Genomic DNA, 72,089 nt, shown 5'->3' with positions numbered 1-72,089 from the left:
TCCCTTCTGACCTTAAAGTCTATGATTTTATGATTCTATGAGCTCCACCCTTGCTGTGCACAAGTTTCTCAAAGACTCTGGTACAAGTTACATATTTTCAGCTGAGCACCACATGGAATCACATTCCTCCCAGTGAAAACAGCTAACAGGGATTGTTCCTCACTGGCCAATCCGCAACTGAGTAAAATCACATCAAGCTTACCCCTGTCTGATTTAGGAGTAGAGCCGAGTGAATAATTGGGAATTCGTTTTGAGCGGAAACTGAATTTTTTTTTCCAGATTTTAATTCATAATTACTACCTGGTCATTTTGGCATTTCTGAAATTTTGCTTTCAGCCAAAAACTATTCGCCAAGTTCAACGAATAGTGTCAGTGCTCTGAGAAAAAAAAAATTCCAGCAAATTTACTGTTTGCCAAAACCCCCACCCAGCTCTACTCAGGAGTAAAATCTCAAAAGCGTGCTGAAACCACGCAGTGAAAAAACACAACTAGCCCAGGCAGTGAGCCTAGGGTGTCCAGATAGCAAGAGTGAAAGATCGGGATGGGGGTGGGGGTGATAAGTACCTATATAAGACAAAGCCCCAAGTATCGGGACTGTCCCTATAAAATCAGTGCCATCTGGTCACCATCTGGTCACGTTTCCACTGCCTGTGTTATCATTGACACCTATGCATATGACACCTATGTAAATGTTGCAGCTAGAATTCTCCATTCGCTCACGCTGGCGGCATTTTGCACAGGAGTAAATGATTAAGCCAGGGGGAAATTAGACCCACGGTGTATAACACCACACTGCACCAGCCAGCTGTCAAGGTGAAAGAGCATAGAGGTACTTTAAAGTGTCTTTCCCACCAACTGAGTTTCAGGCCAGCGCCCTATCTCCTGGAGCCCGGAGACATTGTGGCCTCAGGACACCTGGGTTCTGTTCCCAGCTCTGACCTGCTGTTTAATTTTAGACAAGTCACTTCCCTGCTCTGTGCCCATTTTCCCTCCCAATCTTGGTCTGCACTGAGAGACAGCTGAAGGAGACAAGACAATCAGAGGCGTGATTGCAGCTCACATAGGCATAAACTAGCTAAAAACCATCGTGAAGATGCACCAGCACCTGCTGTACAAACCCACCTGGATCCCTGGGTACGTATTCACATTGCTAGCGCCCACTAGGGTACATGCTGCTGCCTCTTCACTGCTATGTGTAGCTGTGCTAGCTATGCCTACCCGAGCCGCAATCACACCGCCAACTGCAGTGTAGACAGACCCTATCTATTTGTACAGCACCTAGCACCACAGGGCTGAGATTGAGGTCAGGGCCTTTAGGTGCAGCTGTAATATAAATCGTAACCATAACAAAGTCGGTGTCACTGCAATATGGTCCCTGAACTTCTTGCACTCCAGGAGCAGGTTGTGTAAGAGCTGCCATACTGGGCCGACCTATGGTCCATCTAGCCTCATATCCTGTCTCCAACAGCGCCCAGTACCAGAGCTTCAGGAAAATTGTACACAACAGGGGTGGCTAGCTTCACCCCTGTCATCCTCTCCCAGCTTCTGACAGTCAGAGGTTTAGGGTTGCCCAGAGCAAGGGGTTGCATCCCTGACCATCTTGGCCAACAGCCATCGATGGATCTGTCCTCCAGGAACTGCTCTAATTCTTTTTTGAACTAATTAAATCCAAATGCGTCAACAGGAGCGGAGTGGAAACAATGGGAATAATTACAAACACGGGAAGGTTTCCTGGGATTTTCCTTTTTTTAAGGAACAGGTTTCTCTTTCAGCACCAGTAACCCGATGGGAATCGGATATGAACATTAGCAAGGGAACCGCTCGCTAACCAATTCTAACGGAATGCAAGGTGCTAAAATGACATGCAAAGCAACAGCATCACAATTAATAAATTAGTTTTAAACTTTTCATAGTATTCCACTGGGTTCTCTACCGCTCACACCCAAGACACAGCGGCTGCACGTGCTTTCAAGGTACATTCGGGATTATGATCATTAAGCCTGCCTGGCGGTTTGTGTGTTTTTACCCCACAGGAAAGAGTGCCATTATTCAGAGAGCAAAATGGCAAATTTCACAGGGTGTCATCGTGAAATGTATCAGTAGCCGATGCCCAAATATCATCTCCATCAACCATAAACCTTTCCCATAACCTAATCTCCTCTTTCAGAGGGATTATAACTGTCCTCTACTTTCGCGAATGAGGGTTGCTTTAGCGTATAGCCACTCTGAAGTCGGAGTCGGTATTTCCAGCTCCGATCGACGTACTCATGCCAATGTTGAGTGAGCTAGCACGCTAAACACCGCATGCCGCGACCCAGCAGCGGAAGGGGTGAGCCACCCTGAGTACGTCCCTAGGGTCTCAGACAGGATTGTGCTCAGGTGGCGAGCCCATCCCACCGGCCACACTGCCGTGGTGGCACTGCTATTTTTAGGACACTCGCTCGAGCAGAGTTAGCACATCTGTGTCCACCTGAGCTAGGGATTTTGCCTCCAGCTGCAGGGTTGACGGACCCTATGTCAGATGCCTTCTAGGCATCAGAGGTCTGAACAGAGTCAACACCCGTTGAGGTCTCCACAAAGCGGTGCCCTTCAGGTTGCAGACATCTGCTAAGATGCTCAAGAAGAGGATGTACCATCACAAGGGGCCAAAGCGCGACCTGGGGCTGCTAATTCATCTCTCATATGAAGGTGCAGCCTGTCCCAGAACGCACGGCTCCCTCTCAAACCAAGCTGGCGTCTGCTTAGCTCAAAATGATGTGTTGCGAGCTGGGATCTGTCCTCTCTGCGTGGTCACGTTAAAGATGGCAGCTGCTCTAATTTATGCCAGATAGGTGTGGCCCTATGTCTCCTAGCCCTTTGCGAGGCTGATTTTGGGGGCTGTCCTGCTGATCTCGTTGTGAGACCCATAACCATGCTGCGGTTCGCAGACTCATGGCAATTAGTGGTAGGTCACATCTTGTCCATCACCCCAGGAGCCAATGCAAGATTTGTCCCTGCTGCATAGTGTGGTCACTACATTGGCTTCAATGGAGTCTCCCCCTTAGAGAAGTTACACCCAGGCCCACGCTAAGATAGAAGCTTTGCAGTTACAAGACAATGGATTCCAAAGCTATTTAAACTGAATTCAAGAAGCCCTTGCAAAGATACTGCCGGAAATTGACCAGGGACCTGCTGTGACAGAGATGGCAAACATGGGTGGCACCAGGAAAGAGCAGAGAGCTCGTTAGATATTTCTAGAGTGCACTACAAATAATTGTGGTTTTTCTTTTAAATCCCTGCTAAAATAGATTCATGGGAGATATTATTTATTCATCCTACTGTTGTGGCAGTGACACTGATTGAATATGAATCTAAAACCCTCACAAAATTTCCTGGACAGTTATTTATAAAGTGATGCACACTAGGGATTTATTTCACACGATAACTCTGATGGGATTCCAGTGGCAGGAGCCCAGCTAGGGAGAGACTGAAACCCTCACCAGCCTCCATCACCCTGGGACTGCAAATAGAAAGGGCCAAATTCAGACTTGATATTAGTAAGGAATTGCAAATGACAGGCAACATGGCCTAGTGGCTAGGCCACTGGGCTGACAGTCAGGACTCCTAGGTTTCACTCCCAGCTCTCCTGGTAACCTTAGACAAGTCACTTGTCATCTTTGTTGTCTTTCTCACCCTGTGTCTGTCTTGTCTATTTACGCTGTCCCCTCTTTGAGCAAGAGACCGTCTCTTGCTATGCGTACGTACAGCACCTAGCACCTTGGTCGGGGCCTCTACATGCTACATCATCCCAATAACCGTTCATGATTGAGCTGCACTTCCTGACACTGGGTCTGAATTTGAAGAGGGAGGAAGATGAAAATGAGCTGACGAGTATAAGCCAGGCCTGCTCGGTGTGGTGTTCTGTCTCCCTCTAGTGGTGGCTAGGCCAACTAGAGCTCAAGGATCCGGCTACGGGCATGGCTAAGAGACAAGGGTCTTTTTGCTCCGGCAGTGGTGGCTCACACATTAAGATCCAGAAGTCTCAGGGTCAATCCCTGCTACTGACAACCCACCCAGGAGCGTCCATGTTACCTGCGTTATAGCAAGCATAACCTGCCGGTTCCAGGGTTTCTACTAAACAGCGTACAACACCCATCACAATGGGAAATCCTCAGTCAACAAAAGAGCTTTCCATGTGGAGGAATTTTCCTTTGGAATAAGGGCGGTTTTCTTTTTTAAAAAAAGGAAAGAAAATTGGAGCTAGGGGAACTGGCTGCCACCAGGGAACTGGGAACCAGCAACACAGCCTCTCGCCTAAGCTTACCAGTCCAAATCCAGCCTACGGCAACCCTGAAAGTTCTTTACTGGCCAATGGCCAAGAGGCATTGCATTTGGTTTTCAGTGAACACCACAAAACCCACCCCTGCAGCTGATATCAACTGACAATCTGAGCTGACACCTCATTACTTGAAAGCTACTAGAAACCTTACCAGCTTTATATGAGATACGGGGACAGCAGTGAAAGGAAGAGATGCCTGTTGATCCTGCACAACATAGGTATTTCTCGAGCCCCTCCCATCCTGCTGGCGCGAGTCACTCCTGGACAGGTCACTGTGCACGTGAGGGGCGGATTTTTATAGCATTTCGCATGGGAGATGGCATTTGTCCCCAAACATCTGAAATGATAAATGCAGAAAGAATAAGGCTGACACCAGGCAATGAGGAATGAGCAACCTTTGAAAAGTTCAACCTGAGGCTCTGGGCCAAATGCAGCAGTGATGTAAGTGGGAGCGTAAGTTACATGCCGGATGTAAATAGCATCGTCGTGTACTTTGCATCAGATCTGGCATTCACCCCGGGTGTTCCAGATGAGTAATTTACCAGCCAAAGAGCAAAATGGGGAGGTTAGCAGAAAAGACTCGAGGTAGCCGCTCAGACACGACTGGACACGTGTGGTGTAAGAATCCAAATAGAATAGAGGGTGTCAAACAGAAGAGTGTAAGGAGAAAGTCTACTCCGCTGCCCGTCGGTTAATTGCTTCTCCTGTTGCCCCTGGGCTAACTGGACACTATAGGGGCACAGGAGTCTAGTTCATTACAGGATTGGACCTTATTTATCCACACCTGCTAAGTTGCAAATTGGTACTAGTCACAGTGCTTTACCACTTATACCCATTTCCCGGCCAACTCATGCCCAATGAGTAATTCACACGCCCAGAGATGTGCTTGAGATGCACCCACTTGCACTACATCTGAATTTGGCCCTTTGTCATCTTCCGGCCATCCTTGGTTTTGCATTCCCAAAATGGTATGGGATAAATTCTGGCATGTCCCTTTGTATCTCCAAACTCTGCAAACTCGCCTGCTGCTACGTAAATGCCGAGAAAAAGGCAAAGAGTTTGTTGCAGGAGTAATGTTTCCTCCTGTAAAAATAATGACTTTATCTCCATTCAACCATATGACGGATATTGATTGAATCATTAGTTTGACTGGGCTTGGCGCTCTGCGGGGACATCTGCTCACTGCATCATCATTGACCTTCTCCGTTTTCACTGGCTACGAGAGCCGTCCAGTCATTCCCTGACAGCCAATCCCAGTACATCTTACCAGTCAGATGAGGGTTCGTAGAAATACCTGGTTTCTGATTGGCTGGACTTGTATACACTTGCTTTAATGAAGATCCTCCTGCCAGCGTTTTGATTGGTGGGTACCGATTCTATTGCATATAACCCAACATGTATGTAATCCCTTCACTCCCTAGAGATTTCATAGAATGTGAAGCTAGAAGGGACCGTTAGATCATCTAGTCTGACTTCCTGTATATCACAGGCCGCTATATTTGACTCAGATATCCCTAGACTAAGCCCAATGATTTTCATTAAACTAACTCTTTTCTGTCCTCAAAACACTATCTGTTGTGTACCACAGGCAAAGAACAGGAGAGACTTAAGTGCCACCAATGCCTGATGCCCCTGCAATAGCAGGGAATTGATTACGTGCAATATGCCTAGATAACCCATGCCCCACGCTGCAGAAGAAGGTGAAAAAAAACCAAGGTCTGTGTCAGTCTGACCTGTGGAAAATTCCTTCATGACCTGAAATCAGAGCATGTGAGCAAGACAACAGCCAGGCATCTAAGAAAGAGGATTTTCTGTACCATCTCAAAGACTGGGCCATCCCACCCAATGTCCTGTCTCCAGTCGTGGGCAAGCACTGATGCTTCCAAGGAAGATGGGGGGGGAAGCTAAAGCACCCAAAATACATCTGGTCAATCATCATGGGCGGTGGGGAGAGGAGAATTCCTTCCTGACCCCTAACAGGTGACCAACTGAAGCCCTGAAACATGAGATTTAATTGAAATCATTTTCCTTATACAAAGTTGAAAGCGGTGTGAGCATTCTGAGGGCAGAGCAGGCAATTCAGTTCTCCCCACAGCCCATGAAGGAAGGGGATGAATAGGGGGAGTCAGATTCCAACGTCAGAAGGGAGAACTTTGACCATCCATCCCAATACCCCATCCACCTCACACACACACACACAGAGAGAGACAGAGGCTGGAGAATTTCTGTATTAAATACTCCTGAGGGGATTCTACACCAAAAACTTAAAAATTCTGCATATTTTATTTGTCAAAACAATGCAATATAATCACACCAGTTTCAATTGTTTTGGTAATTTATTTAAATTACAATACAGAAAAAAGTCTCAATAACTATGCAGCATTTCCCAAACATATGAAAGTTAAGTTAGTTACCAAGTGTTTGTAATACCCTGCATTCCAGTTATGATCCTGAATTTTCATTTAAATTACATTACAGAACACCACACAGCAAAAAAAAGAAAAGAAAAGAAAACTAGAATGTCCTTTTAAACTGCTCAGACTTTCACACATTAAAGTCATACAGTTTTGCTAATCATTGCCCTGGACCTGGCTGGGTACTTTGGGACGTGCTTGGTTCTGATTGTCCTGATATTTTATTGACTGCCTGGTAAATGTTTTATTTGCCCTCAAAGTCTTTTATTTTAAATGGGTAAGTAAACTAAATCATGAGCTGTAATCCAACCCCATTGTGCCACTTTGGCACAGGAAAAAAGTGAGAAAGTGCATAGATTGTCCTAGCTAATTCCCTTACTGCCATTTATAAGGCTTTACAGCAATTAGCTAGGACACTCTGGCAATGTAGGGGCCTTAAAACCTTTACAGGTTTTATGCTCCTAGGGGAATTGACTGAGAATGGGAACAGCTAACTAACAATAGGAACATTAACAATGTTCCTATTGGAATCCAGGAAGCCCGCCCACTGCTAAAGGATCCCCCCACCCCAGCCTAAAGGGGGATCCACAGGCCCTGGAGACCAAAAAATTACGGGGGACAACTAATGAAAGAACAGGGACAGGAGTGTGGTCAAAGGGTCAAAAGAAGGGAACCAGATGGGGACACCAAGCAGAGAACCCCGGACAGCGCCCACTGCTCCTCGAAGGCGTCAAGGGAGCCAGTGGACGCCGCCCAGAGGAACTCTGCCCGGATACGTGAACGGACGGAGGATCGGAAATAGGCCTCACAGTCACAGGCGCCTCCATCTGCCAACCTCCTCTCCCTGGTTTTATAGATGACCATTTTCGCCAGGAGGAGGTTGACCAGGAGGTCCCGTGACTTTGTGGGGCGACGGATAGGAAGTGCGTAAATAAAAAGGTGAGGGGAAAAGTGCGACCAAAATCGTAACAAAATATTCATGAGGAGCCGGAATAGGGGCTGCAGCCTGGCGCACTCCAGGTAAACATGCGCCAGGGTCTCCCTCACGCCGCAGAAGGGGCAAGTGTCTGGGATAGGGGTAAACCACACCAAGTACACGCCCGTGCTCATGGCCCCGTGAAGGAGCCGCCAACTGATGTCCCCGGCGGGCCTCTGGATCAGAGTAGAGTAAAGACTGGAGGTCCCGCCACTTCGTATCGGGGCAGGACGCGACGGTGAGGACATGAAGGACATGGAGCATGAGCGTGTATAGATGTTTCCTTGGCGCGGTTTGGAAACGGACCGGCTGCAAATCGTGCAGCTGGCTCATGGCGAAGGGGTGGGGGGGGCCGGTTGGGTCCACGGGGCAGGAGCCCGATGAAAAAGTCTGGAGGGCTCGGAGTGGAGGGTGGGTAGGGCGTGCCCTCTCGCAGGACCTGGTCGAGATAGACCCGAGCAGCGGGCGGCAAAGCGGCCCTCACCTCCTGAAGTACTCACTGGGGAGTGTGAGGTCTGGAGAGCCCCATGCACCAAGCGAGAGTCAGGGGATCCAGCCAGTCTCCCCGGTCGTAGTCCAGGAGGTCTCCGACTCTGGTGACTTCCGCCAGGACCAAACTCTGGCACACCATGGGGGACTCCGCCACCAGCACACGGAGCTGGGGGTTGTGTAGCAGGGGCTCCACGACGAGATCAGCCCCCCCCCGGTGGCCGCCACGGACCTGGTCACTGAGAACAGTTTCCAGGTCCAGAGGAGGTCCTGGTAGAAGACCGGCAGCCCAGAGAGGTCTCACGGAAGACCTCTTGGATGGAGACAAAGGAGCTGCCGGTCACATCGGAGCCCTCGGAAGCGGCGCAGGAAGGCATGCGCCAATACACTCCACGCCGGACTACCTGCACCATACAGGAGCCTCTGCAGGGCCTGGAGGTGGAAGACATGGACCTGAGTGCGTAGGCACTTCAGGCCCTGCCCTCCCCCCGTCAAGGGGTAGATGGAGAACCCCCGCAGAGACCTAGTGCAGTCCTGACCAAAAGAACTCCAGAATCGATGTCCGGAGGTTGGCCAGGAAACCCGGGGCTGGGACCAGCGTGTTGAGCTGGTACCAGAGCATGGACAGGACTAGTTGATTGAGCACCAGTGCTCTCCCTCGAAGGGAGAGACACCGGAGTAGTCCTGTCCATTTCTGGACCTGCTCCGACACCCTGCCCTCTAAACCTTGCCAATTCTCCGGCGGAGACAGATGCATGGCAGAAAAGTAAACGCCGAGATAGAGTAGTAGACCCGCGCTCCACCGGACGGCCTGAAGTGCGGGTGGGAGGGAGCTCGCCTGGCACCCGTCCCCTACCATCAGGCCAGAGCTCTTGACCCAGTTGACCCGGGCGGAGGAGGCTGCCGAATAGATGGTCTGGCAAGCCTCCACCCGCACCAAGTCACCCGGGTCCTGGACCACGAGGAGCACGTTGTTACTAGGACAATGTTACTTGGCAGGCAGGCTGCTACATTTCTGCCTCAGAGAATATCAATTAACTAGCAGGCAGGCTACTACATTTCTGCCTCGTTGACAGAGCCTGCCTCGTGCATAATAAAAAGCCCTACCCCTCTACACCTAGCAAACCAGAATAGCAAGCAAAAGGGACAGAAGCTCTCTTGCTTGTTGGCCAGCCCCACCCCGATGGTGATTGACGTCTCCCCTGCAGGCACAGACACCCAGTCCTCAGCCCCCTGCAGTGATTTGCATCTCTGAGGTTGCGCCAGGCACGCTGGAACAGACGCACTGCATGGGCTGCTGGGGAAGAGGCGTGTTGCCCCCTGCATATTTCTTTTGCATTTTTCTGCGCAGGGGGCACAGAAATATGTGGACCATATGAATTCTGCACCCCCCACAGGGACGCAGAATTCTGTCAGGAGTAAAAAAGCACATATTTTAGAAAGATCTAGCCTCATTTTAGAGGCACAGGTTCAAATCCCAATATAGTCAACTCAGCCCTTCAGCCTTCCAAGATGGATGAATAATGCTGACTTTGGTATGCACATTTCAGGGGAGGCTTACAGAATGGAAAAGTCCTGTCTCATGTGCATTGACATTAAGGAGTTCGTTGCATTTTTCACAAGCACAGGCCTGTGTGTATAGTGGGCATTTTGGACCAAGACCCACATTGGCAATATACAACGGGCTGCGTGCTAGTGGGCTGCCATCCTCCACCCCAGAGACAGCTGCATTTCAGTTGTATAATGTGAATACACTGTTGTAGGTGAAGTGATTTGGGATTATGCTATAGAAATGCAAGTTAAAGTCCAACAGGCTCGTCAGAATGATTGCATTGTGCGTGTGCTTATATCCACTTGAGACAATTTGTCTGCCAAACATTCGCTCGCCAGCCGGTACAGAAATGATTGACAAGAAGCAATAGCAAATTTCAAGAAGTGGAGCTATATTAGCTAGCCGCACTGTTGAATGCTTCTGAGCACATGGAGGCTTTCCAATTTCCCTGAAATAAGCAGACACCCAATATAACCACCCAGCACTTGTGGGCATCTGTAAAACCCATTTTCCTTTTTGTGTAGGACACATTTCTTTCATTCTTGGATTTCAAAATAATTGACTTGCAATAAAAAAAATACAATGAAATACCATTTGCCATCCACAGAAGAAATCCAAGTGGATCTTCTGATGTAGTATCTTCACAAATACCAGGACAGCTGTCTAATCTAGCCAGGCAATCATACCGCTTTCATCCATCGTTGGACAGTTTTCAGTTTTTATTTTATTAATTTTTTCCTGGGAATGTATCAGTGTTTATTACCACAAAAACAAAAACAGGTGAAATTCAGTGCAAAAAACTACTAATATTTTTTCTGGATAAATATCAAGGTTTATTTTGGCGGATGGAAAGACGGGGGGAATGTATTCTGTAGATTAATGCTTTGAATTCTGTTCATCAATGCGGTTTGCTGCAAAACTAAAACAGAAGTCAAAATACAATGCCACCTCTGAGTTTAAGAAAACAATGAATCTCTAATCCCCAAATAAAACTTTTAATTTGAATAAACAGTTTACGGCTGTAGACTTAGAACTATTAACCTATAAATATTTACATTTAGTAACTGGGCCACACCATTTGCAGCGTGTACGTTCAACTTCATCCTCTTCTCCTGTTTTTGTTTTTATAAACTTTCGAACACTTCCTTATGTTCTGGACCATATTCTGATACAGATTTTCATTTTCTTCCCATGTTAGCATGTCAGATCTTTAAATCGTTACCTGCTAACACCTTGAAATGTGTACGTGGTGGGCGTGAGATTCATCAGCATGTTCATAGGCATAGGCACTTCAGAACTTGCATGCGTGCCTGTTGTTTATTGGGTGTATCTTCTAGAGCAGGGATCGGCAACCTTTGGCACGCAGCCCATCAGGGAAATCCGCTGGCAGGCTGGGACGGTTTATTTACCTGCAGCGTCCGCAGGTTCGGCCGATCGCAGCTCCCAGTGGCCACGGTTCACTGTTCCAGGCCAATGGGGGATGCGTGAAGCAGTGGCCAGCACATCCCTCAGCCCACGCCACTTCCCGCATCCCCCATTGGCCTGGAAGGGAGAATCGCGGCCAGTGGGAGCTGCGATCAGCTGGACCTGCGGGCGCTGCAGGTAAATAAACCATCCCGGCCCGCCAGCGGATTTCCCTGATGGGCCGCATGCCAAAGGCTGCCAATCCCTGTTCTAGAATAATACATACTTCCTTCAACAGGCAGTATACACACAGATTAATGTATTATCTTAATATATATGTATCTCGTGCAATGTATTGTATTTTCCCAATAAAACAAGTTATTTTGTAAATATTTGAATGATACAAAAGTTGGGTGAAAATCAGAAAAAATTGAATACTACTTTTTGGAAAAACTGGGAATTATTTGCCAAAAATCGGTTTAAACTGAAAACGAAGGGGCTTAGTTATAGCATGCCACGGTGGGCACAACTATATTGTAACGCTCCAGCTAAACTGGAATGCACACACAGAACATACTGAAGGTGCTGACCTAGACCTCAATTCAACTACATCTAAACATAGGGTATGTCTTCACTACCGGCCGGATTGGCGGGCAGCGATGGATCCAGCGGGGATCGATTTATCGTGTCTAGTCTAGATGCGATAAATCGCTCCCCGAGCGCTCTCCCGTTGACTCCTGTACTCCAGCTCGGCGAGAGGTGCAGGTGGAGTCAACGGGGGAGCGGCAGCAGTCGACTCACCGCGGTGAAGACACCACGGTAAGTCGATCTAAGTACGTCGACTTCAGCTACGTTTTTTTCACGTAGCTGAAGTTGTGTAATTTAGATTGATTCCCTCCCCCAGTGTAGATCAGGCCCTAGTAAAGATCAAGCTACAAGAGAGACATCCAACCTTGGAGTAGGTGGGGATAATCCACTGTCAAGTCAAGGAGCAACATTCTGACTCCACTGGGGTAAATTTGGAGTAACTCTTCTAGTGAAACCCATATCAGAATCTGGACCACTGTACATTTCATGTTTACCCCAGGGCTAAATTTGGCCCAGGAATTGCATTTAAACTGTATGTGGTTTGTTTGTTTGTTTATTTAATCTGCACATGAGCGCCATCACCTCCCGTGCTTGATATCTTGCCAGGCAACATGTAGCAGCTGTTGAAACTTGGCAGATAAGATGAAGCCCCAGATGTTTTAGGGGTTTTTTGGGGGGGAGGAAATATCACTTTTAAAATAATCTTCTAAAATATAAAATTCTGACATCCAAAAACTGTATTTTCTTTCCCGTTTCAGACATGGGTCCTCCCCCCGACACATGCTACCAGCTTAAAAACAAAACAAAACAAAACAAAACAAAAGCAGCTTTGTTTAAAAAGAAACAAACAAATATTTGCAGTTCCCGAGTCCCTTTGTGCAGATGGATGTCTTCTTGGTATCACAGAGGAAAGGGGGGGGGGAAAATGAAGGAAGACCCAATATGTTCAATGCACCGCTAACATATTCTGACACCCTCGTCTCTTTCCCGCAGCCATAACAGGTGGTCCTCTTGTGACAGTCTCTTTCTGGACAGAGATTTAAAGCAATCATGCCTTCAACTACATGACAGCCCCCAAATGTGAAGCGTTTTTCTCCTTTCCTTAGGTTTTTGATAGCTCTTGTCTCCGAGCGCCCAAGTACAACCATCCCCTTTGGTTTAGTTGTGTCACACTGGCTGGGGTGGCTCACAAGCATGAATGCCAACTTCACAGCAGACTGTCCGGGAACAGGGCACAAACCCCAAACTGGTTGTCTGTTTTATAATTCAATTTCGTCCAGCAAGTAACAAATGTGAACACCTGAAGCACTAGGATAGCCTCCCCATGGAGTCACAGACAGCCCTCTGGAGCACTCCGATCTATCTTACCACCCCAGACAACTGCCTCCGTGATAGATGGTCCCTAAAATCACAATATTCAGGTTACTCACAGTCCCAAAGTATCAGTCACTTGCCCCAGGCTCAATTGTGAGCTAAATCCCCCACCAAAAACAGCGCTTGTAGCCAATCCTGTAATAAACTAACTAAAGGTTGATGAACTAGGAAAAGGAAATAAGTGTTATTTAGAGGTTAAAGCAGGTAAACACACACACACACACGAGTTACAGTCTTAGATTCCAAAACATAATAGAAACTTCTACAATAAGCAGACTTCATATGCCCTTTAGGGCTAACCCAGGCAAAACAGCTAGATTTACACTTAGGCCTAATCCTCAAAGGTATCGAGGCTCCTAAGTGACTAACTTCCATTTAAATCAATGGAAAAGGAGGAGCTGGGTCCTCGCCTCTCTGTGCCTCAGTTTCCCCTGCTGTAAATTGAGGACAACAGCCCTGCTCTACCGTACAAGGGTGTTGTGAGAATTAACACAGAAATGGGTGTGAGTCGTTTACAGGGCCCCCATCACCACAGCCCCTAAAACAGACAGATCACTTGGCAAGTGAGCTTATAATAGGCACACATGCTAGAAATAGGCAACAGTCGTTGGAGAGAGAGCAGGCGTTGATAGTGGTCAGCTTGCTTCATTTGAAGAGGACTGCACGTGTGGTTTGTGGGGTCCCAGAGCAGTCTCTGTCCTCCGGAGAAACCCTTGGAAATACTTGAGATTTGCTGCCTTTTAAAGCAAACAAATTAAAATGAGGTGTTTTAATGAGCCCTAGGGAATGTGTCTCTAGCAGGGACAGGTCAATGGTACCCAGAGAAGGAGGAATGGCCACCATCCACGATGAGCAATCGTCCCGACCCTCATTCCACGCTGACCGGCAAGTATCACCTCTTGAGCGACAAGGAGGCTGCGTCCAAATCCCTAATGTTCTGGCCACGTGGTCAAACAATTTGGAGAAAGACATATGAAATTTGGGGGAGAGGGGTTGTTTAGTTTGGAAAGGAGAAGACAGAGGGGACATGATAGCAGTTTTCAGGTATTTAAAGGGGTGTCATAAGGAGGAGGGAGAAAACTTGTTCACCTTAGCCTCTAATGATAGAACAAGAAGCAATGGGCTTAAACTGCAGCAAGGGAGGTTTAGGTTGGACATTAGGAAAAAGTTCCTGACAGTCAGGGTGGTTAAACATTGGAATAAATTGCCTAGGGAGGTTGTGGAATCTCCATCTCTGGAGATACAAGAGTAGGTTAGATAAATGTCTATCCGGGATGGTCTAGACAGTATTTGGTCCTGCCATGCGGGCAGGTGACTGGACTCGATGACCTCTCGAGGTCCCTTCCAGTCCTAGAATCTATGAATCCACAAGAAGGCAGCACACTCTAATAGAGGGTGGTAACAGTGTGGACACCTGGGCAGCAGGGAATGAGACCCAACCTCCATGATCCTCTATGTAACTGTGACAAGCAGTGCCCCAATCCCAAATGTCCAGTAGGCAGGAGTCTGCACACACACACCCCCCAAATCAGGAGATTGGCTTAAAAACCATAAGGGTTTCTTTTAACGAATACATTTGCAGGATGGGATGTTTTCCTTCTGGTTTCTGAGCCTTTAGGGTGCACTCGGGTGCCATTTTCACTCTTTTCTCCACAACCACAGACTCACAGAAACTGGGCAGCCAAGAGGTCCATCTCCCCACACTGAGGCGGGGCCGAGTAAACCCAGACCAGCCCTGACAGGTGTTTGTCCAACCTGTTCTTCAAACCCCCCAGTGACGGGGATCCCATAGCCTCCCTTGGAAGCCTGTTCCAGAGGTTAACTACCCTCAAGTTAGAAAGTTTTTCCTGCTATCAAACCTCAATCTCCCTTCCTGCATTTAAGCCCATTACGTCTTAACTTACGTTCAGTGGACATGGGGAACGACTGGTCACCATCCATTTTATAACAGCCCTTCAAATATTTGAAGACTTATCAGATCCCCTCTCAATCTTCTTTTCTCAAGACTAAACATGCCCAATTGTTTAACCTCTCCTCATAGAAAACTTGACCTCAATCTTTTATCATTTTTGTTGCTCTCGTCTGGACGACATTTTTGTTGCTCTCGTCTGGCACCACATTGTTGATACATATTCAATTTGTGAGCCACTATCACCCTCAGATTCTTTCCAGAAGTGCTACCCCCTAGCCAGTTATTCCCCATTTCATAGTGAGGTACATTTGACTTTTTCTGTCCTAAGAGCAGTAGTTTCCATTTGTCTTTACTGAATTTCATCTTGTTGAATTCAGACCAATTCCCCAAGGTCATTTTTAACTCCAAGCCTAGCCTCCAAAGTGCTTGTGCCACCCCTCCTAGCTTGGTTTCACCTGCAAGCTTTATAAGCATACTCTCCACTTCATTATCCAAGTCATTCATGAAAATTTCCAGACCCAGGACTGACCTCTGTGGGACCTCACTAGATATATCTTCCCAGTTTGGCAGCAGACCATCAACAGCTACTCTTTGAGTACAGCCTTTCCTAGAATCTCAGGGTTAGAAGGGACCTCAGGAGGTATCTAGTCCAACCCCCTGCTCAAAGCAGGACCAATCCCCAGACAGATTTTTGCCCCTTAAATGGCCCCCTCAAGGATTGAGCTCACAACCCTGGGTTTAGCAGGCCGATGCTCAAACCACTGAGCTATCCCTCCCACAACTAGCTTTGTATCCCCTTTATAGTAATTTCATCTAGACTGTATTTCCCTTGTTTGCCAATGAGAATCTCATGTGGAACTATGTCAAAAGCCTTGCTAAAATCAAGATCCGTCATGTCTACTGCTTCTACCTACCTGCTGGGCCAGTAACCTCGTCAAAGGCTAGAAACTTTTTTTAAAACATAAGAACTGAGATTCTACAGCAAAAATGGACAGGATAAAGGTGCTGCAGCATGGAAGGAGTTAACGAGTCCCTGCTGGTCACATGGCACCTGGGGAGCAGAGTATAAAAGGAAGGAGAAGTTGAGCCAAAGGAGAACGAAGAGGAAAGCCGTGTCCTCCCTTCTGGCTGGCTGAGTGAAGTGGGGAATATTGCCCAGTGGTTTTCAATTGATTTGCTTTCGTCTTGTGGACAGCTGAACAAAGGAGCTTCATTTCCCTTCCCCAGCTGGTAAACCACGCACCAGGTTACAATAAGCAATGATTTATCATTCATTTATTTCCATTTAACCTGGAGCTGTAGCCACCGAAACCACACACGTGTAGAAATAGCCGGTGGGAATGGCGAGAGTATTCCCGGGCTTTCGGTTCCTTGTTTTCCCGGGGTCACTGCCCCAGCTATTTCCCGACAAATCTTCATGTGCCTGCCCGGTGTTGTGTTTTCCTGGAGATGCATCCAGTGATTTAGTGCAAATACTAAGCAAACACCTGTCAAAGCTGGGACGGTACACAATACCAGCGGCATGTAGCCCTGCGGCTACAAGTACTGCGGAATTTTAGCTTTCACTGAAAGTTACTGGCCCTTTGGGGTGTGTCACAAAGTCTTGAGATGCATCCCAGTGCTGTGCTATCTGCAAACAGATGAACAATAGCGAGGTTTGAGCTGCCCCCAACAATCACACGCGAGTGTTAACTCTGAAGACTAATAACTATCTAAATATCAAAATGGCTAATTATCCCAAAGTAGATAGATGTTCCTGCTGCAATAGTCAGCGGTGAAATAGAGGGCAGCGTCTGAATATCGTTACTTCTCTCCGGCCTCCCAGTTGGACCCCTGCACGTAAGTACAGGTCTGTTCGGTAATAAATGCCATGAGGTAATCAGGGCTGGGGTTGAGTTCTAACCCTCGTTAGAATTCCACAAAAGGGGTCAGATGATCCAGAAAACCCAAAATATGCATTTTTTTCTACGCAGAATCAAGGCGCTATGGCTTAGAGGATGCACTGGGACAGGAGATACCCCTTCACGTCAAATGAAATAGATTCTAGTTATGTACTGTTCCCACCAAAGAGTTGTTAATTACCCTCGGTGGGGCTGTCTGCACTGCAGTGTAAGCCCAGGGTTAGTAGCACTCAAGTTAGCAGACCCTGGGTTTGTTTACCCAGGACTTGAGCGTCTACACCAGGAGTAGGCAACCTCTGGCACGTGTGCCAAAGGTGGCACATGAGCTGATTTTCAGTGGCACTCACACTGCCCAGGTCCTGGCCACTGGTCTGGAGGGCTCTGCATTTTAATTTAATTTTAAATGAAGCTTCTTAAACATTTTAAAACCCTTATTTACTTTACATACAACAATAGTTTAGTTATATATTATAGACTTATAGAAAGAGACCTTCTAAAAAGGTTAAAATGTATTACTGGCACGCAAAACCTTAAATTAGAGTGAATAAATGAAGACTCGGCTCTCCACTTCTGAAAGGTTGCCGACCCCTGGTCTACACTCATTTGTGACCCCAGATTAGGAATTGTCAAACTCTGGGTCCCAGCCTGGGGCTCCAGTGTTTACACTGCATTATGCGGGAACGAGTCCAACCATTCATATCCCAGACTTCCTAGCGCCCTCCTGAAATCTAGCCACTCTTGTCCGTGGTGCAGTGTGGAAAACTTGATTGTCCACCAAGCTTGAATGTCTAGAGGACAAAGAAAGTCATCCCAGGGGATTGTGGGATACTTTTGGGGAACTCCCAGAACACAAGTCCAGTGGGGCTGCATCCACAATGGCAAAGCAACAGGGCTTGACTCGGGCTTGGACCCTCCATCCCTATGGGGTCCTGGGACCAAGCCCTGGGTTAGCGCCATTTGTGTCTAGATAGAAGGGTGGGGGGGTCAGGCTTGAGCCAGAGTTCAAATCATGCTTTTACATTGCAGTGTAAACATACCTGATGAGTCCCAAAAATATGACCATGTAGCCTGCATTTTTGATGAACAGAAAATAAGTCAATTATGGCCAGGAAATGGGAAACTGCTAGCAATGCAAATATGTGGCACGCACCGATCACTGGTAGGACAGTTGCACCATAGGAATATCATTCATTCCTTGATACCGTGTAGGAAATTGGTGTTCAGAAGCTAGGGCTGGACATCAGCACAAACCCCTGAGATAGATAAATGCAGTGTCCTTCCCTTGTCACTGTGTCTGCAGCCGCAAGGGAGCATCAGAGGCAAGAAATGTATCTTCCTTTGGATTCCAAATCAAATTTGCCTCCAACTCGGGGTGTCTGACTCCACAAGGACGTCTAGGAACTATCAGAAGCACAAGCTCCATCACTAACACAGACACGCACCTGCAGAGTTAAGAAAACACAGCCTGTATATTACGTTTTTATGAAAGCAAATTTAAAAGCACACACAAAGACAAGCTCTCCCTTCCAAACAGATGGAAGGGTTGGCAACCTCCTCCATGCCTTCCAAATAGGTCAACACTCCAGCAAGGCTCTTTGAATAGAAGTTTCTCGAAGCTCTCTCTCTCTCTCGGATCGTTATCTTTGTGATCTATATTACATTATCTATAGGCTTAGATAGAAAAAAAAAAGGAAAGAACTCAGCTAACCCTTCATTGATTATTTCTTGTTCTCCCTGTCTTGTGATATGACTGGATTTGACTTTGTAATCTCACCACTGTTAATACTGATTAAAAATAAATGATTATATATTGATATCATCCATGAGCGCCTCGCCTTCCTTGTCCTTCAGCATTAGCGAGCGAGGTTCTGAAGCAACTGATGCCCCTGTAAAACTTAGTATGGAGGCGAGTGCGTGAGAGAGCAGATCAGAATTGGTTCTAAATACACTGGCATTTGAGAGAGGAAAGGAGCTTAACGGCTTCTGAATTTATCTGCACCTGTTGCTTATTCCTCACCTGAAGTTATAATCCTTCAGCATCAGCCATCTCCATATCATGTTGATATCGCATACAGAGGATTACAGTAATTAAAAATCCCATGGCACTTTTCACTGGAGTAGGTAACAATGCCCAGTGACACTGCCACGGTCAATGCAGCCTTGAGTGAAGTTATTCCCTGTCTGTAGAAGTAATGTGTCAGGATGAAAGGTGGCTTTGTACATGGAAGGGATTATTATCTCCTACTGCCTGAACCCAGCATAATTTGCTCAAATCCCCTGCTCTCTTCTTATTGCATCCTGAACTATTTGCATTATGGGGCTAGAGAAAAAAATATTCTCAGGCAAAGCAAAAACTATTTTAACTCTAAATCCCCGGTAATAATACAAATGAAGGATTTCAGAGAAGCATCTGAAATCAGAGCCCCATTGTGCTAGGGGCTCTACAAACACAGAGAGAGAGACAGGCGCTGCACTAAAGAGCTTACAATCTAAATGGCAGAGCTGAACAAAAGTCAGAATTGCCATCCTGCAGATGCTCCCATGATGCACCACACAGCTCTATCCAGCACATTGCCTTATGGGAAATGTAGTCCTTCAGGCAGACTGGCCCATCCGAAAGAATGGGGGCTGGAACGACAACTCCCATAGGTGATGCAGTGATAGCTTAATGCAGTTTAATGTTTTGTTGAACTGATTTGGAACAGAATATTTTGGGGCAGTTCAAAAATCAAACTAGTCCATTTTGGGTCCAACTGACCTGAAACGAAATATTTCATTTCAATTCTTCCAATGGGAAATGAAAAGTTTTCAAAAGAAAATCAAAATTTTCCCATTAAAAAATGTCAATTTTGTGGAAACTGCATTTCTGTCAGAATCATGCTCTGAGGGAAAATTCCAGACCAGACAAGATAGACACAGGGTGGGAGGAAAGGAAGTATTACTGTCTCCATTATGTCAAGTATCAAGGGGTAGCTGTGTTAGTCTGTATCCACATAAACAACGAGGAGTCCGGTGGTAAAGAAGTGAGGTTTTTACCCACAAAAGCTTATGCCCAAATAAATCTGTTAGTCTTTAAGGTGCCACCGGACTCCTCGTTATCCCCATTATCAAACCCAAGGTCACACAGGAAGTCACTCAATCCTTCTGTGTCTCAGTTCCCCATCTGTAAAATGAGGATCATTATTAAAGCTGGTTGTAAAACATGGACAATATTTCCCCCCAAAAAATTCAATTTTTTCCCTTTTTCATTGAAAAATCTCACCAATTTCAGAATCAGAACCAGCTCTACTAATTCTTTCTTCCACTCTTTGTCTTGTCTATTTAGGCAATAAGATCTTCAGAGCAAGGTCTGTCTCCTACTACATGTTTATACAGCTCCTAGCAAAATGGGGTCTCAAGGTGTTGCCGTAATGGAAATAATTAGTAATAATTGTTTTTTGTATCCTGTATTAGTTTATGATTTACTTCAATGAAAACAAAATCAACGAGAACGTTTTCTAAAAACAGAAGTCTCAAATTTTAGAAAGCTTGGAAATACCAAGCTAAGGACCCATTTTACAAAAAAATCCAAACATTTGAAAACCAGCAAATGCAGTTAACATAACACAAAGAACCTTAACTCTGCCCCATAGCACTGTCTGCCTCCCACCTCTGTTTCCAAAATGCCAAGAACCTGTGATCATACCCTTTGTGCATGAAGACTTGAAAATGTGAAGCATTGGTTTCATAGCCAATTTAGAAGGTTTGCATGTGTCAATATGCTAGCTGTGTTGCCCAGTGGTGGAAATGCCAGTACATACATAGAAATAAATTGACAGTTCTTGAAGGAAAAGCATCCAGAGAGCAATCATTCCTCACTCTAATTCTGTAGACTGTGTACGGCTGAAAAGAAGGCTGGAGTCTGCCCATCTATACTCCCATTTTTGCAGCTACTGTGAGATGAATGGATGAGGTTGTCTCCTACTTCCTGGCAGTTTTCAAGGTGGCGTTAGCAGGGCAGAGTTAAGGTCATTGGATGAACTGAAGTGCGCATTTACACATTTTCACCAGGCACCGGCGGGCTTCCCAGTGGGCATTGTTTTCAAGGAGCAGTATGATCAGAAGAAACGGCAGTAAAACAGGGAAAGGGTAGGGAAAATTTAATAGGAATGAGAGAGTCTGAAGAGAGTCAACATTATTCATTTCCACCGTCATGCCCACTCCAGACAGAAAACTCTTTCTGACATACGATCTCTGGGCATCTCACTTGGTGGACTTGATAAATAGGTATCTCTGATTCTTAGAAGGGGAAAAAAAACCCTACCCTGGGGTCATGCTACCCATCCAGTTTATGGAAATCATCTATCATTTATCTGATAGCTTAAGCACATCTGCATAATAAGCTATGCACAACCAAAGCAGCTCTCTCTATTCCACAAAACCTTGCCAATGCATTTTTTAATAGAAAACATCAGTCCCAACTAGCCTCAAGGAACAATCCCTCTTTAATCATCCACCACACCGAGGACTAATTTTAGCCAAAGGTTCCATGCTCCAAGTCACCTATGCCATGTAATAAGGCAGCCGATTCTTACATCTGTGGGGAAAAGTTCCATCTCCTTTTCAAAGTTATATTTCAGATCCTGGGTTAATTACTATAGTAAATTGCATCTACAATGAGACTCAGCTAAGTTTTGCATTAAACGCTGTCTGATCTATTTCTGTTCAGCCTTGAACTCTTTGAGGAACATTTGTAAATGTAATGGGTACTCTGTTTCCACCATTGCTCCTGAATAATTCATGCAGTAGCAGGTCCTACACATGCTTGTTCTGAGAATCAAGAGATTTGGAATACTTCCCTTGCTCGCTCGTCATGGTTAATGGATTAAGGTTTGCCCATCGGACAGATTACTGCTGCCAGGAAACCAGCCGACTCACCAACATAAAAGTAGCACAGTGCAAATACTCACAGGTTCAATCTATAAGCATATCTGACTGTATCCAGACTAGAGTTTGTTGGAAAGTGGAGAAAATTTAGATTTCGGGGGGGGGGGGAAATCACCCCGAATTGGGCGGGAAAGCCAAAATTTCAAAATTGTTTCACTACAAAATTAATCAAAGAATAATAATAATTTTGGTTCAATCAAAGCAGTATATTCGGATACATTCAAAATGCTGCTTTTCAATTTGGACCATTTTTGCTTTGTTTCCTACGTGCGAAAAGTCAATTTCTAAATGAAAAGTCATTTCAAAACATCAGTGGGGTTACACGTGGTTAACTATTCTGTGGGTGATTCACAAGGCAGAAGAGAATCCACTGTGCTCTCCCAGAGCTGGCTTGGTTCTGCAGGGATGGCACCAATAAAAACTAGCTAAGCCCTACTTTTTATCAACAAAGTGGATATGACTCAACTGCTTGCCATTTGCATTCAGAGGAAGAGGGGGTCATTTTTACATCGTCATTTTTCTGCCCTTAACGATCGCTCGGGTGGTATTTTTGAGCTACGCAGCAGTTCTGTGTGTTGGTGCCAGATGTTCGGTCTGCCAGGGAATCTCACAACAACAAAAAGGAAATGAGAAAAGCCCAGGATGCTACTGACAAAGCTGTGTTGAGCCAAAGGTGCTCTTCTTGTAAGGTCCTATTTCCCATGCGAACAGTATGTGGCTACCAGGACTGGGGTAGTGGCTGGAATGATCAGAACAGCCTAGTCACAAATTCACACTCTTGAAGGACCATTCCAAGCTACCATCTTGGTTCAAGGTAGATTTCTTACCAATCTTTTTCTTTCCAGCCATGGCTAACTGTCTCTCAGTCAGGACCTTCCACAGAAATACAAGGTGTTGGTTTCCCTTGTGTTCCTAGGTGAAAGATCTTTGCCTTAGCACATTTTTCATGTATTTATTCAGTTCCCAGAGACTTCAACCCCCTTGGCTGAAGGACCCATCTTTCTCAGCTTGCAAGAGCTCCACCTCCTTGTGATTGCCTGTGTACGTACATGAGTACATACTATTACCAAGGGAAGCACGGATGAGCTCTTGGAAAAACTAGACAAGAAGAGGGGCAGGTTTCTTAGACATGAGTCCTCCACCATAGAACCATGTTTCTCCTCTCTCCTTATATCTTCCTAAACTTACTCTTTTGTCCCCAGACTCAGGATGACCTCATGCTGTTCTTCCCCTCCCGTGGACTTCCCCTCGCCCTTCTGATTCATATGTAAATGGGTCTTCCATTGCTTTTGGTCACATTTTGCTGAATTTACGTTAGAGACAAGTAGATAGCTGCCTTCCCTCCTGTCTGGGGGAAAAAACAGTTTCTTCCTGTATCTGATCACAGACTTTAAAGCATCATATCAATGAGTATCCATATTTCCTCAAATAGTCTTACTGCAGGCATTTTACAATGCTATTAATCACCAGTGTGTCATTAGCTTTCATAAAAGACCTTACCAGATACACTTTTATAATACAGTGATATTGCATACGATCAGTTACTTCGTCTCTTGCATGGGTCTGAACCTCAAATGATAAGTAATTGATCTCCCCCACTCGCTAGATTGATGGCGCTGTTTACCTTTTATGTAGATGTATCTTCATTGTCTCTGCCTGACAACCAGGCTGGTCAAACAAATACACATTCCTTCGTCCAACGCCGACTAGGTTCATGCATTGCTTGCCAAACACATTCTACCACAAACTGAATTCCATTCTGCCTCACACGTTAGGATAACTACCAGCTTGGTGCAGAGCCCAGGAGCGCGCAAACGGGAGCTTAGACGGCAGGACTGCTCATTATTTACCCAGACAGGAAGTTCTGGGAAATGAAACGCATGAACGCGGGCAATGGGCTGTAAGAGCGGGAGCTGTGTTGATCATGACCACTGGGAAGGAAGCTCCTTCGCTGACCAGGGTCAGAGAAGAACTAGCTGAAGGGCACCAGAGTTCCTGAGGCCTCCGTCACACGCCCTCTTGGAAGGATAAAACGAGCTTTGGGGGATTTTGCCCTGCACAAAGGGGACCCGAAGTTGGCTATGTACACAGGCACAGCGCGAGACCATCCCTGCCCTGAAGAGCTCACAGCCGAAATAGATCAACCCAACAAAGGCGGGAGGAGAAACTGAGGCACAGAGCAGGGACGTGACTTGCCCAAGGTCACCCAGCAAGCGAGCGACAGAGCCAGCAATAGAACCCAGCTCTCCTGAGTCCACTGGACCATGCTGTCTTGGAGCTCAGTCCATCGGGGTCTGTATGGAAGTCCAGCTTCCGGGATGGAAGGCTCCCGAGACCATTGTCTTCACGGTCAGTGGTGCTATGCAAACCAGATCGCGCGTCGCTTGGCTGCAGCCTACCAGCTTGAGCTTCTGCAGGGCTGGCCGACAGATAAACCTTGCTTCTGACTTGAGGAAGACGACAAACTGGCAGTGGAAGTCACTAAGGGAGGATAAATCTGCCACGCCAAGATGTCGGCATAGAGTGGGGGGGGTGAAGCCTTGTCAGGGGGAGGGAGAGAGGGGAGCTCTATCCATGCTTCAGAGCAGAGGCCTCCTTCATTCCAAGCTCTCCCCCCCCCCCCCCATAAAAACCTGACTTTCCTCTCCTGCTTCGCTGCAGGCTGGCATTGCCAGCTGGCGCTGCAGAGACAAATCTAATAAAATACGTCCTCCCACAAAGACAGTGAGGATAATAAATCACCTCAGAAGGGTCTTCTCTTTCCATCCTCTGCCCCCACCAAGCCCTTGTCCCATTGCCTCCTCCGTCTGCTTTGCCCCGCTACAAAGAAATGACACACACTGCTCCTGCTCGCCCCGCCATACCCTTTGGGCCATTGACCGACCACGAGGCTGCTCGGCTGGCGAGCAATGACTCAGGGCATGTCCACACAGAAAGCTAATGCAGTGGTTCTCAAACTTGGGCTGCAGCTTGTACAGGGAAAGCCCCTGGTGGGCCGGGCCGGTTTGTTTACCTGCCGCATCCGCAGGTTCGGCCGATCGTGGCTCCCACTGGTTCACCACTCCAGGCCAATGAGGGCTGCAGGAAGTGGCGTGGGCCGAGGGACGTGCTGGCTGCCGCTTCCCACCGCCCCCATTGGCCTGGAGCGGCAATCCAGTGGGAGCCGCAGTCGGCCAGACCTGCAGACGCGGCAGGTAAACAAACCGGCCCGGCTCGCCAGGGGCTTTCCCTGAACAAGCGGAGGCCCTAGTTTGAGAACCACTGAGCTAGTGCACGCAGGCCAGATCACTGGAAATTTATCCCCAGCACGTGGGCCACTAAATGACCACATAGACAAGCCCTGTGTTCTATCTTGCTCCTCGGGGAAAGGGTCACATTAGCAGGAATCAGAGGTAGTCGGAAAACAGAATTTCTCTCTCCCTGGATTTTCCAACTTTTCTAAACATCTGTTTTCCTTCGGCAGCGGAACAAAAAGCGGTCGTTTCAAACTTTCTCCCAAAAGTTTTCATTTGGAAACCTCGAAAGAACATTTCCTTTGGGTAAGGTCAAGGTATACGCTAAAAATATTAATAGCAGAGTCAAGGCAATCGGAAATGAAATGAAAGTCAAAAGGAAAGGTTTCGCCAGCCTCAAAAAAAAAAAAATGAAAAAGTCAACATGATTCATTGATACTTTTCTGGTGACAGTTTTGCTGGAATAGGCTCGTTCCTGCTAAACTTTTCAAATTTGATGAAACTGCTTTTTCGGATGGAAAAAAGGTTCCAACAGAATAAATTGGACCAACTCTAGCAGGGTAAAGATGCACATTGTGCAATTATGGTCTTAATGAGCCGTCAGCCAGCTAAAATCCTAGAAATGCGTCAGCCTATGCTATGGCTGGCCCACTGGTCGGGCAGACCTTCCAGTGCTGGATCCTCCAGCCAAGACTTCTGGACTTGGTTTGCTTTGTTCAAATTCCCTTTTCATTCCAATTACAGTGCCCGCCTCCTCTCTCTCTTACTAACATGCCACCCTGCTAACTTAAGCCTGTGGTTCCTCACCTTTATTGGTAGAGCGCCCCCTGCTGATAGCAAGATAGACAGGTGTAGTCTTATCCCTTCATGCCAACACTTCTCTCCTCACCATCTCTCCTCTCATTTTTATTCCCTCTTTTGCTCTGTTTTTATCCATTTTTGCATCTTCTCACTTGCCTGGAGGACTCACGCTGCAAGGGGAGTCCATTGCGGGTCGGTGGGTCTTCTCAGCCCAGGTAGCAGGGCTCAAGGTAGTGTGCTAAAAAGAGCAGTGTGGACATTGTGGTGCAGGGTCTCAAGCCGGCTACTATTTTTAGCATACTAGCTCAAGTGCCACTAGTGCAAGTCTGTTTATTCCGGGCTGGGGGCCTTGCACCCAGCTCCAATGTAGATGTACCTTCTAGGGCTAGGATGCAGACTCTCACAGCTCAGCTAGGGAGAACACAGACACCAAGCTTGGGTTAATGAACTGCTCCCTGAGCCTGCAGCCCCATACATGTATGGTGCACCTGGAGGCGCCTCATTGGGGAGGAGGAAGGGGGGGTTCCCCAAGTCACCACTGGGAAGTAGAGCTGTCCAAGAATTTTTTTACTACACTTTTTTCCATCGGAAAGTGCTGATTCGTCGACCCAAAACCTTTTTGCGGCAAAGAGGCTGTTTGGACACAATTTTCAACTTGAGAAACTTTGGAAAAAGGTTTCAAGGTTGTGGACGTGTTCCCTTTTGACGTTTTCGACATGAAAATCTCCAGTTCAGAACGACTTTGGATTTACCACAATGAACTTAGGTTTCTAAACAAAACTTTTTGATTGAACCAGTAGTATTTCCTTTTATTTATTTTAGATTTTCAGTTTGTGAAACTTTTTTTTTGAGATGTTGGACTTTTTGAAAGAGGGGGGGAAAAAAGTGAAATCTCTAAAATGTTCTCAGGATGCAAAAACTGCCCAGCTCTGGTGGGGATCCCACATAGATCCATGATCTCACAGCTTTCCCCGCCCCCGCTGCTCCTCACCCTTGCATTCCACCTGCTCCCCTCTGCACTAGTCTGACACCCCTAAAGGCAGGCATGTTGACCCAGGCCATATGTACTGGCTGGTTTCCCAGAAAACCAATAGCCCGGCATTATTTATTTGGCGTATGCAATCCGGTCAAGCCACGCCACAGCATTCTTATCAACAATGTTCAAGGCACGAAGACCTCCAGGAAGTTGAAGTTTGCATGATACCCTACAACCGGAGAGTGAGGTTTCCTGACTGAGACCCAGCCTGCGGAGGGGGCAGGCAGGAGGCGTTTGGGTTAATGACAGTGCTTTGCACTGCTACAGTCCCTTCATCAGAGGGGCGCGCCCACCTTTGCAAAATGCTTTGTTTTCATTGTGGTCGGGCTGGATCCCCAGTGCGGTTTAGCACTGGTCACTCCAATAGACAGCAGCGGGAGAGGCGAGTGCCCAGGATTGGGCCCCATTGTCAGTCAAACAGAATACGTACTGCACAGCGGCCCTGTGCTTTGCCCAAGGCTGCAGCAACGCTTGGCGTGCTGTGCCCGTGTTTACCAGTCTGGGCATGTTGCAAACAGCATTTCGACACATTCAGATATTCCTAAGGATGCCGGTTTAGTCAGTCGCCTGCTTGGTGATCAGGCACAACGATAGCCCAAGAGCATAGCACAGAGGTGGGCAAACTACGGCCCGCGGGACCGTCCTGCCTGGCCCCCGAGCTCCTGGCCCGGGAGGCTAGCCCGGCCCCGACCCTGCTGTCCCCTCTCCACCGCAGTCTCAGCTCGCTCGCGCTGCCACCGGCGCAATGCTCTGGGCGGCGGGGCTGTGAGCCCCTGGGGCAGTGCAGCTGCAGAGCCCGGCCTGACCCGGTTTCTGTGCTGCGTGGTGGTGGCAGCGTGGCCTGGCTCCAGCTGAGCGGCGCGGCTGTAGCGCCACCAGCCACCGGTGCTCCAGGCAGCACAGTAAGGGGGCAGGAGGGGTTGATAGAGGGCAGGTGAGTTCGGGGTGCTGGTCAGGGGGTGGGGGTGTGAATAGGGGTCAGAGCAGTCAGGGGGGGAACAGGGGGTTGAATGGGGGCAGGGGTCCCGGGGGGGCAGTCAGGAATGAGGGGGGGTTGGATGGGGGGGCAGTCAGGGGCGGGGGTTCCGGGGGCAGTCAGGGGGCAGGGAGAAGGGTTGGTTGGATGGGGCAGGGATCCCAGGGGGGCTGTCAGGAATAAGAGGAGGGGTTGGATGGGGTGGCGGGGGTCCGGGGGCAGTCGGGGACTGGGGGGGTGGATGGGGCAGGGGTCGTGGGGGGGGGGCATCAGGGAACGGGGGTTTGGGGGGGCAGGAGTCCTGAGGGGGGGCAGATAGGAGGTGGGGGCCTGGCCATGACCTCCTCCCCTAACTGGCCCTCCATACAATTTACAAAACCCGATGCGGCCCTCAGGTCAAAAACTTTGCCCGCCCCTGGCCTAGCGTGACCTATCGGGGGGTGTTACCTATTCCCCCATGGTGCTGATTCCTAGAGGATACAAGCTGTTACAGCCGCTTGGTGCTGTAGCACCTGCTTTTAGCGCTGGAGGTTACCAGTTCAATCCCCAGTGTGAGGGTCTACACGGGTGGCCTTGAGAATAGCATATAGTCCATGTTGTACAGCAAACAATTCGTGGCCCTGGGATACCACACGGGACTCGGGGAAAAAGGGAGCAGGGCACATACAAGCCCGAGCCAAAGGGCTCCTATTTCTACCTTGTCTCGAGTTTCAGAACAATCGGTAGAGGGGTAAACTCATGTGCCACATGAGATGGTTAGGGCAGGGCTCAGGGGTTCAGGACTCAGAGTCAGTGGCAGAGGAAGGAACAGGATGCCTGACTTTAGACAAGTCACTTGCGCGCTCTCTGCCTCAGTTTCTCCATCTGTAAAATGGGCACAAGGATCCTAACCAAACTTTTGCAAAGTGCTCGAACAACCACACCCTGCACTTCAATTGCACATCTGTGCGATCTGCTGCAGGGTTAGTTTAAGCTTCTCAGGTCAAAGTTAGATCTATTGGCAAAATATTCTACCTTGCGTCCGCTGCACCCGCTTTTTGGGCTAGCGTGAGCATGCCCCACCCACGCAGACTTAAGATATGTCGGCACGTCAGTTGGAGATACAGGCAGAGGCACCGACCCCTGTTCCCCCCCCCGAAGGGCCCACCCCATTCCACCTCTTCCCACCCCTGCTCCACCTCTGCCCCGCCTTTTCCCTGAACAGCTGATCCTCGGCGGGCGGGAGGCGCTGAGGGGAGGAGAGGGGAGAGGAGAGGAGCTGATGGGTGGGGTCTGCCAGTGATTGCTGAGCACCCACTATTTTTTCCCCATGGGTGCTCCAGCCCCAGAGCACCCACAGAGTCGGCACCTCTGCCTACAGGGGCCAGAGTGGGGATGAGAATATCGCCTGGCTCGCTAAGAACCTGAGTTTTTGAATTGTGGAGGGAGCGGCTCGGCAAAGCAAGCCCTGTGTCTCAGGGGGAGTTTTTCAGACAGCGGTTCTCTCGTCCACCTGCCCAAGCCACTTTTACAGTAACTCTCCTCCTGAGGGGCCCCGAAGCATGGCCACTGTCCCCACACAGCACCGCCAGCCACCTCTGAAAAGGTGGAGAGGGGGGAGCGGCAGCCACCAACACTTCACAAAAAGAGGCAGGAGCAAGATCTATCGCCGACTACTGCGCTTACAAAACAGCCTCTTGGGAAACTAATGTCCACGCAGCACAGATAGGGGCTCCATTTATAAGGTCTCGCCTGCATGACCCCCACGTAAAGCCGCAGACGACTCCGTTTATTGATCTCAGCAGAACAAAGGGCCCAGCTGACCCTTCGGGGACTTGAACCTGCCTTTCCTACTGTGTCTAGTTATTTCAGCTCGGCTGCTTAGAACTCAAAGCTATCGTCCCTGGCTTTATGCTCCTTTCTGGGAGACTGTTGTTTAAAAGGCCTGCTTTTTCTAAAAGGCAACGGCAGATCTAGCATCCTCACTGCCACTTACCACAGTCAAGCGCTCAGCCTGGGGACTGTTGAGTACAAGGATCCATGTGCCGACAGGGCGATCGGCACGTGCAGTGCCCCCATTTACGCACACAACGGTGGAAGCTGCAGATTCAAGCGGTTTTGGAAACCCGCCGCCCTCAATGCTGTGTAGGGTACAGGGACTTCCACGCAGCTCCTCAGGGCACTTTAGAATTCACGCTACGTGGCATTCCTGGGCCCTGTTAAACAGCAGCTGGGTTCCACCCCAAAAGCAGCTGCATTTCCATGGTAGAGAAAGTGATTCCCCCCCGTAAATAGTCTGAAGCATTCTGGGATCCTTCCATGTGAAAACGCTCGTGGAGAAAGATTCTGCTGGACTTTGGGAGGGAAGGTCTTTGAGCTGCTCTGAAATTGTCCTCACCACTGGACACACCTAAGAAGAGCAGGGCTATGAGGCCCCCATCCCTGGCTGGAGCCTCTTGGGCTACCCCAATACAAATAATTAATGATAACAATCCTCCTGGTTTTCCAAACAGGGCCAGGTTCTCAGAGGAGCGGCATGAGGCACAGTCTAGTGGTTAGGGCATGGAAGTAGAAGTCAGACGACCTGGGTTCTGCTGTTCCTGGCTCTCCCACTGATCTGTTCTGAGACCGTAGGCAAATCATTTCCCCTCTCTCTGCCCGCTTAGATTGCGAGCACTTCAGGCCAGGCACTGTCTCTGTACATACAGCGCCTAGCGCACTGGGCTCTGATTTTGGTTGGGACCCCTGAGGCCTTATTCAAACAACAAGCAGAACAGCTCCTCAAGCATAGATTAGGCAAACCTCTCTCCTCCCAGGTAGTGACCCTTCCAAAATCTGCAGTCCTTGGGGGAAGGGAGAGAATCCCCCAAACTTGATGGCAGTCAGAAAGCATGGGAAAAGTCAGCATGGTGCATTGTTCAACGGCTTATCCGTTCATGACGGCACTTCTAGAGGAGTTCACCAGTATCGCCGGCTGGCTGGCCATTAGCTAGCTTGGTATTTATACCTCGTTCACAGGATCCTTTCAACCAGACAGGAGCCCCATTCTGCCCAACCGATGCGGTTTAAAGAGTTCCAGGGCAGGCACGCGCCTACGTATAAAGTCAGTAGGCCATCACAAGGTAGCGTGGCCGAGACAGGAGTGAAGACATTTAATACAGCTTTCCCCAATAAGGCTCCGAGAGATGAAAACGCTGCCACAAGGCCTTTCTGAAGGCTCAAAAATTGCTCTGTGAAATCAGCCGCAATTGGTAGTTAAATGGGAACCTTGGGGGTGTTCTGAAGTCTCTCATAGCTCAGCGCAAGAGAACTGATCTTTAAACTAAATGGATTTGTACCTTCCCCCCCGCCCTCTCTATTCCCACGGGTCCTTGCTACTGGAGCGGCTAGGCAGGGAGCTTGCTTGCACAGGCTTCTCTCAGCATAAGGAAAACCCCAGGGGCCAAGAGATGATGGTGAAGGCGGAACCCACTAATGCTAGCTGAGGGAATGGCTGTCCCCATCTATCCAGCACCACATGCAGGTGGGCTTAGAACAGTGTTTTCTGGGAGGTGCACAGACAGCTTCGAAGGGAGCAGGAGTCCAATTCCCCTTCAGCAGGATGCAGGGTTCCATGTCCACCACAGGCCACCTGACCCCTGTAAGCCCCAGGCCAAGTGTTTGACCTATTTGCAAATATCTCCTGTATCTGCTACAGCTGACAGGCACCAGTTTGGGGGTAAGTCTCAATAACCAGGCCAGATATCTCACTCTGCCCAAATACATTCATATGCCCCTGATGTGCCCAGTCCACCTGGGCACATACTCCCCTCCTTCGCTAAGACACCCTAAAGGACAGCAAATGCCAAGGCTGAAAAAAGTGTGAGTCATTCAATCGGTGAGGGGTCTCCTCTTGGTTAGAGGCAGGGGAAGAAGTTCCCAATCTTCCAGTTCTGGTTTTTGATCCAATTACGATTGGTTTTCGTTTCACCAACTGCTTAACGCTGTGGCTGCGAGAGGAGCAGGTGGGGTAGAGATTTATGGGCCTCTGAGGTAGGGTCAATAACCACGTATGACTGCAAAGGGAAGGAAGGCTGAGAACAAAGGAGGGAAGATGGTCTTGTGGCTAAGATCAGGCCTCGGGAGATCTGGATTTGATGCCCAGCTCTGTCACTATGACCTCGAGCAAATCACTTACATCTGCCTGTGCCCCAGTTCCCAGCTGTAAAATGGGGCTAGTGATTCTTCTCTCCCTGTATAAATTCATCGTAGTTTAGTGTGCTCCTCTTATGGTGATGGGGATCACCTGTAGAGATGGTGAAGAGACCGTCTTAGGTCACAATTCCACCGACATGTACATTTCTCCCGCTACAAGGCAACCTCCATCCCCAGTGCAGAAGTCATTCCCACCCTCTCGGATGAATCGCTCTCCTTTAGCAGATGTGACTTTTATGCTTAAAGAACAATGGTGATGTCCCAACGCCAGCAGTAGGACCAGGGACAGGCCAGGGCAGCCAACTCCGACAGATCGATCTCCGCTGACAGAAGAATCAAAGACCAAAACAAGCCCCTGAAGTACATTTTTAATTGGCAGTGCAATAAAAAAAAAAAAAAGCATTAAATTCCAGCAGAGTACGAAGGAGGTAGCCAGAAATAGCCACCACTGGGATATATCAGCAACCACATAAATAGCAGCAACTCAAATGTGGGGGAGGGGCGGGTAAAAAGATTTCTTGAAAGTGCTAGATTAGAGCCTTCTAGAGGCTTTGACACAGCCTGGGTCCAGCAGCTGCCACATCATCACTCCTTGCAGCACAGACTACATTGGTGAACCATCCTGCGGTGCAGAAAAGCCCATCATCTCTGGCGTTCAGGGAAGGAGTGGAATCGCGCCCCCCACCCCCCCCAGAACACAGTCACAAGCTGCCAAAAGTTGCATCCTTGGCTTTGCATTCATTACGCATTAGTGCTGCATGCTTTTGCCAGAGCGTTTGGCTGGCTGTGCAGACTCCCGCAGACGGATGCGCACGGGGATCTGTCCTCCAGCGGGCACGAGAGCGCACACCTTTGAATACAGGTAGGTGACGTGCCCAGGAGATCAGCACTGAGGTGGCACCCTGGATTTTATTAAGGGCCAGATTCTGCTGCCCCTCGCTCCTGCTGTGTAGTCCTGTACCCCACAAATAATTCCAGTGGAACGACTCACAAAGTAAGCGACTATGTGACATGAGGAAAAGTGAGTGTCGGGTCCCACAGTAGGGAGAAGAGGAGGCCAATGATTGGAGGACATCAGGAGTGACTGGCAACAGAATGGAAAGCCAGGCGGCCAACTGGTTAGTGAGGGAGATGAGGGAACTGGGATCGTTTAGTCTGCAAAAGAGAAGAACGAGGGGGGATTTGATAGCTGCTTTCAGCTATCTGAAAGGGGGTTCCAAAGAGGATGGATCTAGATTGTTCAGTGGTACCAGATGAGAGATCAAGGAGTAATGGTCTCAAGTTGCAGTGGGGAGGTCTAGGTTGGATATTAGGAAGCACTGTTTCACTAGGAGGGTGGTGAAGCACTGGAATGGGTTGCCTAGGGAGGTGGTGGAATCTCCTTCCTTAGAGGTTTATAAGGTCAGGCTTGACAAAGGCTGGGATGATTTAGTTGGGGATTGGTCCTGCTTTGAGCAGGGGGTTGGACTAGATGACCTCCTAAGATCCCTTCCAACCCTGAGATTCTATGAGATGGCTGATGATGGATAGGACAGGGGCTGGTGGGGGGGGACTTCATCATTGGTTGACACCGGATGGGTTGCGCAGGCAAATGTGGTTATCACTGGCTAGAAATGAACAGGAATACAGGCGTAGTGGGGCAGTTACAAGTAAATCCTATATATTTATGAGACCAAGTCTTCTGGGCCCAGAGCCTCAAAGGATAGGTAGGTACCTAACTCCCATTGGAACCCATGGGAATTAGGCGCCTAAATACCTTTGAGGCTCTAGGCCACAGCGATTCCTGTTACAATGGACACAGAGACAGCAGGTTACTAAACTCTGGGGCAGGTATGTTCTAAGAGTAGGTTATAGCCTTTGGAATCACTTCCTATCCCAGGAGGTCGAGTTGACCACATGGGACTTCCGCAGGGGGTATTAAAAAGCCCAGCGTAACCCTGCCAGGGCAAGGAGTCAAAGCAGCTGCAAGAGAAACCTGCTGGTGTTGGAGATGCCACCCGGGTACTGAAATATCCCGGCCCACTGGCTTCTCTGCTCTAATAGTTTCGCCCCTATATATAATTTTCTAATAATCACCCACTTAACAATGTTCCATTTGCCACACAATTCAGGATATTAATCCTATTAGTCGGTGCTAATCCTGTGCAAAACAAATAGAAATATCCAGTCTCTCATTTACTCTGGCTAGAAAAAAAAGGGGGAGGGGGAATGGGAGAGAGAGACAAAAACATTTTGGAGGGCTGCAGGTTTGTATATTAATATAATGGCAGTGGGCTTCTGCGGCTTCCATGTAGAATTCTATTATCACGTAACAGGGAATCACGCAGCCCGGTGATCAGAGGCAATTTGTCAGATTAAGCACTAACTATCGTGTTTAGAAACCATACATTTTTCAACCCATTCGGGCATCACAAAACAATATCCTATTTTTTTCCTGCTCTTCTTCACTGAAGCATGTATCTTGGGCCATCCAGCCCTCCGTCCCCCTACCTCATTAATAAGTCTTGCTGAGTAGGTAAAAATAAAATAAGTAAAAGAGCAAAGAAGGGGGAGGGAAGACAAATGAAAAGCTATAGACAAGAACTTCATTTTCCAGCATGTTCATTTCTCTTACTTCTGTTAAGAGTTGCTAGATCCTTTGGTCGCCTTCTTCCCAGCACTTTGCATGGCAAGACTGCCCCCTAGAGGAGGCCTCGGGGAAACACAGGGAGAGAAAACCTTTGCAAAGCCGCTTTGTGTTATGGTTTAATATGAACTTTATTCCTCCCCTCCCCTTTGTCAGATAGATAAACAGCTCTGCAGATGCCGTGGTATTGCCTCGAGAAGCATGCAACGCCCAAGGCGCTGACTTAAGCTCGATTATAAAGGTGTTGGGCTCAGTGCAAAGAAAAAAGGCCATTTTGATTTAATTGGAGGCACTGTTGCATCACATAAAAAGAGACCCATTTTATTTGTGTCAACCAGCAAGGGGTGAGCTGCTAAAGAGCTGGTTCTGAGAAGGTTTTCGGGGCCAATGGAGCATTCTTCTTCTAAGTCGGTCATTGAAGAAAGAAGAGCAGACACACAATCAACTCCCTGGGTAAATACCGATCTCTAAGATACCTAGCTGGCCTCCATGACTACAGTGTCTGGGCACTTCGCATTTTTTAGTGCATTTACCCTCAGCACCCCTGTGAGGTAGTACTTCCTATTATCCACACGGTAAGGAGAAGGAACAAAGGGCTAAGGCCCAGATTTTCAAACTTATTTAGGCTCATAACTTCCATTGAAATCAATGTTGAGGATTGAGGTGCAAGCAACTTGCCCAAGGTCGCACAAGAAGTCTGTAGCAGAGCAAGGTACTTGGAGCCAGGTTGCCCGAGTCCTAGGCTCCTGTTGTAACCAGCGGATTCGTTCTTCTCACAGAGCTTCTCCTCCATCTCACCAGCCAGGCTCGACTTTGTATCTTTCCGCCGTCTGCTCCCTGTCACACAAACTACGGGCCTTCTCTTTCTCTGCTCCACTCCTCTGCTTCCCCCTCTGTTCCTGTGACCCAGGAACCCCTCACCATGTGCAGCTATTCTGAGTACATCGTCAGATCTCAACGAGACCTTGGCCAACTGCTGCTGGTCTTCAGCCCTTTCGTGAGTTCCTGGGAGAGGGGCAGCCAGAACGCACTGCAATCCACGCCCCCAGGGGAGCTGAAGAACGCAGGGTAGGATTTTCTAAAGCATCCGGTGGTGGCTTCCCTCACCATGGATTTCAGTGGGAGCTGGGCCAGGCCACTTTTGAAATGAAAATCCTGCCCTGCCCCAGCCTGCCCAAGATCCCTGCCTCCGTGGGAGCATCACACCCAGCAAAAAGGCTCAACGGCTTCCGAATGACAGAAAAACTGGAGCCACATGGGGAAGTGAGAGAAGCAGAGGGGGAAGGGAAGGGCGAAAGAGAGCGACAGTCCAAGTTGGGAGACAGGATCAACATCAGCCAGGAGACAGAGAGAGGGTTTCGAGGCACAAAGCAGAGCTGCAGGTTGGGAGCATCTCACATTCTGGGACCCACTTCTTGCTAGGGGTAGGACTGATGTTTGCAAAGTTCTCGCTCCATCTGCACTAGCTTGCTCCTCGCTAATAGTCCCCAGATATTCCACTGACCCAAACACATGCATAATTCATTGCTGTAGACGCTGTTCTCCCCTAACACAATACCAGACGCCTCCTGATTAGCAAGTCTAATTCTCTCCGCTCTAACCTCCTTCTTAGGGGACTCTGCATCTCAAACAAGGGGCAAGTCTGTTGAACCAGAGGCGTGCCACAGACCTGTCGCTGGTGCCAAACTGATGGGGTCAAACAGAAGGAGCTGACTGGTGTCCCCGGGCTGGTGTTCATTGACTGATCCTCTCTCCTTACTAGCAACACACACACACACACACACACACACACCAAAGTCACCACCTGGTAAATGCAAAGTGTTACCTACCATAATTGCTAAGTGCTGTCCAAACATTAGCTAATTAACTCACACAACACCCCAAGAACAACATTTGTAGTCCTGCATACTAAGAGAGATAATAAGATCCCACACTGTACGGCACCAATTAAATGCAAGTTAGGAAGGAATCACACACACACACACACAGGCAAAATAAGCTAGCTGTGCTCAGGTGTGAGGATGAGGGGAGGTTCCACTTCCAACAAAGGTGCCAGAATTTACCACTGCCCCAGGCAGGATATCGGATAACAAGCAATGGTCTCATGCCACATGGAGAAAACGGGTTTTCTGTTACACCGGTGCAAATCCAGACTAGTACCATTGGCACCCAGGGAGTTACTCTGGATTTAAACCGCTGTAACCACAATGCAATATACACAGCGGCCCTGATTCTCTTCTCACATTGAGGTGACTCCAGTTGTTTCTGTGACGTTACTCCTGATTCCCACCAGTGTGAGGGAGAGCAGAATCAAGCTCCCAGGGGGCTTGTTAGTAAATAAGGGTCAGCCACCAGCTAGCTCCCTGTCTGGAAGCAATCCATAGAGGCGGAGGATTCTCAGTTTGGAATTAAAGCAAATTAATGGCTGGACTCTGAGTTGCTATCGGCTGGTTCCGTTCAGGCTTCTCTAGATTAACAGTCAACAGACACAGCAGGATGGCCATGAAAAGGGGTGTTGCCCTACTTCTCTGAGGGAGGGCCTCCCACACAATTTGGGTCAGAGATGGACATCATCAATGTAAGTGTGTTGGGGTGGCTGAAGCAAACTGGGCATGCCGCAGTAGCTTTTCCACCACCACCATGCCCGTGGAGAGAGAATAGGAAAATAGGTTTAAAACTGCAGGGGGGGAGCCAGATATATTTGTTTGCTTGCGGCAGTATTCTTCTTCTCCAGCCTCAAAGCATAGGTGTGTTGGAGTGTGTGTGTGTCTAGGCCAGGGGTAGGCAACCTGCAGCACGCAAGCTGATTGGCAGTGGCACTCACACTCCCCAGGTCCTGGCCACCAGTCCAGGGGGGCTCTGCCTTTAAATTTAATTTTAAATGAAGCTTCTTAAACATTTTAAAAACCTTATTTACTTTACATACAACAATAGTTTAGTGATATATTATAGAAAGAGACCTTCTAAAAACGTTAAAATGTATGACTGGCAAGCGAAAGCTTAAATTAGAGTGAATAAATGAAGACTCGGCACACCACTTCTGAAAGGTTGCCGACCCCTGGTCGAGGCTATGTAATCCTTTAACTCCTCCTAAAGTCTTGTAGATTGTCTTGCCTGCCAAGGCGCATCTTCCGGCAACTCTACACTAAAACTTTTAGAGGGACTCGGATAGTTAAACTTTACTGATGCTTCTAAGAAAGAACTGCACCACAGCTAGTAATACAGTATTTCCTTTAAGATCTAACCGCCTGTACATTCAGTTAAAGACAACTTGCGAACCATCTGTAAAGGCACCATCTAGGTGACTCATAATATTACTGGCCATGTATTCCTTCTTTATCCTTGAAAGAAGGAGAGTGAGCACAAGTTACATGAGGATGAGTTTGCAGGGTAAATACATCAAAGGGCTGCCCCAAGGTAGGCTGCTCTGGACCGGGGGAGACAGTGAAACACCTTTTACTCACCTGCCCTTTTAATCTCAATGTTTAGCTTTTCTGGTTGCGGGAGACTCCGAAACCACCTCTATGTAGCTCTGGCCATGCCAGTTGTCTTGCCAACAAATCCCAAAGCTAGAGTCTTGCAGAAGTGGATGTACAACCCTCCTGAGAGACTTGCCGTAAGTTGCCAATGCTATGATTCTGCACTGTCAGTGGCGGAGTCACCGTTCAGCCAGCTTTCAGATGCAAAAAGAGCCAGCCACCGCACTAGTTCGGACAGTCACTGCTAGGAAGCGGCGACTGGCCTGAGAAAGCGGTACGGGATGGCTTGAGGACAGGTGAGGGGCGTGGGGTGTTACTCTGAATGTAATTCGGTTATTGCTTTGAGTTATAATTGAATCAATATTGAGCGAAAGAGAGAGACATAGGAACACGGTTCACATAGAACGAGATGGTGAAATTCCCGGGCGCTTTCCAGAGCAAATGAAATACACGGGGGAATTCTGGCAGATGAGGGAGTGTTTCGAGGTGAAGGTATGGCCCAAGGGATAGATATATGCATTGTATTCCCAGTGCACTCTATTAGTGTACCTCGTCTCAGAGCTGGAACGGTGCTAGCAGAATAGCTAGAGCTGGAGGAGGTTTGCAATGAGAACATCTCCCGTAGTGGTGGAAGCAGGAAAACCCCACTGTGAAATGCAGCTCGATTGGGAATGCACATACAACTCAGAATGCTCCAAGTAACGCACGGTGAACTATGAACAGTGCTGAATGCCTGTTGTCCATTGTGTTTTGATGTGGCAGGAGCACCCTCTGGTGGCTTTAAAAATACCTTCTTTTGTTAATACATGCAGGACTGTTAGCCCCCAGAAAATACATTAAGCAAGAGCGCACATGCAACAGCCAGGAGACTGGCTCTCAAGCTAATGAAGAAGAAAGAGAAAACGAGACAAATAATGGCTGGGTGATAATTAGGTTCTACACCTGTTATTTCCCAGCAGTTTTATTTGTAGGGTCCACGTGATCCTTTATTAGAAGTGAATCTGGGACCAGTTTGGGGCAGGAGGGACTAAGGGAGATGCTTCATGTGCTGCAGCCGGAATATAAACTCATTAATTAGCCACATCTCCAGCTTCTCTGGTCCCTTCTGTGTGCTTTGCGGGTAGCACCAGACTGAAGAAAGAAAGATCAGCCAAGAAACCCCCCCGACAGCAACAGAGCTCATTGGCTGGAGAGAGGGAAGGGTGTCAACTAGGAAGGCGAGCAGTTACCCCTCTCCAAAATGTTCTGGCTTCTTGGGGGGGCGGATGGCAGTAGCTGAGTGACCCCACTGAGCTCAGCTTTGTTTGGCGTGGAGTCTATGGAAGGAAGTCTGGGAAAACTACCCACAGCTCACCCAATGAAAGAGCTGTACAACAAATCTGTGGCAACAGCCACCTAGACATCCCAAATGGCCACTGAACTGGTCACACGACATGGAGACCAGAACAAGCGCTGCAAAAATAAATAAAGAGCTTCCCCTCGTGACCTGTGGAAGAATCTTGATAAATCTAGATTGATCCCTAGGTCTCAATCTGCAGTCGCTTGTGCATAGCTCTTTCCAAGTTTCAGTTAGGGCACGTAAGTAATCCTGAGTCTGGGATACGAATTGCCCTGTAAACACATCTAAACTCACTGTTTCACATGGCTTCCAACCACAGCCTTCTCTTCCTGGGTTCATTGGAAGTCAACCTGTATTCATGACAAGTTTTAGGTCTTGAATGGAACCTCGGGTCTCCAGCTTCTAAGGTTGAGAAGAATGGTCACAAGAGAACCTAAGTGGAGAATACGACTAAAGGGTAAGAAGAAAAACACCTGAGCGCGTCAGATTCCATCCAGCAAACGCAACAGCCAATGCACGTCATTCAAACACCTAAAGGAAAACTTTCAAACTGAGGAAATACTGAAAACAAGACTCGTCCAACTGTTTCATCTTTGCTTGTGGACGAGAATACTCTGCTACTCGGGAAAAGTGAGCAGGAGCTGGTGTGCTGAACATAAAGGATGCTGCCTATCGTACCCAGGTGAGATCGATTGTACGCTATTGGAACAGGTCACTAGAGAGAGCCAGACACTACAGTGACAGGTGCAGTATCAGAACCTCAATAGAGCGGAATTAGGTAGGGCCCTGGGGATCATTCTATTTCAAAAGCCTATCAATGCTGCTGGTTATTTATAGTCCGTCATCCACTACTGAAATGCAGCCATCTCTGGGGAGAAATCAGTGGCTTTGGAGATCTCTAACCCCTCTCATTTGGGGGCAGATAATTTAAAAGGCACAAGAGAGCCGAGATTCTCCTTTATATTTCAGTCTCTAGCTCTTTTCCCTGCGACGATAGCCTTGGAAAGGGAAACCCCTCAGTAAAGCGATGGCGAAGGCTTGAAGGAACAAGGAGCTGGGCTCCACTTCTGCGGCTGCAGGCAGGTAAGGAAACCTAAAGATCTCCCCGAGCACACCCACCTTTAAATGAGATGAGCCGTTTAGATCGAGGGGCGTCCCCACTGACTTGTCCTAAAGACCCTAGGGCAGCGCTGTGCAGAGTGGCACCATCGGGGTAAACCAGAAAGTGATTCTGATTGATAAGGAGGATGGTTTGCAGGCAGGTCCCGGAATGGTATGGCAGGCACTGAGCAGAGCACAGCAGCAGACTAGGATTATTATAGGGCATCTACCCTGGTAACTAGGGGCACCACGGAGATTACCAGGAACAATACACATTATTTTAGGATGGGAGATAACTATGTTCTCCGTACCAAGATCCTCCTCGCTCTAGTTACTACCACAGTAATTGGGCCATGACACCAATGTTAACATCTCTGCTCTCTTCCAAAACATGTCAGGAGACCTTTACTCTCCGTTTCCAGGCTTGTCTAAGAGGGGACATCTCCAGCTCCCCATCACCTAGAGGGAGCATTGCTTCAGCACTGACCCAAAAAGGAAAGACCACCGAGTGGCTTGTTAATACCCCTTTCCGAAGCATCTGGTGACGCCTTGGCTATTTCCCATCCGAGTGTGGCCCAGGCCTCACGTTGCTGGCCTGTAGTACAAAGGGCCAGATTCAGATTGCTCACGTATTCTCGTCTCGTCTAAGGAATACACAAGGAGCAAGTTACTACTCACCAGAGTAAGCATAGCAGAGTCTGGCCCAAGGCAATTTGGCTGCAGGATTAGGATTGCCAACTTCCTGATTGCAGAAAACCAAACGCTCTTGCCCCGCCCCCTACCCCTGTCCCATCCCTTCTCCGAGGCCCCGCCCCCTGCTCACTCTGTCCCTCCTCTCCCCCCCCCCCCCCCCATCACTCATTTTCACCGGGCTGGGGCAGGGGGTTGGGTTGTGGGAGGGGTTACGGGCTCTGGGAGGGGGTTTCGAGCTGGGGCAGGGCCAAGGATGAGGGGTTCAGAGTGCAGGAGGGGGTTCCAGGCTGGGGCAGAGGGTTGAGGTGTGGGCTCTGGGAGGGAATTTGGGTGCCGGAGGGGGCTCAGGACTGGGGCCAAGGGGTTTGGAGTGGGAGGGGGCTCAGGGCTGAGGCAGAGGGTTGAGGTGTGGGCTCTGGGAGGGGGTTGGGGTGCGGGAGGAGGGTCAAGGCTGGGGTAGGGTGTTGGGGTGCAGGAGGGGGTGTGGGCTCTGGAAGGGAGTTGGGGTGCGGGAGGGGGTGAGGGGTGTGGGCTCCGGCCGGACGGCGTTTACCTCTGGCAACTCCCAGAACCGGCCAGTGTGTCCCTCTGGCTCCTAGCGGAGGGGCCAGGGGGCTCTGCACGCTGCCCACGCCCTCAGACGCCACCCCCACAGCTCAGGGCAGGGGCAGCGTGTGGAGCGTCCCGGGCTGCAGGGACATGTCACCACTTCCGGGAGCCTGCCTTAGCTCCACTGCGCCACCCACCAGACTTTTAATGGCCCGGTCAGCAGTGCTCACCGGAGCCCCCAGGGTCCCTTTTCGACTGGATATTCCGGTCGAAAACCACACACCTGGCAACCCTATGCAGGATTTGATCCGAGCTGTTCAGTTAGCTGTAGATTTCCTCGGCCCCAGGCTGAATGAATGGCTTTCGTTCCCGGAAGTGCAGAAGTAGGATATTTTTGAGCAGAAGACCGACTTCCATTCACTAGGCTGCATAGGCGGTTGCAGTGACAGACACTTGCGTACGTACATGAGTACGCATCATTGCAAAGGGAGGCACGGAGGAACTCTTGGGAAAACTAGACAAGGAGAGAGGGGCAGATTTCTTAGACAGGAGCCCTCCACCGCAGAACCAGGCACAAGCCTGGAGAAATAAAAAGTTTATTAAGATTAATGCTTTTTGGCTTTCCATCTCCCTGCAGCATGGCTCCTCCATTTCCATAAACCCATTATCCTCACTGCTGTTTCACTTAATTGGAAAATGTCTATTGCAGCCTAGCATGTTCCAACACAAACCTTGGATGTACATAACAGGCACTTAAAAGCTTTCAAATATTTCAAGTTTGCTCAACACAATTATGTGAACAGAAACCCTGTGGGACTTTTTAAAAAAAACACACACACAATAGTCATAAAGCATGTGTTCACAGGGCTAGAAATGCCGTTACATTTATCCTGATTAGAATTCTCTACGCTTTTATGGGCTCACGCAGCTATTGGCAGAGGGGGAGAGGGGAATGACAGTAAATTATTTGGCTGGTGAAGGTCAAGGGAATGGAGATGCTTGTCCCAGAATGCCTGTTTCAGTGCAGGCCCAAGGAACGCTCCGTTACTACTCTAACTAGTGAGCAGGTGGCGCAGGTCTGTTTGTCCAGTGATTTGCTCTTTATGCCCCATCTACAGGTAGATCCAAGCAACAACGTATCTGGAGCTAAACAAGAGTAATAGCAACTCGCGCTTCGGGGCTCGAACTATCCACTTGCACGGATCAGGAATTAAATCCACTGGCCCTTGTACAACATTGTATAACTGACCAGGTGCATTATGGATAAGGGCAGGGCTCCATTTTGCCCCAGATCATCAGGTCACAAGCAGGAAGGCAGATGAGAGACACAGAAGAGGAACAGGCAGGATCCTGGAACTGATGGGTCAATAGTCTGAACCGATCCAGCAACAGGCATGATACAGGTCTTGCTGGACCTGTGTGGGCCATTATCGGGAGTAACAGGGAAGGAAGGAAAGAGGTAGGCAGATGCCAGTCCATACAAGGGCCCTGCTGCCCCTTCTCCCCGCCCCTGAGCTGAGGGCACATATCACAGGGATAGTAGACTTTTTGCTACATTCACTGCCATTGCAGGAGTGCTTCATATGGAAACAGGGCAATAAACCTTGCGCAGTGTCATACTGTACATTGTAGGCACTTCTGAGGCCCCCTCCTCCCCCCCCACACACACACACACCAGCCATCACCATGGCATCTGAGCTCCTCACACACAGGGCATTTATTCCCCCCTACCCTCCCCCCACCTCGAGATAAGGAAGGATTATCCCCGATGGGGAGCTGAGAGACTGACTCCCCCAAAGCTCTACAGAAAGCTTGCGTCAGGGCTGAGAATAGCACCAGACGAACACTTGGGTTTCCCTAACCTCAAGGCCATTTTTCCTCTACCTTCTGACTTATAGAACCAGAGGGCTAGAAGGGACCTCAAGGGTCTAGTCTAACCCTCGCCAAGATGCAGGATTCCTCTACAATGGGGTAGAGCGAAGCAAACAAACAGAGGAGGGGTGGCTCTTCCCCCATTTCCCCAGTGGATGGGAGGAGAAGGCTCATTTTATTCGGGTGCCGGAGCAGGTAGCTGGGTGAAGAGATTAGCGATGTTCTCCAGAAAGGCAGCGGCTGGCGGTGAAATATTTGCATGTTCCTCAGTAAGAGTTCATGCATTTTGGCGTTTAATGCCTCTCCGCTGGTTGTTATTACACCCTGCTTCGGAGGATCTGGCTAGGACACAGCAGTATAGGGGGACAGGCTACCAGGCATCTCAGGGAGAGGGGCATCAGGCTTATTGCGCTCTTTCATATATTCTCTTCTGCACAGTTTTTTTGGTCCCGCTTCTCTGAAACATTGGAAGGGATGGAATGCAGCTAACAGCAGGGTTGCTGTGGGAGTCTGTAAGCAGGAGTTGGGGGAGAAGAGGTTTTTTGGATGGGGTTCCCCTTCCTTTTCCTAGGTATGGCGTCTAGGAAGAGAAGACCATGATGGCTACTGAGGCAACATTAGAAATCACTCAAGGAGGAGAGGAGAGAAAGAAGTTGTACATCCTACAGCTTCTGCACCCAACTATCATCGGATGGATGCTACTTATGCATTAATTGCCACCTGATAGTGCTCCTAGCACAGAAGACTCAAGGATGAGAGATGCAGCTGGAGACAATGATGGAATTCAGATGGGGATCTGAAGGTATGTTGAAGGAGAGGAGATGATCTAGGCAACTCGAGATTTGCAGACATCTGCTAAACAAAAGGGAGGGCGAGGCATGGAAGAATGTGACCATGAGGACAAGGCAGAGGCAGAGATGAGCTAATGGTGGTGAAATCAAGTTGAGTAACAGGTTTGCGGCACTGGGGAGTAGGGAGGAGAAACAGGCAGAAGAGTGGGTGCAGTGAAGAAGAAAAGAAGGAAAGTCAGGCCCCAGAAGAGAGGAAAAGATGATGGAGATAGCCAGAGACTGGAGTCTACAGAAAAATGCGGATGATGTAGAGGGGACTGCAGAAGAGAATATACAACAGATTCACACCAATACCAGGAAGAGAATTGCTAGAAATCAATCTGCATTAGCTCTTGACAAGGAAATTATATCACTGTGAAAACCTCTTATTTATTTTTAACAAAAAGAGAAAAGGAGGGATGAGGTCCTTGCTCACATGCTCAGGGTCTAACCGATTGCTGTAGGTAGGGTCAGGAAAGTATTTTCCCCCAGGTTAGATTAGCAGTGGCCTTGGCGGGGTTGTCGCCTTCCTTGCAGCGAGTGGGTGCAGGTCACTTGCCAGGATTAATATCTAGGTCGCCCTCACTTAATTTCCTGCCACCGCAGGGGTCCTCGGGCACTGGTGCAACTTGGTCTGTCCTGTTCTCTGCCTGTAGCACATAGTCTAGTCTCCTGTGGGCTGTAATACTTTGGTCTCAGTTCAGCTGTTGGGTTTCGTATGCGGGTGCTGGTGGGGGTGGTGGCCGGTGATATACATGGGGTCAAGACTAGCTCCTCTGGTGATCTCTTCTGACCTTAAACAATATGATTCAGTGTCCTGTTCCTGTAATATGGGGGATGGGTTATGTAGGATTTTGGGGAAGACAGGGATTTTCATGGCATGACCCCTCAGGAAGGTTTCTCTTAACCGTCCTTTTGTGCCTATGAAAATCTCTCCCCCCAAACCCACTCCCTGCTGGTTGTGAGATGAGCATTACCTTGTGATGAATGTAATCTCTGGATGGGGTCTGGAGATAGACTGCTCCCAAAGGTACAGCAGGAAGAAGGATACCTGGAGGCTGGAGCAGCTCTCAGAGCAGTGCGTAATCTGGCAGAACAAGTTGGCTGTAGGGCACTCAGTACAAAAACACATTCTTTGCATTTTCAGATGAATAAAATATCTTCAAGCGCCACTTCACCTGGGTGAATCATTTTGAGTGCACACCACATTTAATAGACAGGTTGAGGACATTGTCTGAAGATCAGTTGGCTATTAAAAATTCTAGTTATTGAGGCTTTTTGATTTTATAGGCTGCTATAATACAGGCCCCATGGAAATACTTTGTGCCACTCTACAAGCCCAGACCTTGGTCACTTGGCCTCTTTTCTTGGAAATAAGCTATCTTCGGCGGGCCAAACAACAGCCCATAAGAGGCTGCATCTTTGTTCAAATCCCTTCTCTTTGAAGGGGCTAATGCTAAGGGGTTTAAAAGCCAAATGAAAGTGAAAAGCTGAATTTCCAGGACAGCTCAGCAACCACAGACAGGGCCAGGTTAAGCACCATAATGAGTGGGCAGATTTTCAGGGGTTTAGTACGTTGGGCGCGGAAGTCTTTGTTACTCACAGTGAGGGACATGCTCTTCAAAGCCTTGAAAATCTCGCCTACAAGGCTTCTGTTGGGAGGAGGAGTAGGTGGAATGAGCAAGATTAAACTTTGAGTGTCTCTAATAAACCCAAAATTTATGGTGCACTAGGAGAGGAATTTAGAACATTTTTACTACCGAGCGTAATTTGATCCAGAGGCTAATGTCAATTCAGTTTCTATTTCCTCCTCCCTAACGAAAAGACATTGAACTTAATGCGAAACTGCTATTTCACGAATGATGTAATGCTAGCGTTAGCTGTCAGCCGCCGGTGACACAGAAGTTCATGAGGTGCTCCTGGCTTAGCAAGACTCAGGGCTGCTCTTCAGTGACTCATTTCCTTCACTACTACGCATTCGCAGAGGTGGGGTTGGGTGTCATAAAGTAGTCTCTCTTCTGGTTCAGCGTTTACGGGGCTATCAGAAGGGCTAGGGAGGAGGCATGAGCAGTGGTACCTTCCGCATACTAATGACATCCAACCCAACGTCCCCATCTCATCTGACCTAGCAAAAGTTGTCAAATTCCTTACTTGGGTCTTGGTTACGTTTAGGGCACATGTGAAGGAGGATGAGCTGCGAACTGTGAGATCCCTGAATCCAGAGTGGCAGAGGCAGATGCCACAAGGCGTCCAGTGTGGCAATTGGTCCCAGAGAAGTTCTCTTTTCTTTGTGAAGGGCAGGGTGCCCTGTTGTGGGTATGTGCTGAGAAAGGGACCCAACCCTTGTAGAGAATTAGCCAGAACAAGGGAGCGAGAGATGGCCACTGACCATGCGACTGTAGCTTGTATTTCTACTCCTGGATATATTTTGGAAGTACCTCCTCCTTGAGTGAATATAAAAGCACTGAAATCTCGTGTAATTGACAGATTTCGATTATTGCATATTTGTGAATTCAATGGGCAGATCTCTTCCAACAATCCCCAGCCAAGAGCAGCTGTCTGGACTTTCCCACACAGTCTTCAACTTCTTGCAATGATTTAAGAATAAAATCCAGATTTTTAGCATGCTGGCTGTTGAATCCATTTCAAAACTACATCCAATCGTAATACTAAAAGAATTAATTTTGCTATTTAGGAGTACAGCTCGGGGGGGGGGGGAAGAGGGGGAGAAACAGGCACAGATTTTATCAAACTCTTTTTGAGACAGCCCAAAAGGTGGCTTGGGAGACTCACAAAATATTTGGAATGATCTGGCTCTTCCATTGAATCTATAAAAGAAGTGGAAAAATATTTGGAGATCTTAGATTCTCCAGGTTATGGTACAATAGCAGGTTGGCCCCCCAGCAGTTGTCTACGCTGATAAATGCCTCATTAATAAGAGCTGTAATTAGTGGATGTAGCTAGGGAAGCCCTAGAAGCAGTCGACAAAAGTAGCACGCCTTGCCTAGATGTGGTGAAAGTTAATTATCTTTGGGGGATTTTTATCTACAGCTTATAACAATTTAAGATTCTAACAACCTAAGATTATAACAAGAATTTTCAACATCTGCTTCCAACTGTTACAGATTCCTGACCACCTTGGAGTTAATAGAACCATCCATTACTTCTCGAGCAATCTGGCTATCATGATCCATGCTTTGGTCACCTCAAGATCATACCATTAAAAACACACCGTGGGGCTACACCTTCACATCAGCCTGGAAACTGATGCTGGCACAGAATGCAAAGCTCCCGATGAAACAGCATATCCTACTGGTTGCACATGACATCAGCACTATGGGATCTACACTGACTGTCGATTGGTCTTTGCTGCAGCTACCCTCTCCTGTAGGCAGGTCTCAAGTCATCTAGGGCTTTAGAGATCAATGTGGCATGGGAAGATCACCTCCACCGTCAGTTTAAAAAAAAAAGGAATGCAGCTAGCATGGGTTTGAAACTCACCCCTTTCCCTTCGGTCTGAAATTGCCAAGTTTCTTGACCTTCAAGGTAAGCTGCCAGGCCCTTCTTGTTATCCAGCAGGAAAAACTATGTCAGGTGGTTCTGGGTGAGTATAGTTAGGCAGAGTGGCCTCCCTCCTCCGGGGTGAGCGAGGGTCCACTACCCTTCCCTTGGAGGGTAGAGCCTATGTAGCCCCACCCTCCTCGCCGGAAGTACAGGGACATGGCCGGAACTATAAAAGGCTGGCCCATAAGCCCAGTGGGGGCAGAACCTGCAAGGAGAAGGACACGCCGCCTAATCTGCAGCAGCCCAGAGGGGACCCTACGCCTGGCTGTGCCCAAGCCCCGGACACTAACGAGGACTGGCCTGGAGTGCCCACCGCCGAGTACCCTGAGGAGCCAGATGAGGCCTGGAAGCCAGAGGTACCAACCCCTGGGGAGGCAGGAAGTAGCCCAAGTGCAATATCTTCAAAGCCAGGTGCGGCAGAGTCGGCATGTTGCAGCTGGATCCCCACCAACGCAGGGGAAGCCAACCCTGCCCCTGCTAGGGCCCTGGGCTGGGACGCGGTGGAGTAGGGTGGGCCCGCGTCCCCCTGCACCACCCCGGTGGATGGGCCAACTCCTGCCTGGCACTGGGAAGCTCCTGCTATGGAGTAGGCACCTCCCTCCCCAGGCACCCACCTAAGACCGCACTGTTTGCTGGCTGCCTGAGCCCCTTCAAGCTCAGGCCCTAGCCTACCTATAGGCTGCTTGCTGGCTGCCTGAGCCCTGCCCAGGCTAAAGCCAGCCCTGAAACTGTTTGGTTCTGGACTGCCTGAGCCACCTCAAGCCCAGGCCCCAGCCCACTTGTAACCTCGGTTTAAGCGACGACAATTTTAGTCGCCCAGATCGGGCTAACCCCTGACGGGGACTGTGTGTCACCCAGCTGCACTGGGGGCTCTAGACTGTCCTGTGGACTCTGATTCTGGCTCAACAGGACTGGACCAAGTGGCCACCCTCCTCCGGGGTGAGCGAGAGTCCACTCCAGTGAGGCAGAGATTGTTAGGGCTTGATTTTACTTCTGGTTGGGTTATTGCCTGGTTTGGGGGTGCATGGATGCTGTTGCCTTTATAGCTTGTGTGTCTCATTTTAATCCATATCCTATGACTCGAGAGACTAGGATAAGGGTCTTTTCATAGGGGGACGCTGACCCTTTAAGAGTGAAGAGCCCAGTGCCCCGGTAACTCCTCAGCTGACACCCCAATTGGGCTAAAAGTGTCTGGAAGGGGCAGGTAAGTGCTGCTGGAGAAGCAAATATGTGACCTGTTGGTGAACTTTTTGGAACAAACACATGAAAACCTTGGCACCCACCTGACTTCAGCGAAAGAAACAGACATCTCACTCCCTTCCCTACCTTCCCCACCAACCATGCCAGTCTCTCCAATGGCTACATGCTCTTCCTTTCCCAGGAGCCTCTTGTTTCCCCTCATCCCTCCCAAGGGCAGACACACACATGGCTGCTGCAACAGAGGTCAACAGCAGATGGAATCTATTTCTCCTGACCTCTCAATGAGGTGGAGCCACCAACCCTTTCAGATGAGCTGCTGGGCTCCCAAAAATGGAGCGCTAGGTAAAGGCATGAGGTGCTGAAGAAGAGAGCTCCTTCTCACAGGAACCCCTTGACCGCTAACCCGGCTGGGCAGATGCAGGAGGGAACTAATGACACTGGGTAAACCAGCTGCATTTTAATCGCTCAGAGTTGTGCTTCTTCTGAGACCTTCTCCCTTCCTTGCTCTGAAGGTACCACCCATTATGCTGAAATGGCAGCATCCTGACACCCATTGTCCTAACACAGCTCCTTCCCCCGCCCTTACCCCTCTAGTTCTGAAGGGCGCTGTTTGTTTTATTCCCCTCCCCCCGCAGAGTCTCTGCACTTTGATCACTTCCACACACACACCACCGCGCCAGCATCATTACTAAGAAGTGCCCAAGTGCTGCTGACAGTCCATTCCCCCTAATCATGGAGCTGCTTCATCCAGCACACTCCCCATTAGAGAGGAAAAGCCGACACCAGCTGGGCCATTCGTCTCCCTGAGCACCTGCAAAGGGCACTTGCTCACAGCAGGGACACTTTATTAAGGAAGAAAATTTGGATTCACAGAGCAGGGTGGGACAATGTCCATCCCACTCAGATGCTAACGGGAGGGGGAAGGAATGCCCTTTGTTTAGTTTTCTATTGCTGGTAACAGACATTGGCAGAGGCCAGTGCTGTCATTATTGGGCTGAGAGCTCGCACAGGCCACCGTGCTACTGGATAGAACAACTTCCCGCAAATTGCCAAGCGAGGTTGAGTCTTGGAGGTAGAATACTCTCTTTCGCCAACCTCCAAGCCATCCAGTCCTCCAGTCCACACCCGGACGTTGTAATGGGCAACTCTCTCTGGACGACTGCTCTTTGCTTCAGAGTAACCGAGGCGAGAGCGCTGCTCAGAAGTTGGAACTATAAGCCTCAGGATCCCTACTTCAACAGGCGCAACCTGAACCTACCAGGAGCAAGAGGGAGCTTTGTGCGGAGGCTGGACTTCCATCTACCTGCAGAGTAAGGAAAGCGACTGAATGGAGCAAGCCGGGGCTAGGATTTGTCTTAGTCAGGCAAAAGCCGCTCACCGGGTTTCCACAGTGACATTGGGCGCTCTCGGTCTCTGCCTCTTCCTCTACGCTCTGGGTGATGCTCTGAGGGACAGCCAGCTGTGTCTCTTCCCCTCCGTCAGCTCCTGTTTCATGCGTCCACCTTCCAGTTCTCCTCAGAGCAAGTCGTCTCCTCAGCTGGCAGCTCTTCCATCTCCTGCTTCTTTTCCAGCAGGAAGACTGCAGCTGATAGGCCAACTTCACAGATCACCCAGCTCTTGCTGCCACTGGGACGTTAGTCTTGGCTCCGGCGGCTCTGCTTCGGCACTGGCCTTCTGCTTTTCTGAGGCTGCAACGTCACCTCAGCCCAGAGCTTAGCCAGTGCCGCCTTCAGCAACAGCCGCTGCTACTTCCCATTCTCCATAGATGAGCCAGGCACCTACCCCCCGTGCTTGCAGAAGGGAGTGCTCTCACCGCCCGGATGCACGCCACTGGAGGAGAGCTCAGGCTAGCTTTCGGAAGGTCCGTGTTACAAGGGAAGCCAGCACATGGGAATCCTTCCAAGAGTCGGATATACTATAATAAAGGCAATTGTGCTGCATTACTAATGAAGAGAGTACAAAGAGGGGGCGGTCTCTGAAGAACGAATGAGAGGGAACCCCTTCCTTAATGATCCTGGGGAATCTAGCCTGAGGCTGTAGATCAGCGTTTCCCAAACTTGGGATGCCGCTTGTTCAGGGAAAGCCCTTGGCGAGCCGGGCCAGTTTGTATACCTGCTGCGTCTGCAGGTCCGGCCGATCGCGGCTCCCACTGGCCGCCGTTCGCCGCTCCAGGCCAATGGGAGTTGCTGGAAGCAGCGCGGGCCGAGGAACATACTGGCCGCCGCTTCCAGCAGCTCCCATTGGCCTGGAGCAGCGAACCATGGCCAGTGGGAGCTGTGATCAGCCAGATCTGCGGACGTGGAAGGTAAACAAACCAGCCCGGTCCACCAGGGGCTTTCCCTACACAAGCGGTGTCCCAAGTTTGGGAAACACTACTGTAGATGATTGTGTTTATATGGCTGGTTGGTTTGTGTTGCCAGCCCAGAGCCATTAGGCAGGACGCTCCATCCTGACACCTTTGTTTTGAGGCTCTCTCGACATAATAAATGAGACTTCTCCAAAGAGGTTTTCCTTTTATTGAAGAGCCTCCGGTCATGGGTGGAATGGTGCCACCCCAAGATTTCCAGAGAACCGTACCTGCAAATGAAGGATGGTCTTGTGGTTAAAGCACTGGACTGGGACTCAGGAGATGTAGGTTAAGTTACCAGTTCTGACTTGTGCAACCTAGGGCAAGTCCGTTCACCTCTCTAGGCCTGTGAGAATTGCGAGGATAAACTAATGTAGAATAACCAATGAGGACATTAATGAATGTCCGAGATGCTCAGAGACAATGGGACTGTCTATAGAACGGGAGAAGCACTGCCCAGACTCAGGAAATGGGAATTTACATATCCCATCAGGGTGACTCTTTTCTAGCTACGGCATTAGTGACCCTAGGAAGAAGCCATCAGCATGGCCACCCCGGTGCTAGAGACCCAGCCATTACAAGTGACCTAGCCCAGGTGTGCACCCTACTGCGAAGGAAATGCTGTCCTAGGCTTTTATAGTGCTGCTCACTACCATAGCATGAGTGCACATCAGGGCAGAAGCAGACGCCGTTTAAAAAAAGATTGAAGTCTCTAGGATTACTCAAAGCCAGGCTGAAATATACATGTTCTGCAGGTTTAAGTTCCTGGAGTGTCAAATTCAGCTTTCAGTCTCTCCTCTGAATTAGGAGCAATTCCCCTGAAATCACTGGAGTTCCTGCCGATTTACACTTGTGTAGCCGAGAGCAGAGCTTAATCGGATGGTAATCCCATTATTAGCATACAAATATATCTGCCAGCAACACCTGCATGACTACTGTACAACAGGCAACTAAGGGGAAGGGCGTGTAGCAGGCAGAGCTGCAATGAGGCTGTTGAAATATCTTCAGATGTTCTCTTCACTGCTGACACAACGGCTCAGATGAAGAGATTAAACATTTGTCTTTTTAGACTGTACCTTCTTTGGGGGCAAGGAGCGTCTCCCCCTCTTTGGAAAGTGCCTATCACAAGATGATGCCACAAGGTAAATAATGAATGAAAGCTATTAACATAAAGTATCAGAGGGGTAGCCGTGTTAGTCTGAATCTGTAAAAAGCAACAGAGGGTCCTGTGGCACCTTTGAGACTAACAGAAGTACTGGGAGCATAAGCTTTCGTGGGTAAGAACCTCACTTCTTCAGATGCAAGTGAAGAAGTGAGGTTCTTACCCACGAAAGCTTATGCTCCCAGTACTTCTGTTAGTCTCAAAGGTGCCACAGGACCCTCTGTTGCTATTAACATAAAGTTTGTATTAAAATGGATGGAGCAGGGGTGCCAGAACAGGGGGACCAAGTGGCCATGCCCCCCACACACACTTTTAAAAGGGCATAGCCCTCCCACTTTTTACCAGCTGTAAGGGCATGCAGGGGGCGGGGCTTGGGGAGAAGCGGGTGGGGCCACCGTTCAAGCGCCTGTGGTCCCCCCCCCCCCCACACACACACACTTTTAGGGTGCTTCCGCTGCTCCTGGGATGGAGCAAATGAAACTGACATCCACTCCAGGGTTAGGACATCCTGCACTGCAGAATGGCAATGCTTGTATTCCAGGAGAAGTATCTGAGCCATCATGCCATCAATAACACAGTGAAGCACCGAAAGAGTTTCTTACTCACTTATGTTTTCCATTTACACAGGGATAAAGAAGTGACAGTTCTCCCAGCAGCAAGTCATAGGAACGGCTCTGCCTTTTCTAAAGAGAACCTGAGGAAGCACAGAAAGCAAACAGGCCAGCACTTTTTGTATTGTCCCCATTCTTACCTTGAAGTGCACTCACTTTACTGCACTTCAGGAGAACATTGGCTGTTAGTACTTCAGAGAATGAATCAAAGCGTACAGCATTTATCAGGGGAAAAGGGGTCAACTGGATTGAGACTTCTGCCATGTTTCTCTAATATTTTTCAGGTATGAAGAGACAGGCAGGCTGTCTTGCGATATATTTAATTTTACTCTTACATATAGCACTTTTCATAGGGATCAAAGTGCTCTAAAAATAAGGCTGGAAGCTGCAGCAGCCCCATTTTACAGATGGGAGGGAGAATGAGAAGGATATTGGGAGCCTGCCAGGATAATGGGGACTCAGGGTTCTCAGCCCTGCCATGGGATGATCGTCCTCAATCTGAGGGCATGATAGTCCTCCCACCGCTGCTCCTGGAACGACAATCTTTTGGAAAGAGGGCAAAGGGGCAGCACTGAGAACTGGTGGGCCTGCGGCTCCCTCTTAAGCTATGGGACAGATCACAGGTCGCTGGGTGGTCTTGCTGGGACAGAGGGTGTCGTCGTCCGCTAGGATTCCTGGCTTCCCCAAAAGCAGCACACCAGCTTCACCCTTTTTGAGCATCCATAGTTGTAGGGCAAGTCTCCATTAGCGCCAAGCTCTCGCCCTACTTCGGCCTGGTGAGTAGGCCAGAAGTTGTAAGCTTGCTACAGCCTTGGCCAAAGACAGCTGGGTCTGTTCACTCAAGGAGTAGAGACTGAGGTTGCAGGTTCAGTCCCTGGAGCTGCTGACTCACCCAGGGATGTGGTGTAATAGTCACTACTGGAAAAGGTGGAAAGATGGTACCGGTCATAGAATCTCAGGGTTGGAAGGGACCTCAGGAGGTCATCTAGTCCAACCCCCTGCTCAAAGCAGGACCAAACCCCTGAACACTGTGCTTGACAGCATGGTTATTTTAAGTCTGCATGAGATCTCCCCAGTAGATATTGTTACTTGACAGCACCGAATAAATATCTGCACATCTCTGGGGAAAAGCAACTAAGCAAATTGATTTTAAAAGCCAGCAGCACTATCCATTGTGCCATCTATCAAGTGGACGGGGAAGCGGAATTGACACTCTGCAAGTCAAAGCAACCATTTCTAAAATGCGATGTTAGAGCCATTACAAGCATTGTGCATGCAACCAAGCACATTATTGGCTTTTTATTTTCCTCCCTGTTTGCTTGAGAATTTTGATTAAAATTATCAAGTATTTCAAGAGCAGCCATGTTGCGCTTAAACCGTTAGGTACGTCCAGGAAAGATATTTGTTTTTAGGGAAAAAGGGAAAGTGAATAATTGGTCATTTGTCTTTAACTTAGGAATCAAGCAATTGCTTCATGGATTCTGGCTCTAAGCGCTCTGCCATTTATGAGAAAGGCATTTAAACAGCCTGCAAGAAACCACATGTTCTCTCATTACGATGCAGAGGAAGAGGAACAGTGCTACACATTGACTGTGGTTTGCATGAAAAACATCAGAAACCTATGCATTCTGAAGCCACTTTGGGGTAATTTGGCCTCTTCCTCCAGAGGCGTTCTAATGAACTCCTGCCTAGGTGCTAAGACTGACCCTTTAAGCTGGGCAAAGTTTGGACATCTAGACGGCCTCATTTCTGAAGCTGAGAGCCAAACCTAATCTGCAGAATAAGATTGCATCTATGCTCCTCTTTCACAGGACAATGCAGCCCATTGACATCACAGGTGATTCCGCTTTTCAGACCTTCATTAAGGTGCAGGCAGCCACAGATCACATCAGACTACATTTTATATCCAATCCAGGTCAAGTGTAGAGCTGGGCAAATGCTGCCAATAATTTGTCAATCTTCATTCACATGTGCAAGCCTATTCACGGAGCCGGTTTACTTTCTACAAGTGCTCTAGCCCCTGGGGTTATCAGCAGGAAATGTTTCCTTGAAAGTTAATGCCTGGAAATAAGGAATATTCCTGGAAAGCAAGTTTCAGCTTTATAAAAATGGGTATTTATTACATCAGGCAAAGTGCTCATGATAGGACTAATCAGAGCATTATGGGATGGAGCCAAGCTCAGGTCCACTCCTCCCTTACTTCCTGCTTTACAAATGGGAGCTTGCACGCATCCATACCGTTGTGAGGCAGTTGAATAAAGTAGCAAGTTCCCAACCTGCAGTCCTATGAATAAAAAGTATTTTTGTTAAACTGAGTGGTCCCCTTACAAAAACACTCAAAATGTGATTAATGCTCAGCTGATGTACCCTATGGGTCCAATCAAATTTCATATTAAGAACCACCACATGGGCACAGTCTTATTTCTTATTGACTTGTATCTGCTTGTTTGCAAAAGAAAACCCTTGCATTTTATTTCCGTTCATGAAGATAAATCTATTGTGTATTGTATTTTCTAATGAACCTCTTTCTAAATCTGCAATCTGTACCATCTTGCAGCAATAAAAATTAGAGATGCAGTGAGCCATGTATTTTAAGACATACCATAATGGGAATAGATTTAACTACCATTTTAGATTTTGGCTAGATTTTTTTCACGCTACGTGATCTTCCTCGGTAGTTAACGCAATGTCAGCACTTATATTGATGTGCTTTTAGTGCAGACTGCTGATGATAAATGTGCCGGAGTATGTTACACACACACAGCAGAGTGGAGTTTATTCACTATTCAGCTCATCTTTTAGGTGAGCCACGCATGTATAACAGGGGGGTGAACTACAGGAATCAGGAGGGCTTGTTTTGCATCAACTTCTGGGGCCTCTTTTAGCTTGGGCGCCTTCAACACTAGGGGCCACGAAGCAAACGTATGTACTGTATACGATCAATCCTTCCTTTTCATATGCTTAATTTCAGTCTCCCTTAGTATCTTTCTTCTGCAGAGTTCCTTCCTCCCCATAACTAGCTCTATTCCAGGGTATGAATTTTGAATAGCTAAGAAGTTTGAGAAAATAAAATACAGCTTATGAACAGAAAGAAGCAATTTATACAAAAAAACCCCTCAGTGCAATTGTTTCCCCAGCTCTAAGGAAGACACTAATATACTCTTCTATGGAGAGGGTGGGAGGAAGGGAAGTGAAGCTAAATTAGACTGGGGTTTCAACTATGGGGAAGGATGGCAGAGTCCCACTTGCTTCATGGAGAGCTTTGGGAAATATTGCCTTACTTGATTTACCATGCACCATGTTCCTTGCTTGAGTTAAGCAGAACCTGAGTGAATGGAAGGCAGACTCATTTGTGTCTGATGTGCTTTATCAGAGGCAGGCACCTGCCAGGCCTTCTGGGAAATCTGGGAGAGTCCCAGTTACTGTGCCTCTCTAACAGATTGGTGTTTTAATACTGAGCTCCCAGCAGCCCAGAGTTCATTCTCTGCCATGGACTGGAAGCTCTTTAGGGCAAAAACACCAGTCGTCTATTAGCCTGTGATAGGGCAACCTCTAGCCTACTAAGCGTATCTAGTCCTTCAGTGAGCCCTACACGATGAGGCATGAGGGGAAAAGAAAGTCTAATGGGGATATCTTCAGCGCAAGGCAGTAATTTTAAGCCATCTAGCAAAGCAAAACGTGCTGTGTTTTTAGGAGAGGAAATCCCTAATTGGACACACAGTTGTCTCGTAAGATAGGCTCGAAGAGCAACAGCTACTTTGATTTATGTGGTGTTTTATCAAGCCAAATGTTCCCTGAGAGCTTTGCAAGATGAGATACTAACACAGCCTATAAAACTAGCCATCTACAATAGGGGATGGGGGAAAGGAAATAAAAGGCCTTTTAGCATTTGAATTACAAGAGAGAAGTGGGAATGTGCCAATCTTCTGATAATCCCTAGGCAAGGAAGCTCAGAGGAGGGTTGTAGTGGTTTCGATATGCAGATACGCATTGCAGGGAAACATGCAGAACAGGGCTGCAGCCAGCCATCTATGAAGTCAGGGACGTTAGTTAATGGGGACAGGTTCTCGTGGGACTAGTTCTAGGGGAGTTACTAGCAACGGAAGAGAGGAGCACTGGGGTCCATTCCCCAGCAATCAGGAACACTGGAGAATCTCACATTCCATAGGATGTAGACCACTCAGACGAGTTCAAGACTGTGAAATGAAGTCCTGCAGTAATATAGAACCTCACCTCGTTTAGTCCCCAGGTGAAGCTACTCTTCAACCTGGCCTTCGGACAACAGGCATCATACAGCAAAGGATAATTGCACAAATTCAGTTTTTCCCTGAGTAGAGGGAAAAAGAACCCCATTACAACAGACTCTAGCCACATCCCACAAGGCACTTCAGAAGGTGCACAGATAGCACGGTGATGAGCATGCTGTAAGAAACCTGAAGAGGAGTGTTGATCCATTAGCACATACACGTTCCTGAAAATTACACTCTGCCCCCTTTGGTTTTTATCTTGGCCCTGGATCTCAGCGGTAATATGCAGGTCAAAGGGTAAGGCACATTAGGAACTGTGCTGTATCGTTTGGCATTTTGCAGCACTCTTGCTGCATGACCTAAAGAACTGGGGGAAGAGGCCATGAGACAGAACATGTTACATTGCAGTTCTTGGAGGGAATTCTTGGTTGAGTGTTCCAGAAGACCTGTGAGCGGTACACACTTGTTTTATGGAATTGCACAGAGTTTTTAAAATGCATAACTCATGTCTGAATTTGTCACCTCCCTATACTCCAATGTTCCTCACAACGATGGCATTATTGTCTGCCTCAAATACCTACAAAATAATGAATGATGCTCAGAAATCCACCCCAAACAAAACCAAATGATCAGCTTCAGCAATGGAACCCTATGTAGAGGACTATATACAAGAAACCTACAGATCACCACATTTACCTCCACGAACCCAGCAACTACCCCAGACACACCAAGCAATCAGTTATCTACAGCCAGGCCCTCAGATACCACAGAATGTGCTCCAAAGAGCAAGTCTGGGATACACAACTAAACACGAATGCAGCAAATAAACCAGGAAGAATAAGCAGCAACGTGATATCAAGGGATTTAACATGCTTTGGTGATGGGGCTTCCATCCACGGTGCTCCAAGCCAGGCATCCTACTTTTGCCGTCGTTATACTAACATACTGAGCATATTATACCGTAATGCCCTAAAAGCACGACCACACCAGAATCACCACACAATGTGCCCTTTTTCCAGACTCTACATTCATCACCATACATCTGAAGCATAGAAGAGGCCACCTTGTAGGTTACAGAGCATAATGGGAGCCTAAAAGTCACCTTTGACAATATTGCAGGTGTGGGCCCAGAATCAGAGCATCTCCTTTGCTTTGCAGTTCGGCTTCAAAGGGGCTTTAAATGGATTTCAACCATCTCTGGTCTCAGCTGGGCTAAGCCATGTTGTTCACCTCTGCTGATATTTAGCCACCAATTGCCAGGAGGCAGCTGACAGACTAATGAAATTCCAGTAGCCACACAGACAAGTAGATTTGTTGCATTGTCTCAAGGCCTTCTTAATCATTATTAAGTCAGTCTTCCCTGTGATATCCATTATTCTGTGTATTAACGGCCCTTCAAAAAAAGGGATTTAAACAGCTTGCAGATTCCTTGATCGTATAAATGAAAGTTTGCAAATTGATCGTTCAATTATAAAAGTGCTTCATGGTCAATTGATTTTAAATTCAGGAACCACAGCGGTGGACAAAGACAGGCTGTTTCTCTCTCAGCTTGGCTTTAAAGAGCCAAGCAAGAGGAGCAATGGGGCTTCCTTTTTGAGACCTCTTTCATGTCTCCCATCAGAGGCACAATTAAGAAAAGCTTTTGTCTTTTAGCACAGTTTTCTCCTTTGGTTAAGTTAATGCCATCGGTGCTAGAAATGCTCCAACAGAATGGAGTGAGTTACCTAGCCTGGGTCTCTAAATGTTGAAGACACTAGGAGCTAAAGAATCTCTACTAGTACCAGCCCAACTCTGGTAGAGACACTAGTTCCTGTGACCACCTATGTCAGCTCAAACATACCCTGATCATCCTTGTTCCCCCGTCACAAGCCTACCAGCTGTTTGGATGGAAATGTTCCATCCATTTATGGAAACAGAGAAAGGGGGCATCAAATATTCCATTTGCCAGAAGTGGAGCCTCCAGGCAAATCACATTGAACAATCTGTCGTGATATGCTGCATGAACACACAGCTTGATTTTTTCCCCCAGCACCAGTGAAAGCAGAGCCCAGTTTTTGCTACCTTCTGGGAATGGAGCAAGAACTCTTTTCTTCAGCTTTTTCCTATGAGAGATGACTATTGGCCCCAGAAATACCTGGATTTGTTTGCTTTTGAAGAATATAGCATGGAGTACATTCCTCTTCTACAGGTAGGGCCCTACCAAATTCACGGTCAATTTTGATGAATTCACGACCAGAGGTTTTTTTAATTGGTCAGTTTCAAGTTTTCAGCTGTTTTAATCTGAAATTTCATGGTGTTGTAACCGTATGGATCGTAGGGGTCCCAACCCAAAAGGTACATGGAAGTGGGTCTGATCTCCTCCCCCTCCCCGAGCTGCCATGCAAGGGAAGGACAAGCCTGTCCCTCCCCAGCCCAGCAGGGAGTCAGCTGACAGAGGGAGTTTGTCTGGGGAGAGTCCACTGAGGCTTTCATCTTACAGGCTTCGCTGACTAGTAACTGCAACAGCTAAGGAAGCTCTTAGAAGGAAGGTGATATGGATGGTGAGCAATCAGCTGTTGTGACCTGCACAGGATGTGCCATGTTTGTACAGACAAAATCGCTTCTGTCCTATGGAAGAAAGACAAAGTGCAAGCTGGTCTCCATATTGGAAGAGAAGGTTCAAGGTCTGGAGAAACAAGTATCAACCCTGCATTGCATAAGAGAAAATGAAGATTTCCTGGACAGACGTCAGGATATGCTTCTGCGGGCACAAAGTTCTGAAGAATCAGAGCAGGCTGCGCAGCGGGGACAGAAGGACGATGAAGAAAATTGGCAGCATGTGATCTCCAGAAGAAGAAAGAGGAGCGTCTATGAACCAGCAATGCAGATACAGGTGAGCAACCGTTTTCATGTTCTCTCCACGGGTACTACTGCGGAGAGTGAACTAGATGATACGTCTGAGGGAAGGGAGCAGAAGGAGATTCCACCGATTGGAAGGCATGAGATGCACTGTCCTAGGGATGGGGGTTCCACAGCCACCACTCCCAAGAGAAGGAGGTGGGTGCTGGTGGTCGGGGACCCCCTCCTAAGGGGGATTGAGTCATCTGCCGTCCAACCAGGAAATTTTTATTTATATTTATTTTTATAGAGAGCTGGAATGGACCTCGAAAGGTCATCGAATCCAGCCCCCTGCCTTCACTAGCAGGACCAAGTACTGATTTTTGCCCCAGATTCCTAGGTGGCCTCCTCAAGGATTGAACTCACAACCCTGGGTTTAGCAGGCCAATGCTCAAACTACTGAGCTATCCCTCCCCCCGAGAAGTGTACTGCTTCCCAGGAGCTAGGGTTCACGATGTGACGGAGAGACTGCCGAGACTCATCAAGCCTTCAGATCACTACCCCTTCCTGCTTCTCCACGTGGGCACCAATGATACTGCCAAGAATGACCTAGAGCGGATCACTGCAGACTACGTGGCTCTGGGAAGAAGGATAAAGGAGTTTGAGGCACAAGTGGTGTTCTCATCCATCCTCCCTGTGGAAGGAAAAGGCCCAGGTAGGGACTGTCGAATCGTGGAAGTCAACGAATGGCTACACAGGTTGTGTTGGAGAGAAGGCTTTGGATTCTTCGACCATGGAATGGTGTTCCAAGAAGAAGAATTACTAGGCAGAGACAGGCTCCACCTAACAAAGAGAGGGAAGAACATCTTCGCAAGCAGGCTAGCTAACCTAGTGAGGAGGGCTTTAAACTAGGTTCACCGGGGGAAGGAGACCAAAGCCCTGAGGTAAGTGGGATACCAGGAGGAAGCACAAGCAGGAGAGCACAAGAGGGGAGGACTCCTGCCTCATACTGAGAAAGCAGGACGATCACCGAGTTATCTTAATTGCCTATACACAAATGCAAGAAGTCTGGGAAACAAGCAGGGAGATCTGGAAGTCCTGGCACAGTCAAGGAATTATGATGTGATTGGAATAACAGTACTCCAGTCATGTGAGTTATCCCACCAAGTCTGTCATGGATGGATATAAACTGTTCAGGAAGGACAGGCAGGGCAGAAAAGGTGGGGGAGTTGCATTATATGTAAGAGAGCAGTATGACTGCTCAGCACTCCAGTATGAAACTGCAGAAAAACCTGAGAGTCTCTGGATTAAGTTTAGAAGTGTGAGCAACAAGGGTGTTGTTGTGGTGGGAGACCAGGGGGATAAGGTGGACAAGGCTTTCTTCCAGCAACTAACAGGAGTTACTAGATCACAGGCCCTGATTCTCATGGGAGACTTCAATCACCCTGATATCTGCTGGGAGAGCAATACAGCGGAGCACAGACAATCAGGAAGTTTTTGGAAAGTGTAGGGGACAATTTCCTGGTGCAAGTGCTGGAGGAACCAACTAGGGGCAGAGCTCTTCTTGACCTGCTGCTCACAAACAGGGAAGAATTAGTAGGGGAAGCAAAAGTGGATGGGAACCTGGGAGGCAGTGACCATGAGATGGTCGAGTTCAGGATCCTGACACAAGGAAGAAAGGAGAGCAGCAGAATACAGACCCTAGACTTCAGAAAAGCAGACTTTGACTCCCTCAGGGAACTGAGGGGCAGGATCCCCTGGGAGAATAACATGAGGGGGAAAGGAGTCCAGGAGAGCTGGCTGTATTTTAAAGAATCCTTATTGAGGTTGCAGGAACAAGCCATTCCAATGTATAGAAAGAATAGTAAAACCAAGCTGGTCGCCTGCCATATTAACAGTGAAATCCTTGCTGATCTTAAACACAAAAAAGAAGCTTACAAGAAGTGGAAGATTGGACAAATGACCAGGAAGGAGTATAAAAATATTGCTCAGGCAGGCAGGAGTGAAATCAGGAAGGCCAAATCACAATTGGAGTCACAACTAACAAGGGATGTTAAGAGTAACAAGAAGGGTTTCTACAGGTATGTTAGCAACAAGAAGGTGGTCAGGGAAAGTGTGGGCCCCTTACTGAATGGGGGAGGCAACTTAATGACAGAGGATGTGGAAAAAGCTAATGTACTCAATGCTTTTTTTTGCCTCTGTCTTCACGAACAAGATCAGCTCCCAGACTACTACACTGGGCAGCACAGTATGGGGAGGAGGTGACCAGCCCTGTGTGGAGAAAAAAGTGGTTCAGGACTATTTAGAAAAGCTGGACAAGCACAAGTCCATGGGGCTGGATGCGCTGCATCCGACGGTGCTAAAGGGGTTGGCAGATGTGATTGCAGAGCCATTGGCCATTATCTTTGAAAACTCATGGTGATCAGGAGAGGTCCCAGATGACTGGAAAAAGGCTAATATAGTGCCCATCTTTAAAAAAGGAAAGAAGGAGGATCCGGGGAACTACAGATCAGTCAGCCTCACCTCAGTCCCTGGACAAATCATGGAGCAGGTCCTCACAGAATCAATTTTGAAGCACTTCAAGGAGAGGAAAGTGATCAGGAACAGTCAGCATGGCTTCACCAAGGGCAAGTCATGCCTGACTAACTTAATTGCCTTCTATGATGAGATTACTGGCTTTGTGGATGAGGGGAAAGCAGTGGATGTGTTATTCCTTGACTTTAGCAAAGCTTTTGATACGGTCTCCCACAGTATTCTTGCCAGCAAGTTAAAGTAGTATGGGCTGGATGAATGAACTATAAGGTGGATAGAAAGCTGGCTAGATCGCCGGGCTCAACAGATAGTGATCAACGGCTCCATGTCTAGTTGGCAGCCGGTATCAAGTAGAGTGCCCCAAGGGTCTGTCCTGGGGCCGATTTTGTTCAATATCTTCATTAATGATCTGGAGGATGGCGTGGACTGCACCCTCAGCAAGTTTGCAGATGACACTAAACTGGGAGGAGTGGTAGATACACTGGAGAGTAGGGATAGGATACAGAGGGACCTAGACAAATTAGAGGATTGGGCCAAAAGAAATCTGATGAGTTTCAACAAGGACAAGTGCAGAGTCCTGCATTTAGGATGGAATAATCCCATGCACTGCTATAGACTAGGGACCGAAGGGCTAGACAGTGTCAAAGTTAGACTCAGGACTCATAGTTTGTCAGACCACTCTGTTTTATTAGCACAGCGCTCTGCTAATACATTCAGATAATGTGAGCCTCCATGCAAGATTCAAACGGTCTTATTTATACAGATAAAAGGGTGCGAACTAAACAAAGGGACAGAGAGAGCAAAATTGTAAAATATGCATGGAGCATAATATGCATATCCTGCTTCCTTGTTAACTCTTATCGATCTAAGACTAATGCTTCACCAATTGCCCTTAAGTGGCAAGTTAAGCAGTTAATGTCTGCTTTCCTGCCCCCCTGGCTTGCAGCTTTTCTCATTTCTACTTAAAGGTACATACAGCATTCTTTAATTCATTCTATTTCTTTAATATAATTCATTTCACTTTCACAATCCCTCCTTTTGGTCAAGCTTACGCAAAGACCAACAATTACTGGGTTCCACATATTAATAGTTCTTTATCTCTTCGTTCATCAGTGATATTTAACATCATCATATTAGCACTCTGTTTTGGGGTAGTCACCTGGGTGGCATACCTTACACAATTCTGGATACAACAGGAGATTAACTGAAAACATACAAAAATCATTAGGATTCCAAACAGGATAGTCAGGGCTCCCTGAAACAACCAGTTTCCTGTGCCAGAGAAATTGAATAGGTTACTTAGCCACTTCCATAAAGAACTTGGCTCTTCATGGGGAAGATATGCAATTTGTTCTAAGTGACTAGCGCGATCTATTACCTCATTGGTGTCGTCAGGTATGAACACACAACATTCTTTCCAATGAGAGCACAGGTCCCTCCTTTGGCCGCCAGCACTATGTCCAATGCCTGACGGTTTTGGAGGGCCATCTGTCGGATCACCCCTGTTTCTTTGGCCAGGGTCTTTAAACTCTCTCCGGTTTCTTTTGCCATTATTTCAACTACTGCTTAAAACCTTAGGAGCCTTTTTGCATGGTGTATTACTCCCCCAAGTGGGATAAGGGAACCGCCAATGACCTCTTCCCAGGTCAAGGGGCTTATGTTATTTACATACCATTGGGCATCTGATAAGTCCCTTCTTCTTCGCCTGAAATTACGGAGGCGTTCTCGTGGGAAGGACCCTAGCACTCGGAATTGTGGGAAGAGTCGGGCGGGATAACAGATACCTGACCAGTTAGCTGGTAACACAGTATAAGCTTTGGTTCCACAAACCCAATGATGGCCTATTAAGGCTGGGAAGGGTCGGTTGCACCCATTTGTCACATAGGTGCCTACAAAGGAGGAGTAATATCCTCCGAAGGGCACAGGGTAATTCTCCTTACGAGGAGTGGTGTTATTTGCATGGCATTGAAAGATTGTATTGTTTTCACTAAGGTTACTGTAGGGGGAACATGAGCTTGATTTTTCTGTTTGATCCCAGGTTGAGAAAAAAATTCATATCCCCATACCCGGCCCACCACTCTTTAGTTTTGTTTGAATAATCCCATACACCATTGACCACAATATGCTGAAGGCAATGACTTTTTCCCAGATCCAGCCCTGTCCCATTACACACCCGACACCAATGACCTTTTCCCTCCACCACACTTATCCATTTAGATACATTTATTCCCACTGCTTCCCAAGTGTCATTATTGTTCCATGTTCTGTTAAACGGACGAGGTCCTCCAGTGAGGTCTGGGGAATTGAGTGGGATTGCCAGGACAGGAACACCAGCTTGAGAGTGGGCTGGGATGTGGCTGCAGACCCAGCAATTAGAAATATTAAGAGTCTGAGCTATCCACACTTGCTGCTGGATAAAAGAATTGTCATTGTGGACTCCCCAGACCTTAAGACACCAGCAGCTGAGGAACAGGCGCCACCAGAGGCACATGTTGGAGGCAAGGCCCTTCCGGTTCTGACAACCTCAACTGAGGGAACCGCAGTCACGGTTTTACATCCACCAGGCAGCAGGCGCTAGGCTCACTACTGCTTCTTTTTGGGCTTTGCTTTAGGTCCTCGTCTGCTTCTGGCAACCCTTACGAGAGCGTAGATGGTAAGGTATTGCAGGCTGTTCCTCTACGTCTTTTTCTGGAGTCAAAATTGACTCTGCGTGGTCCTGAGGTGATTGGTTTGCTGGGGGGTGCCTTCTTACACTGCGAAGCATGTATGCACACTGTGATGCCATGCACGCTGTGATGCCAGACAGTTTAACAGCCATCTGGGTAGTAAGCAGTACCTGATGATTTTTTTGATGTCCTTTAAGTCTCTTTACTCCTTCTTCCTTGACTCTGGCTATAACAATGGCCTTCACACCTTATCTTTTCCTGATGCATACATTCCTTATTCACACAGATTGAGAATACAAACAGTAGTATTTTATATGGAGCAAAAAAGGCATTGCAAATTAAACCTTGTTAAGTTTTACAATCAATAACCAAGACAATTTACATTGAGACCCAGGCCTTCAATGTTCCTCTAATCTACTTAACATAGACACAAAGTAGGCCTCTAATTAAATATACATATTGTAATACATATAGGAAACCATAGTAGACATTATAACTTATTCTAAAACAAAAGGGTGACCATAATCAGTCATAAGGATTGTTCTGGTCTGTCATTCCTTTCTGCTATTCAAAAAGGGTGGCTGACAGGGATGAAATCAAATCATACATTAATCCCTATGGGACATTATAAGATCCTGCTCCTACATATCCCCCTTTTGACACCAAGATTATTAATCGCCAGTGTCACTTCTTATTTAGTCCACGTAATAGAAAATACTGGGAGGTGATTTGGGCCTGTGGCTCTAGCTTTGCATACATTTGTTTTATCCAACAGCACATTTTAAACGTTACAATTAAACACATACAATTTAAAATCAAAACCAATTAGGGTTAGTAACATTAGTACGCCAGTAGTTGTGGGAGACCATTCAGAAAATACATTATACCAATGGTAAGCTGTTATGTCTTTCTGCAGTGGCAATTCTTAACATGCTGCCATTTGCATGTATAATATGAATGGTTCAGTTTCCCACATTGCCCTTTTGTTTGTTTTTAGGAACTATATTACCTTTTTATCTTTTGTAAACACAGGACTTACATTACATTTACATTTGTCTATTGGAAGGTTGCTAACACTTCCATTCTTTTAAAACACTTTTCCCCCCAAGAATTAACACATACACATAGCCCACTATACAGTACTTTGGTCTCATTATTCATTTTATCCCACATACAGGATCCTAGTGAGATGTCTTTACTACAGGGCTTTGGAGCAACAGGCATGGATAAGCATACCCACTTTTATTTGTTTCTTATTAGGTTGTCCTGTAGCTGATATTAGCTTTTCCTGAAAGACAAAAATAATATTTTTCTACCCCTTTTGGGGTGGCATTCATTATTGCTTAAAATATTCCTTTCTTTTACAAATACCCTTGCTGATTGCAGGCAAAAGAAGAGGAATTACCTCCATATTTTCCTGTGTTTTTGTTCTATAGGCAGGCCAGGTTTTAATGGCTTCTATCTTTTAAGAGTTATGGGGAAATTATCCCACTGTTCAGTCATTAAATCCATGAGGTGATGTACCTCAGTTTTCCCTTTACAGCAGACCAAGGTTACAATGTCTTTCCTGCTGTATTAAGCTTTAAGTTTGTTCACAGGTAACAGCTGAAAAGCATCATTACCATAAAGGATTTTTTTTTCTTCGAAAATCATACACACTATACATTGTTACAGGGGTACGTAGTAACATTAAATTTATTTTAATTAAAAGGTATCTTGTTATACCGTGCCTTTTATTTAGACCATTTGTTTGCTGACCAGGTATGTTCTTTATCTGCAACTTCTTTGTGCTGGCAGTTCTCTCACTTCCTTTATCAGTTAGATAATTTGCATCCACACAGGCTTGGCTTTTGGATTCAAAACCATTAGCAGAGCTCAGAGACTCTGTCTTAAAAGGAACACAATTAACTTTTACCAGAGTTTTGATTACTTTTAACTCTTGCTTCCAAAACACACATAGAGCTGAAAAAGAAAACACAGTCTATTGTGGCTCCTTTGGAGCCCAAATAGGATTTTAATTAAGTAGCATGTTTCGTTTGCATTTCTTTTACCCCCTCTATAATATACACTGCACATGTCTGCACATTCCTTCTATACTTTAACTTTTAAAACATTAGCCATATTAATTTTTACATAAGTGTAACTGTTTCTTTTGTTCTTACAGAGTTTTATTTACCCTTATCAAAGTGACAGTCTGATTACACAGAGCCATTTTAAGGCTCAGTGTTTCTAACATTTCTTCTTTTTGTTTTGTGCACCTCACCCCTGCTGTTGCTTCAGAGGGCCACTGATTTTATTCTTTTCCTACAGCTTTCATTTGCTATTTTGTTACAAAAACAAACAGAATCCAGAATCTCTCCCTATTTTTCTGATTTTGACTATCCTGCTGCAGTCATGACTTGGTCTTTATTTGACAACATTTAAATTTTGTAAAGAATCAAGTTACCCCTTAAGGGTTAAATACCAAATCTCAAAGTCAACCAACACTGATTACCTGTGTCTGGCAAAAAGGTCTGTCAGTTTTGCAGCTTTGAATTAAAGAGTCAAATGGATTTTTAGTGGCATTATAAACAAAACAAAACCAATTTATCTTAAACTTACAAAACAGGAGTTTTACAAACCTCACATATTCCCACAGACAGACAGATACATACACATTTTCTCTCCCTTAACATCCCTCTTACACTGCTTTGTTTTTACATAGCTGTACATAGATTACATTACCTTTATACATTTGGGGCAGTTAAGTTCCAATAGAACCCCCCCTATGTTCTTTTAGCAAATTTGACTTAATTGTCCATAGTCAAATTATTTTAATTAGATAGTCTCTTTACCTGGATTATTTACAGACATTCCTCTGGAAAAGGGCCCATTTTTCCTTTAGAATGGCTGCAAAGAAACCAAGAATTCTTTTAACAAGATCCTTTTTAACATTTTCACAAAGTTTAACTGTTTAATTCTCTCTAGTCTCTGTAGAGTTAACTTTTCACTCTCTTTCCTTAAATCACTTGTTTATTTCCCAAAATGACACCTTTATCAACTCAGATTTCACCATTTTAAGTATTGTTCCAGGGATTCATACTTGCACTTACTCCTGACACTATGCCCTTAGGGCTTCCAACCTGGGTTTTTTTTTTAGTTTCTTTATCTGTTGCTTGCCTGCTTGTCTGGGCCCAATCCTGCTTTTTCCAATGAACCATTTTTGTGAGTGATATTGTGGTCATTTCACAATTTTGAAAGAAATGCTTAAGGAAAGGGCCCAGGAAGGGTGGGGGCTAGTTGAGGAGCCCACCCTCCTTGCTGAATTGGTAATGGAACACTAAAGAATCAGTTTCTGAGGCAGACAACGAAGGGGAACAGAACAAGGGGCATTTTATCCTTTTTACAATGAGAGGGGAGTATGAAGGGAGTTGGGATCGATCCGGGGTTGTTGGTTTTTTTTTTTTTTTTTTTTTTTTTGTCAGAGAACAGGGTGAAGGGGAGCGCTCAGTCTGGTGGTGGGAGAGGAGGCTTTTAATAAAGCTTTTAATTTATTATTTGAATATTTGAGAGAGGTGAGTTTTGATTTTGTCCACCTACGATTTGCCTCTTCCCACCACTGCATGAAACAATTAACCTCTCCTTTAGCCAATTTAGTTTTAGGCTGACCGAGTTTGTTTTTTTTAAGATGTCCACTCAGTCCTTGTTCCAAGGTTTTAACAGTGGCCACTGAGTTTTGGGATCTCCCTGAGTTAGCCTAGACCATTTTCCCAGAAATTTACAGGAGTCCGGACCCTTCCTAAAACTGAGCCGGCGTTCCTTTAGGGAACTGTCCCGACTTAGACGTCTGGTTACCAATACAGGAGGACTTTACACACACCAATCACACAAGAAGGAAATTCGGGTTCGTCAGAGCGATGCCCGGTGCAACACACAAAAGGAGCCCACAGGCTACTGACTCAATCGCCCTTGCTTTCACACCAAGGGTTTTACCCAAGGTGCGGTGCGGCTGCGATTGTGCAGATTTCACTCACTCAGACCGTGGGGACAGGAACCCCTTGGTCGACCGATCCCCGGACGGAGACGGCACCCAGACTCAAACACTCCACAGGAGGACGGATAGACACAGAGACAGAACAGTCCTCAGTCCGGACAAAACACAGAAATAATTACCTGACCAGATTCCTGATGTCAGATCCCGGGATCCCTACCAGAACAGAGTGGGAACCAACAGGTTCGATGGCGTAGACCTCACTGTGGTCGTGCACCCTTCCGTTCAGGAGGAGGACCGCTCGGGCCAAATGCCCAGGTGCCGGCTACCACGGTCGTCCTACAAAAACGGTCAGGAATCACACAGCCCCAGTGAAGACGGTTGCCATCTCGGTGGAACCTCCAAATTGTCAAAGTTAGACTCAGGACTCATAGTTTGTCAGACCACTCTGTTTTATTAGCACAGCGCTCTGCTAATACATTCAGATAATGTGAGCCTCCATGCAAGATTCAAACAGTCTTATTTATACAGATAAAAGGGTGCGAACTAAACAAAGGGACAGAGAGCAAAATTGTAAAATATGCATGGAGCATAATATGCATATCCTGCTTCCTTGTTAACTCTTATCGATCTAAGACTAATGCTTCACCAATTGCCCTTAAGTGGCAAGTTAAGCAGTTAATGTCTGCTTTCCTGCCCCCCTGGCTTGCAGCTTTTCTCATTTCTACTTAAAGGTACATACAGCATTCTTTAATTCATTCTATTTCTTTAATATAATTCATTTCACTTTCACAACAGCAATTCTGCAGAAAAGGACCTAGGGGTTACAGTGGACGAGAAGCTGGATATGAGTCAACAGTATGCCCTTGTTGCCAAGAAGGCTAACAGCATTTTGGGCTGTATAAGTAGGGACATTGCCAGCAGATTGAGGGACGTGATCGTTCCCCTCTATTCGACATTGGTGAGGCCTCACCTGGAGTACTGTGTCCAGTTTTGGGCCCCACACTACAAGAAGGATGTGGAAAAATTGGAAAGAATCCAGTGGAGGGCAACAAAAATGATTAGGGGGCTAGAGCACATGACTTATGAGGAGAGGCTGAGGGAACTGGGATTATTTAGTCTGTAGAAGAGAAGAAAGGAGGAATTTGATAGCTGCTTTCAACTACCTGAAAGGGGGTTCCAAAGAGCATGGATCTAGACTGTTCTCAGTGGTTGCAGATGACAGAACAAGGAGTAATGGTCTCAAGTTGCAGTGGGGGAGGTTTAGGTTGGATGTTACGAAAAAACTTTTTCACTAGGAGGGTGGTGAAGCATTCAAATGGGTTACCTAGGGAGGTGGTGGAATCTCCTTCCTTAGAAGTCTTTAAGGTCAGGCTTGACAAAGCCCTGGCTGGCATGATTTAGTTGGGGACTGGTCCTGCTTTGAGCAGGGGGTTGGACTAGATGACCTCCTGAGGTCCCTTCCAACCCCGATATTCTAGGATTTCACAGGGAAGGGTTTATTTCATGGTCCACCACACGTTTTTCAAGGCCGTGAAACTGGTAGGGCTCTATCTAGGGGTATTCAACGCACTTCGCAACATTATTATGCAGCAAAGTTTGAAGGATCATTAGCTTGCCAGGTAGAGAATTTTGCAGTCAAAGTTTGAACCTTCACGTAGTGTGAGCTGTGACTCTGAAATCATGACCCAGATTTGTTCAAAAACCCATGGAGCGTCTACCAATAATGCCCACGTCCTTTTGACGATTACTTCATTGCATAAGAGGCTGTTCTGCAAACAGTTACCATATTTCTCTGCAGAGATGGCTGCATTCCAATTGTGGATGAAGTAATTATACTAGTTAAGTGATTTTAGGAATTTGGGGGATGGAAGGAGTTTGTTACAGAAAATGTTAGCACAAGAGAAAATTGTTAGGTTGACAGTGGCCCAGAATGCATGCAGCACGAGGGTGACCTCAGATCATTCCACATACTTTGAGCATTCATCCAGCAGCTCTCATCTTAGAGTCCGACAAATCTGGAGAAAAGTTTCCAATAGTATTTTACCAACTGAAGCTAGAGGTTTCTGAACAGACGAGTAGATTGTTTTGTATTCAGTCACCGAAGCTTCTGCTGAAGTTTTATGCAGATTTAGAGAAATTTTGCAAGGAAGCCCTAAGTGCCTCATTACAGAGTATTTCCAACACAATTTCTGTAAGTACAGCTGTTTGATGGTTTGCCTAAGTACAGTTATTTGACTGTGCATGTTTGAGTTTCCTATTTCGCCCCGTGTAATTTTATGGAGAATAATAGAGCCGAGACCAATTCTTCTACACTAGTTGCAGGTGTGTAACGTGAGAAGCAAGTGGATACAATACAGATAAGTATGTAGGTAGATTCAACAGCTTCAAATTTTTAAGTTCATACTTTG

Source organism: Chrysemys picta, chromosome 19, assembly GCF_011386835.1.
Source record: "Chrysemys picta bellii isolate R12L10 chromosome 19, ASM1138683v2, whole genome shotgun sequence".
Taxonomy (NCBI): Eukaryota; Metazoa; Chordata; order Testudines; family Emydidae; genus Chrysemys; species Chrysemys picta.
The sequence above is the reverse complement of the archived record's forward strand: the minus strand, read 5'-3'. Positions refer to the sequence as shown.